Source organism: Elephas maximus, chromosome 22, assembly GCF_024166365.1.
Source record: "Elephas maximus indicus isolate mEleMax1 chromosome 22, mEleMax1 primary haplotype, whole genome shotgun sequence".
NCBI lineage: Eukaryota > Metazoa > Chordata > Mammalia > Proboscidea > Elephantidae > Elephas > Elephas maximus.
The window spans coordinates 25,480,366-25,552,454 of NC_064840.1; the positions used below are offsets into that span (position 1 = coordinate 25,480,366).

The 72,089-nt window shown below is 46.5% G+C and overlaps 1 protein-coding gene across 1 annotated transcript; it reads left to right on the top strand.

Annotated features, from left to right (window-relative positions):
• Positions 1–5,324: 5,324 nt before the first annotated feature.
• Positions 5,325–38,413, top strand: LOC126065432 (trithorax group protein osa-like). The gene is made up of 3 exons (XM_049865464.1): positions 5,325–5,351; positions 6,030–6,080; positions 37,805–38,413. The coding sequence occupies exons 1-3, from the start codon at positions 5,325–5,327 to the stop codon at positions 38,411–38,413; spliced, it is 687 nt and encodes a 228-aa protein (XP_049721421.1).
• The last annotated feature ends 33,676 nt before the right edge of the window (positions 38,414–72,089 follow it).

A 72,089-nucleotide genomic window follows, 5' to 3' on the forward strand; every position in this document is an offset into this window, starting at 1 on the left:
ATCAGCTGGATTCCTACACGCCAATAAAGAGAGCTATGAAAAGGAAATCAGGAAAACAATACCATTTATAATGGCCCCTAAAAGAAAAAAAGAAAAAAACAACTTAGGAATAAATGTAACCAAGGATGTAAAAGACCTATACAAAGAAAACTAGAAAATACTACCTCAAGAAACCAAAAGAGATCTAAATAAATAGAAAAACATACCATACTCATGGATAGGTAGACTCAACACTGTGAAAATGACAGTTCTACCCAAAGCAAGTTACAAATACAATGTAATCCCCATCCAAATACCAACAACATACTTTAAAGAGATGGCAAAACTTATCATTAACTTTATATGGAAAAGGACAAGGCCCCAGATAAGTAAAGCACTATTGAAGAAGAAGAATAAAGTAGGAGGACCGGCACTACCTGACCTCAGAACCTACAGCTACAGTAGTCAAAACAGCCTGGTACAGTACAATGACAGATACATTGACCAGTGGAACAGGATTGAGAACCCAGATGTAAACCCATTCACCTATGGTCATCTGATCTTCAACAAAGACCCCAAAGTCCATCAAATGGGAAAAGACAGTCTTTTAAACAGATGGTGCTAGCAAAACTGGATGTTTGTCTGCAAAAAAATAAAACAGGACCTATAACTCACACCATACACAAAAACTAATTCAAAATGGGTCAAAGGCCTAAATATAAAACCAAAAGCTATAAAGAGCATAGAAGAAAAAATGGAATCAATGCTAGGGGCCCTAATACACGTTATTAACATGATACAAACCATAATCAACAACACACAACCTCCAGAATATAAGCTAGATAACTGGGATCTTCTAAAAATTAAACACTTATGCTCATCAAAAGGCTTCACCAAAAGAGCAAAAAGAGAACCAACAGACTGGGAAAAAATTTTTGACTATTACAAATCTAACAAAGGTCTCATCCTTAAAATCTACAGGAAAATCCAACACTTCTACAACAAAAAAGACAAATAGTCCAATTAAAAAATGGCAAAGGAACAGACACTTCACCAAAGAAGACATTCAAGCAGCTAACAGACACATGAGGAAGTGCTCATGGTCACTAGCCATTAGAGAAACACAAATCAAAACCACAATGAGATACCATCTCACCCTTGCATTACTGGTACAAATCGAAAAAACAGAAAATAACAAACGTTAGAAAGGCTGTGGGGAGACTGGAACTCTTTTGCACTGCTGGTGGGAACGCAAAATGATACAACCATTTTGGAAAATGTTATTGCACTTCCTTAAAAAGCTAAAAATAGCATATGATCCAGCAAGCCCACTCCTAGGAATATATCCTAGAGAAACAAGAGCCATCACACAAATAAACATATTTTTTTACACACATGCTCATTGCAGCACTGTTCACAATAGCAAAAAGACGGAAACAACCTAGAAGCCCATCAACAGATTAATGGATAAACAAGCTAAGGCAGATACACACAATGGAGGACTATGCAACGATAAAGAACAAATGATGAATCTGTGAAGCATCTCACAGCATGGACGAATCCAGAGGGCATTATGCTGAGTGAAACAACAAAATGACAAATATTGTTGAGACTACTACCATAAAAACTCATGGAAAGGTTTACACACCAAAATCTTTGATGGTTACGAGGGAGGGGCGGGAAAGGAAAAACACTAGACAATAGGTAAGTGGTAACTTTGGTGAAGGGTAAGACAGTACACAATACTGGGGAAGCCAGCAGAACTTGGCAAGGCCAAGGAAGCTCCATAGATGCATCCAAACTCTCTGAGGGACAGAATTGCTGAGCTAAGGGCTGTGGGGACCACGGTCTTGGGGAACATCTACCTCAATTGGCATAACATTGTTTATTGAGAATATGCTCCACATTCTACTTCGGGGAGTAGCATCTGGGGTCTTACAAGCCTGTGAGCGGCCATCTAAGATACTCCACTGGTCTCACCCCTTTGGGAGCAAGGGAGAATGAAGAAAACTAAAGACACAAGGGAAAGATTAGTCCAAAGAGCTAAGGGGCCACAACTACCATGGCATCCACCAGACTGAGTCCAGTACAACTAGATGGTGCCCAGCTCCCATCACTGACTGTTCTGAGAGGGATCACAAGACAGGGTCCCAGACAGAGCTGGAGATAAATGTAGAACAAAATTCTAACTCACAAAAAACACCAGGCTTACTGGCCTGACAGAGACTGGAAAAACCCCAAGAGTATGGTCCTTTTAGCACAGCAATGAATTCATTCCTGAGGCTCACCCTTCATCCAAAGATTAGACAGGCCCATAAAACAAAACGAGACTAAAGGGGAACACCAGCCCAGGTACTAGGAACAGAAGGCCGGAGGGGACAGGAAAGCTGCTAATACTGAACCCAAGGTCAAGAAATTAAAGTGTTGACATGTCGTGGGGTTGTTAACCAATGTCATAAAACAGTATGTGTACTGTTTAATGAGAAGCTAGTTCTGTAAAACTTCATCTACAGTACAATAAAAAAAAAAGAGTACATGTTTCAAAAGGCTGGGTTTCTCTCCACGGCAGACAAGGTATGTGGGAGTGGACCCGCTGAGTTACTGCTCTGTGGGCGTGCATAAGGGTGAGTGGCCACCACACACCCTGTCCTGAGAACACTGCTGGCCATGGGGGCTGTGGATCAGCATCCAGGCTGGGGGTAGGCGCCCCCTACTCCTCAGCCAGTCCAACTGTTGCCCCATGAGACCCAGCATGTAGAGACCACATGTACTGGGCCAGGCCTGGGTCTCCTGCTTCATACAGGCTAACCTGAACCTCTCGGTGGCCGGCAGAGGCCCTTCTTCATTCTTCAGGCTCCATGGGGCCAAACCACTGGCTTGGGTTCTAGCTATTCAAGGGCAGAGCTGGGCTCTGAGGCCCAGTCTATGTGCTCATAAGGCTTTTCCTCTCTCTGGACCACCCTCTCTAGCATTCAGCTGGCTTGTGCTCTCTGAGGGGTGATCTGGAGAGACCACCAAGGCCATGACTCCATGGCCTACCTGGCTCACTGCCTCCCCTGACCGAGGAGCCCAGTGGGTGAGGAGAATGCTGGGGTATACAAAGCCACTTGGGGGTGCCATTTGCTCAGCAGGAGGTCCACAGCTTGGCACAGGGGTGCCCAGGCCAGGACCACCAGGCAGCTGGGAATGGTAGAGTCAGGCTGGGAGCTACATCCTCACATGGACAGTGAGGGCTCAGGCTGCAGGACACACAGTTGACAGAGGAGGACTGGCTGCAGGCAACCAAGCCAGAGAGCTGGATAGAGGGAGGACAGGAGCTGGAGGGGTAAGATAGGAGGCCCAGGGTGGGTGGTGGGCAGAGGGGCACTCCCTGGCCCAGAAAGCGAGCTCTCCCCATCCTCCCGTGCCAGCCTGGCCCCAGCTTCACAAAGGGCTGGTCATTTTCCTGCTGTGGCTCCCACAGGGTGATCTTTCTGAATTTCCCTGGGCACTGCTGGCCGTCTGCCTGTGTGCTGCTGCTCCTGGCAAGCTTTCACATCCAGATCAAACCATCACAGAAAAGTCACCAACAAGCAAGGATCCAAGTGAGCTCCTCTGCAACCTGCAAAGGCATTGGGCGTGAGAGATGGAAAAGCTGGCTCTGTTCTCCATAAGGAACAAAAGACAACTCAGGGCTTAGGGATCTGTATCTTCAGGTTGCCCAATGGTCTGGGAACTTAGGGCTGAATATCACTGTGCATTCCTCAGCAAAGGGTGCACCTGGGCCTTCCTGGCTAATTGGGCAGAAGCAAAGAGCCACTGTAGACTGTGGAGCACGGAAGAACAATGGGAGCCAGGCCTCCACAGCCGGACGGGGAGCTCTGAAACAGGGCAGCAAATGACTGTGAATAAGCGCCTAACCATCTCAGACACAACCATCTCTAGAAAAGAACTGATTCCTAAAACACCCAATCAATTTAAAACTGGCCATTGAAAACCCCAAGTGGCACAGATACACTCTGGCACACATGGGATTGGCATGAGTCGACCTGATGGCAACCAGTCATCGGTTTCACTAGCTACACTGAAGACTTAATTGTCTTCTTTGTTAAAAGAGAATAGATCCATGAAACTCTGGATACTGATGTATTACAAGGCAGCAGACACAACTTCTCTGTCCATCTTGGCCATGCCATCTTGATTCTGATGTAGCCTTCTTGTTCATGACAAGCTCCTTGAGTGTATTAGGTTCCTATTGCTGCTGTAACAAATTACCACATGCTTTAAATTTTTTTTTTTTCAGTGGCTTAACACAATACAATTTATTATCCTAGAGTTCTGGAAGTACAGAAGTCCTAAAATTAAGGTATTGGCATGGATAGTTTCTTTTAGTAGGTCTAAGGGGGAATCTGTTTTTTTACTTTGTCTAGCTTCAAGAGGCCGCTTGCATTCCTTGGCTTGCAAAGTCAGCAGAATAGCATCTTCTAATCTCTCCCTCTGACTCTGGCCATCTTGCCTCTCTTATATGGACCCTTGTAATTACATCAGGCTCACCTGGATAATCCCGGATAATCCTCCCATCTCAAGATCCTTAACTGAGTCATATCTGCAAAGTCACTTTTGCCATGTTCACAGGTTCCAGGAATTAAAATATGGACATCTTTGGGGCCATCATTTAGCCAACCATGTCAAACTGCGTGGCTGAGCTGAACACCTCCACGTCCATCATGCACTGCACTCTTGCCCTCTCGTTGATTATTACAGTTGGGTTTACTGACCTGGGATGGTCTCCAGGAACAGCATGCTCTCTAGTTCATCACTGGGGCTCCCTCCTGGGCACAGAGCTCTCATCAGTCCCCCCATCTTCTCTAAGCCTGGCACATGTGCCCTCTTGACTGCTCTGGCTGTTCACCTGGCTCATTTCTGGAAGAAGGTGCCCTGGGGGAGCCTAGCTCTGGGTCAGGTCGTCCTTCTCCTAATTCCATGTGGCCGCGACCAAGTGTGCTAATTCATACATTAGGGGCATTATCCCTTCTCACCCTAGGGTTGGCAGGAAGGTTAGATATGGACAAGGATATCATGTCCCCAGTGTGTGGCCCTCACAGAGCTGGGACTTAACACACACCGGTTCCCCAGCCCCTGGCCCATCGCTCTTTCCTTCACCTTCCATCAGCACAGGAGTTGGGCTGAGAGGGGATTCCTTCTCATTTATTGCACCACTTGCCCCCACTCCCACCACGTGTCCCAGCAGGGGCTCTCCTCGAACCCTTTAACAGCCTCCCAGTCTACCTGAGGAGCCAAGAGGGCACCCGTACCTGGCCTGGGGCTCCCTTCCATTGGGAAGCTCCTGAGAAGGAGCAGTTGCCATGGTGACAGCCATTACAGGGAGCCAGGTGAGCTATTTTTAGAAGTGGAGCTTTTTTCATCTTTGGAGGAAAATGGAACAAGTTTCTTGGCAGGGAAGCCCTGTCAGAGGGCAGCTTTTTGAAACTGAGAAACCAAAAGGCTGCACAGGCTGGTAGTGGGGGTAAGGGGAGAAGGGGGTGACACAGCAGTGATGCAGGAGCCAGAGGCTGGCTTGCTTCTCTGGGGAGTCTGGCCCCACTCTCAACCACCCATAGGCTCCTGTGGTCAAGGCTCAGGGTGACCAGTGGGGCCCTTCCCCTCACAGGGATGAGTGACGGCAGCCCCACCTCGCCCCCTCCCCTAGGTCTCACACTGAGAAGGGGCCCCAAGACAAGAGCAGCGGAGGCTTGATGTTGACCAGCATTTGCCTACTCCCAACGCTGGAATGGGCCAGGCTTTGGGGAACATGGTGCTGAGATGGGTCCTAACAGGGATGGAGCTTCAGCAGGAAGGGGAGAAGGCATGGGGGCAGTGGCAAGAGTAGGTGTCCAGGCAGAGGAGGCTGCAAGCCCCAACAAGCTCCTGAGCAGGGAGGGGCAGTCAGAGTGGTACCAAAGTCCCTGAAAGCCATCCCTAGGTGCTAAGGAGTGATCCCGGGCGCAACCTCCCGGCAAGGCCTGCACGGTGCAGTGATCTTATGTCATTTCTCCACCTTGCCTCTTTAGCCCATCCTGATGCCACACGTGGGAACCCCGCTGCCCTCAGTGCTCGCGCAGGTAGGCCTCCACTTCTGCTCCCGGCGCACGCACCATGCACGGGTTTCTTTCCTTCCTTTCTTTGCCTGGCCCCGCCAGGGGTCACTCCAATGAGGAGCCACCCTAGAACCCTGGGATCCCTCCCTGGGGCTCCCCATCACTGGGCCCTTGAGCAGGCTCTGGCTAACCAGAATAACATTGGTGGCTACAAATGTTAACAAAGAATGTGGTTTCTTTGAGGACAAAGTTTGTTACTTGTTCATCTCTGCGAGCCTAGCAGCAAGCCCGGCACTTGGCAGACAGACCAGGAAGGGCCCTGGGGACACCAAGGAAGAGAACACTCGTCTGCTCTCTAGGAGAAGGCAGGGGAGGCAGAGACACACAGGAACCCAAACAGTCACTGAGAGTGGCACCAGGCAGGTGGGCCAACCGACAGCCAAGGGGTGCCGTCAGCGTGGGGAGGACACCTGTCCTGTTTCCTTGCTCACCCTGGGCTGGCTCCACCCAGGTCTCCTGTATACTGGTCCTGTTACGGACTGAACTGTGTCACCCGAAAATGTGTGTCAACTTGGTTAGTCCATGATGCCCAGTACTATGTGATTGCCTGACATTTTGTCATCTGATGTGATTTTCCTGTGTATTGCAAATCCTACCTCTATGATGTTAATGAGGTGGGATGAGCACAGTTATGTTAATGAGGCAGGACTCAATCTACAAGATTGGGTTGTGCCTTAAGTCAATCTCTTTTGAGATATAAAATAGAAAAGTGAGCAGAGAGACATGGGAACCTCCTACCACCAAGAAACAAGAGCCAGGAGAACAGTGTGTTCTTCGGACCTGGCGTCCCTGTGCTGAGAAGCTCCTTCACTGGGGAAGACTGATGACAATGACCTTCCTCCAGAGCTGACAGAGAGAGAAAGCCTTCCCCTGGAGCTGATGCCCCGAATTTGGACTTCTATCCTCCTAGACTGTGAGAGAATAAATTTCTCTTTGCTAAAGCTATTTACTTATGGTATTTCTGCTATTGCAGCACTAAAAAAACCCCACTAGATAGCTATAATCTTTATGGAAGTAGACTACCACAGCTTTCTCCCATGGAGTGACTGGTGGGTTTGAACTGTCCACCTTCAGTTAGCAGCCGAGCACTTAACCCCTGCACCACCAGAGCTCCTTATGCTAATACCAGACAGTCATAAACATGCCCAGAGGTGGACAGTCCATGTGGATGGAAAGTGACCTCGGCGGGTCTGGCAGTGAACAACTTCCTGTGACTGGTGCCCAGTGACCACCTACTGTGTGCTTATATATGTTGTGCCATTTACAAGTATTACAGTCATTCTGCAAGCACTGTCCCTGAGAAAACCCGGCTGCACTGAGCTAAAGAGTGTGCCCAGGGTCCCATGGCTCCTAAATGGTGGAGACGGGATTGATGCCACCATCTTTACACATCCTGATGGTCCTGCCATCCCTGTTAGTGGGGCATTGGAGGGGCAAAGACCATAGCAGCGGACCAGGCAAGGAGCCATGGGACAAGGTGTGGCCCTGCGCCCAGCCCTGAGATAAAACTTTAAAGGAGTCTGCAGTGCCCTCCTTTAAAAGACTCTGCCCAGAGTTGGTGGATGAGGAGGTGCACCCTGCCTGGGCCAGACACTGGTCTTCTGTCCAGAGGGAGGGCTGCCTCCCTTAGCCTAGACTGGGAAGGGGGAGCCTGATGTCTTCCAGAAGCTTCCAAGAGAAAAGGGTTCTCTGAGTTGGTAGGCCAGAATTGGGTGTGGTGGGGCCCTAAGAGGGCTTTGGGGAGGAGGCGGTGGCCTTACAGCTGCACACTGCATAGTGGTCAGAATGGTGGTGGGTGGCGTGGGAGGAGGAGGCCACTCCCAGGAGAGGACAGAGCAGGAGCAGCAGGACGGAGGTGGGCCAGGGCCACCACAATGAGTGTGAGCAGGCCTGAAGCACAGTGATAGAGACAGAAACAGAGTTGGAGAGACACGTGGGGACATCTCAGTGCTGGAGGATAAAGCATATGTGCTGAGGGCTCCTGGGGGCAGGGCAGCCCCCCAGAGGCATGGCCTATCCTTCTTGTCCTGGGGGACCAAGAAGGAAAGCAGGCCCAGGTCTGCCTTCCCCAGAGTGGGCTCCGTGGAATACTAGTCCTGCAGGATGTCGTACAAAAAAAGGAATTTGCAATTAACACATTGGGAACCAGGATGTATAACGTGCCCATCCCCCAAGGAGGTCATGGAGCAGAGACTCCAGGAAGCTGAGTCCTGAGAACACTGGAAGGTATGTCAGCATCTAATCTGATGGAAAATCAGGTAACAAATAATACAGTGTGAAAACCTGGCAGGTAGATGGAAAACACAGCCAGGAGCCTCAGCGTCACCTTGATCCTTGAGGCCTCTCTGTGGGCCTGCTCCCTCCAGCTGCCTCACCAGTTGTGCTGAGGGTCAGACCACATCCGGGCTGTCCAAGGAAGCTCTGAAACTACTCCAGGAGAGGGCACAGAGACGTGTCCTCACCAGGGTCAGAGATCAAGGGTGGGGCTAAAGGTCATGGGAGGTGGGGACCTTCATCTGAAGGCCAGTATCTGGGGTGGCTGAATCTCCCATCTTCACGGGTTTGCTCAGACCCCAGGCCCAGCTGGAAAGACCACAGAGCAGTGGAACGCTGGGCAAAAGTCATGCTTCCTCCCTGTCACTGAAAGGGCCCCAGCCTCTGAGAACTGGGCCCAAGTTCAAAGCCATGCAGATGTTGAAAGGCAGGGTGAATGGTGAGAATGTGGAATGGGCCAGGCTGCCTACTCCGCAGAGAAGGCTGAGGACGCACTGGGCAGCCAGGCTCACCTCCAGGGAAATGAACATGGGTGCAGAGATGGGAGTGTAAAAATAGAGGCATGTGCTCCAATTAAGGTGTCTGCTGTGATGCTAAAGAAAGCCTGCCACCCACAGCCTGCTGCTGGCCGGCAAGCACCCCACGCCACCTACCTCCACCGCACCCGGGGTTTCCACCGAGTCTCCTGGAAAAAGCGAGGGTGCCTGCCCTGGATCTAGCGCCAGGGGAGCTGACTGCTTCTCCAGGGCCATCTGGGCTCACCTGCGCACCTGTCCAGGTTTGAGCCTCACCCCAAGCCCACCGCCCAAGTTCTTGAGGCAGGGGCCTCAGGGCTGGGCAGGAGGGATAGGCCTCCTGGCTGCTGTGCTGCAGCCCACTTCCCTGCTTCCCGCCTGAGCCCCCTGGGAGACTAAACCTCTCTTGAGCACTGAGCCTCCCTTCTCTGGCCCAATGATGTCAACACCAGGAGCCTACCTGTGTCTCTGCACAGTGTGCGCCTCTCGAGGCACTGACCCCCAGGTTGGCTTCTGTGAGCCTGCCCCACCTAGCCCCGGCACCACTGTGGGCCTCTAAACCTGCCTGTCCATCTGCCTGCTCTGTTATTCACTCAGAAACTCCCGCCTGCAGCCTTCGCCTCTGGGTCAAGGGGACAGTTTCGTAACTTGGGGGCAGGAGGCAATCAGTATTTTTAAAAAGCTTCTCTGCAGGGTAAGAACTACTGGGTCAGATGCTGTCTGAGATTCCAGCAGCTGGAACAGCCCCAACATGCTCAACTGCTGACCAAAAGTTGTAGTCAACCCAGAGGTGCCTCGGAAGAAAGGCCTGGTGATCTACTTCTGAAAAATCAGCCATTGAAAACCCTACAGAGCACAGTTCTACTCTGACACACACCGGGGCGCCATGAGTCAGGGGGGACTCAACGGCAACTGAAACTAAAGGTGGAAGCAGACGGGGAAACCAAGGCTGAGGGCTCGCTCACTCGCCTGAGGCCACAAAGCTCATTTGGGGGTGTCAGGCTTGGAACTCCAGCACCCTGGCTGTGGCATGTCCCCTCTCTCCACTGTCCTTAGTCACCTGGCTGATAGTTGTGAGGTCAACAATCCCTGACCAATGCTCCCTGCGAGGAGACCCCCCTATTGAGGTATTTCATTTCGCTCAATGCAAACATCTGTCTCAAGGCCAAAGCGAGTGGGACTAAATTTTACAGCAAGCATCTAGAGACCCACCCTGGAAAACCCGCTGTTTCAAATCGCGCCAGTGTTGTTGAAGAGGTCACTGGAAACTACTAGTTGACATTTTCCTGGCATGAAGACTGCCACACTGCTTCTCCTTGGAAACATCAGATGCTCACATAATTACACTGAAGAGATTCCATGTGTGCGGCCTCTAGGTATGGATGATGGAAAGAGTGTGGCCTCCCAGATGCCAAGAGCTGTGTGGCAGAGGCCCTGGGGGGGCCAAGACTGGGTGGCCACCACCGCCAGCTACGTGGGGCAGAGACCCTAGGTGGAGCTAGGGCCAGGTATCCGTCACTTCCAAGCTGTGGGGCAGAGGCCCTGGGTGGGTAGCTGTGTGGGTAGGCCATACCCCTCCTTGGCCTACTGGGGCATCATGCTGCCCACAGCTGTCGACTTTCTTGTCTCCCCATTACGCGGGGAGCCCCAAAGGGCAGGGCAGCATCTGCTGGTTTATCCCCACATTGCAGCTCAGTAGGAGTCTGTGGAATGAATGAATACAGAAGACATGATGAGTGGTATGAGTGGGGATGAGGATTACAGGGAGGAGTCCGGGTTTAGAGTTTTCTTTTGTGCTGCTTCTGCCTCTTGAGCTAACAAAGCTTTCAAAAGTAAAGTGCCCCTGAAGTCTTCCCGTTTAGCTTAATTAGTAAAGAATGTCTGCCTGGAGCACTGTGCTCTGTTAAAGAACTATCTATACAGGATCAAACTGACAACAACTGGAGAGGTTAGATAGGAAACTGAGGAGGCAGTGAGTTTATGTTAACGGGGGAGGAACTATATGGAAAAGAGGGTGAGAATGGTTGTACAATTTGAAGAATGTAATCAATGTCACTAAATTATACATGTAGAAATTGTTGAATTGGTCTGTGTTATGCTGTGTATTTTCAACAGCAACGAAAAATAAATTATTAAAAATAAAAAAAAAGTAAAGTGACTCATAGCCTCAGTGCCATGTGATTTGCTTCCTTGGCCAGGCCTTGGCAATGTCATCTGCCCTGCAAAGATTCTCTTCTGCTTGCTGCAAACCTTCTCCGGCAGCCCTCTGTTCCTCTGGCTGTTGCGTGGGACATAAAGTGGGAAGTGGGGGCACAGATCACATGCAGGCTGAGCTCTGTGGGGACAGTGTGGGAAGGGAGATTCTCTGAGGGAGAATCTCATACTATACTTAAGACCAACAGGCAGGTATGTGTCTATCTTAGTCATCTAGTGCTGCTATATCAGAAATGCCACAAATGGATGACTTTAACAAGGAGAAATTTATTCTCTCACAGTGTAGGAGGCTAGATGTTCGAATTCAGTGCACCAGTTCCTGAGGAAGGCTTTCTCTCTCTGTCAGCTCTGGGGAAAGGTCCTTGTCATCAATCTTTCCTGGTCAAGGAGGTTCTCAGTGCAGGGACCCTAGGTCCAAAGGACACGCTATTCTCCTCGCTCTCGTTTCTTGGAGGTATGAGGTCCCCTGTCTCTGCTTGCTTCTCTCTTTTGTATCTCAAATGAGGTTGACTCAAGATACAACCTAATCTTGTAGATTTAGTCCTGTCTCATTAACATATCTGTCTCTAATCCTGCCTCACTGACACCATAGAGGTAGGATTTACAACACAAAGGAAAATCACATCAGATGACAAAATGGTGGACTATCACAGAATGCTGGAAATCATGGCCTAGCCAAGTTGACAGGTATTTTTGGGTGACACAATTCAACCCATGACATCCCACACTTTGGCCCCCCAAAATTCATGCCCTTGCCACATGTAAAACACATTCGCCCCATCATATCTTAGCAAAAGTCTTAAATCAACTCCAAGTCCAAAATTCAAAATTCTCCTTCATCTGTGAAATCCAGAATACAAGTTATCTGCTTCCTAAGTACAATGGTGGAACAGGCACAAGCTAGACGTTTTCATTACAAATGGGAGAAACTGAAAGGAAAGAAAGAATAACAGGCATCAAGCAATTTAGCAGAACATTATTACATTAACTTTCAAGGCTTGAAAATAATCCTCTGTTCTCTGAGACCATTTAGAAAATGGTCCTGCCCTCCAGACTTTGGGTATTGGCCACACTCTCCAGATTGAGTGGAGTCCCCTGGGCCCTGGGCTTCAGCTCTGCCTTCCACTGGAATGGCAACTCTGTTCGCTTGAAATTTGGGTGGCCTCATTCTCCTAGTCCATCTGAGTAGCTACTCCACCCTTTGAGACACAAGAGGTCATGGCCCTACCCTTTGAGGCTGAGGCAGCTCTGCTTCCTGTGTTGTCTCTTCAGTTTCTACTTCCTGGTTCCTTGGCCTCTTGGCCCCTCAGCCCTTTCCACCCACATCTGCCCTGTTGGGGCAAGTGTTTCAAAGCTCTTTAGCTCCACCGATAAGTGCCTGGAGGCACCCCAGCCCACCAGTAAACTATGGCCAGAAGGCACTCAGTTCTCTTGCTTTGTGGGTTGGCAAGCCTAGCTCCACTGATAAGTGCTCAGAGGTACCCCACTCTGCCAGGAAGCCTCCTGTGCAAGGGCACTCAGCTCTTTCACTCTGTGGGTCAGCTCCAGTGCTGTCTTGAGCTGGTCTCTTGGTTCTGCTGCTGCTGTTTCTCTGCTGCTGCTTCTTGCCATCTGTGCTGTCTCCAGTGTAATAGCTCTCCTCATGTCTTTCTGAATCCTTACCAGAATTGTCTTTGATGTCCATAATTCCACCAACAGTCTCTTCAAGGCAATCTGGGTTTTACTGTTAAGCACTTAAAAACTCTTCCAGCTTCTATCCATTTGCAGTTTCAAAACTGCATTTTAGGTATCTGTTAGAGCAGTGCCCCACTCTCAGTACCAAATTCTGTCTTAGTCATCTAGCGCTGCTATAACAGGAAGTGGATGGCTTTAACAAACAGAAATTTATTCTCTCACAGTTTAGGAGGCTAGAGCTCTGAATTCAGGGTGCCAGCTCCAAGGGAAGGCTTTCTGTCTCTGTTGGCTATGGGGAAGGTCCTTGTCATCAATTTTCCCCAGTCCAGGGGCTTCTCAGTACAGGGATCCCAGGTCCAAAGGATGTGCTATTCTCCTGGCTCTTGTTTCTTCGTGGTATGAGGTCCCCCTGTCTCTATGCTTGCTTCTCTCTTTTATATCTCAAAATAGACTGACTTGTAGATTGAGTCCCGCCTCATTAACATAACTGCCTCTAATCCCGCCTCATTAACATCATAGAGGTAGAATTTACAACACATAGGAAAATCACATCAGATGACAAAATGATGGACAATCACAGAATGCTGGGAATCATGGCCTAGTCAAGTTGACAGATATTTTGGGGGGATACAATTCAATCCATGACACTGTCTCAAATGAACAAGAGGAGAAAGCAAGGTAATTTTCCAGGAGACCCCCTCTCATTTTACAAGGCCAGAAACACTACTTCACTATTTATCAGCCCTGTGACCTTGTACAGTTACTTAACATCTTACTCCTCAGTTCCTCATCTATAATATTGGTTAATATCTGTAAAGTGCTTAACACCATACCTGGCCACAGCGATGGGCCGCAGTGTCAGCCATTATTACTATTGCTGTCTCGCTATAAAAATGATCAAGGTTCAAGGTGGAAGAATCAAAACGCTCTACAGAGACAAGAAAAGCATAAGGTAGCAAAGAGATGTTGCTGTTGTTAGGTGCCGTCGAGTCGGCTCCGCCTCACAGCGACCCTATGCACAAAAGAACGAAACACTGCCCGGTCCTGCACCATCCTTACAATCGTTGTTATGGTTGAGCTCATTGTTGCAGCCACTGTGTCAGTCCACCTCGTTGAGGGTCTTCCTCTTTTATGCTGACCCTGTACTCTGCCAAGCATGATGCCCTTCTCCAGGGACTCATCCCTCCTGACAACATGTCCAAAGTATGTAAGATGCAGTCTTGCCATCCTTGCTTCTAAGGAGCATTCTGGCTGCACTTCTTCCAAGATAGATTTGTTCATTCTTTTGGCAGTCCTTGGTATATTCAATATTCTTCGCCAACACCACAATTCAAAGGTGTCAACTCTTCTTTGGTCTTCCTTATTCATTGTCCAGCTTTCACATGCATATGACGCAACTGAAAAAACCATGGCTTGGGTCAGGTGCACCTTAGTCTTCAGGGTGACATCCTTGCTCTTCAACACTTTGAAGAGGTCCTTTGCAGCAGATTTGCCCAATGCAATGCATCTTTTGATTTCTTGACCGCTGCTTCCATGGCTATTGATTGTGGATCCAAGGGAAATGAAATCATTGACAACTTCAATCTTTTCTCTGTTTATCATGATGTTGCTTGTTGGTCCAGTTGTGAGGATTTTTGTTTTATGTTGAGGTGCAATCCATACTGAAGGCTGTGGTCTTTGATCTTCATTAGTAAGTGCTTCAAGTCCTCTTCACTTTCCGCAAGAAAGGTTGTGTCACCTGCATAACGCAGGTTGTTAATGAGTCTTCCTCCAATCCTGATGCCCCGTTCTTCTTCATATAGTCCAGCTTCTCGGATTATTTGCTCAGCATACAGATTGAATAGGTATGGTGAAAGAATACAACCCTGACACACACCTTCCCTAACTTTAAACCAATCAGTATCCCCTTGTTCTGTCCAAACAACCACCTCTTGATCTACGTAAAGCAAAGAGATGATCACCTATAAACCTCCCCCTGAGATAACCTTGGTCAACCTGTTTAATGCTGGTCGCGATGCTTGCCTGCCCACTGTCATTTGCAACCCACAATGGGGATGATTCCCTTGTTCCGATTCCGTGATTGCTAGGTGACCAAAGAGAGCACCCATACATGAGACCCTTAGGGGTCAGGACGGCAGATGGGAATACTTGTCACTTGAAAGGCACACTTGGATTTAGGTTAATATAACTCTTCACTCCCTGCCAGCCACAGTGCCTGGGTTCAGATCTTGAGCCAAGCTCGGGTAAAAGGGGCTGCCTGAAGCCCATCCAGAGAGGGCCATCACTACTGGCAACACCAGATCAGGAACTTTGGTAGAAGTATGTTTAAACAGGCTTGGGGGAAAGCCTCGAGAAGGGGGCGGGGATTCTGTCCATGCAGCTTTGAGCTGGCATGTGCCTCCTGGGTTTGCAAGCACCTGAACGTTCTTTCTGGAGGACACAGGAGAAGTGGACAGCCCTCCCCGATGGCCCATTGTCCTCAGGAAACACAGAGCACCCTCAAGTTGCTGGGTGCTGTGAGCTTCGACTCAGTTGTGCTTGGGAGAGGCTGGTGGGGTGGGTCAGTGAGGCGGAGGAGGGCACTCCAGCCGCTGGAAGACTTTTAAGGCCTTTTCAATTCCCAGTCTAGTTCTTTGTTTTGTTTTCCATGTTCTCAGGTCAGCAGGAAGACGTTGGGGGACAGGCCCTCAGGTTAAGCATCGATATGGCTCCCACAAGCTGTGAGACTTTAAGCAGGTCCCCTCCCTCTCCTAACCTCAGTGTTCACTCCTGTTAAGAGAGGGGCCTCCAAGGGGTAGTCACATACTCCTCTGAAAACAGGCAGGTGCTCCAGGCCTGGGCTAGGGCTTCTTGCAAACAAATCCTCTGGGAGCAGCTAGAAGAAAGAGCCGCACACAAGCAGCCACACTGGCTTTGATGATGGCAGCAGAGTTGCTCATTTATGAAGAAAGTTTGGGAGCTGGGCCAAGTTCAGGTCCCGGGGTACATCAGGCTACTGAGGCGGGGGGCAGAGAGGTGAATGTGTGTGAGTGTGGCCCCATTATGCAGGTAGGCCTGGGTTTGCAGTCAGGAGTCAGGGCCCAGGGCCCAGGGCCCAGGGCTCAGAGCCAGAGTAGGAGAAGGAAAACAGGCTAAGGGAAGGCCTGAAGTAGAAAGGACTTGAGTGGGTCCTTCACAGCATCCCTCTCTGTTCCTCTGCACTGCCCGTTCCTCTGCACTGCCCCTTCCTCAGGAAGCAGCTTCTAGGGAGCCTGCGGCCCACCCAGGCCCACTGTTCCCTCCTGGATCCCTGGCCTACTCCACTGGGCCTGCAAGTTGCTGCCCACAGTGAGAGGCCCTGGCTGTAAGGACAGGTGCAAGCAGCACCATGCAGGCATTCCCCAAGTGTTTGCTTCAGGGCTTCAAACTGGTTCTTCCCGATTCACTCATGGCTGAGGAAGTGACACCAGAACAGACCCAAATTTTAAAAATATGGGCGGACTGGAACCATAACTGCAACAGGAAAAGCTATTAAGTTTCTATGCTAGAAGCTCAATCTCATTCTTAGAAAACAAGGGCAATGTATGTGTTGTTGAGCAGCCAAATCTCCTCCCCTTCAGCTTTTGCACAGAGTTGGAAACAGCAGTGCCCTGATCAAAGATGGCAGCCAACTGTACCTCTCTGAATGTGTGTTGCTCTTCTCAGTACTGGCAATAATCCAATCTCATTCATCAGGCTCCTGAAGGGGCTCACTATGCCTCTTCCGAATCTCCCATTCCAGGGCTTCAACCTGTAATTTTTCCCGTTCTGGGTATGGTTCCCGATCACCCAAATTAAAAAAAAATTGGTTTGTTTCAGTTTCACTTTGTCAGCCGTGACTGAACTGGTTTGAACTGGTTCAAAGCCCTGGTTTGCTCTGTGAAAAGCCATCTGAGCAGTTATCGCAAAGAAAGAGAATCAGTCTCAAAGTAATGAGTCCCCAGAAAAGTCCACATTCAGAAAGGGAGCTGCTGAAGAGAAGCTTGGCCAAAGACGAAGTAGATATTGGGTAGCTCCTTTCCTCAAGAGGATGTGGATGACAGACATGACCCTAGCCTCCCTGACAGCTCCTTGCCTGACCACCTGCTGGCCCAGCCACCTTTGGGAGAGAGCCGCTTCATATGGGGCCAGCTACATCATCCTCTGTGTTCTTGGCTGTTACGTTTCTTCATGTAAATTAATAATTGGTTCCAATTTTCTAAAAGAGAATTAGAAATCTCAAGATGCAATGATACTTGTCAAGAAATGGAAGGTGACCAATTGTCCCTAAGGAATGAAGGGTGCTGTTTCTAACTGCCAAGTCCTGGTGACTAGGAGCTGGTGCCTAGGCAGGAAAGACTGAGTCAGGGAACCTTCTGGGATGGAGGGGTGGGAGTGGTGGTCAGGGCCATGGTGAGCCCAGGGGATGGAAAAGCCAGTGGGGATGGAGTCATGGAGGGGCAGGATGCTAGAGTGGGAAAGTAAGACCCTTATATCAGGGTGCAGCTGTGCCAGCATGCCCTCCATCCCAATTCTGGGGACCCCACTACTCAGAGGCTGCTCTCTAAGCCTACAGGGCAGGTCTTCATAGATTCCCAGAGTCTGGATGGGACTTTCCCATTCACGGCAGAGCCACTTCATGCCCAGGAACCTCTCACCACAGGCCATGGGGCTGAGGAAGAAACCTGGGTGCATTCAATAATGCGTACCGCATGCAGTGTTATGAGGACAGCCGAACATGATCTGGCAAAATCCAAAACCCCACAGTCGGGTAGCTAAGCCATCATGCCCTGTCTCCTTGAATTACAATCAGATCATCTGCGGAGACCCAACATCTTTGGGCCAAGTTTCCACCCAAGGCCCATTTCAAATTGGCTCCATGGAACCTACTGTGGCCTGGGTGGGGCTCTCTTTAATAGGTCACCCTGTGGCTAAGAACTTTCTCGTCTCCTGGCCCCAGGCCCACCCTGTGCTAGAAAGGACAGGGAGCACGTGATGGTGACCATGAGGCCTTTGGGAGGGTTGTGCTGAGGAATATTAAAGGCCACTTAGGACCAGAAGTGCCTCGGACTTGGATTGACTGCGCCCTTGGAAAGGCCTCTTTTCTGGAGCAAGTGGGTCTTATGGCAAGGTCCCCAGTCATATGAGGGTAACAGCAGCAGCAGCCACTGTCCTCACAACAAAAAGTTACTTCACAGTTCACTAAGGACTTTGCCAGACATGTCTCCCTTAGTGTCCTCACACTCCAGGTTGTGGGCTCTACTTCTGGCCCCATTTAACAGTCAGGTGCTGATGGTCAGTGAGATGACCACAGTCACCTGATGGATGGCGCTGGCTCTGAGATTTGACCCTAGGTTTTCTAAGTCCAAGCCCATATGCTCTACACTTCCCTTTCTCCCTCCCCTACTGTACTGCGTGGGTTCAGACATCACCCAGGGCCTGGACTTAGCCGATGCCCAGGCCAAAGGCTCACATGCTTTGCTCCCCAGGCTCTCAGGGGCCTAAGCACTCAGACACCCTGCCTGGCCGGGATCCTGAGAAGGAACTGCCAGGGCAGTGGGTATGGAAGGCAGAAGACAAAGGAACAGCATCTTTAAAGTGCTCAAAGGCATACATGCCCCATAAAAGTATCTTTTAAAAATGAAGGCGAAACGAAGATATTTTCAGAAAATGAAACCTGAGAGGATTTGTTATTAGCTGACTTGCACAACAAGAAATGTTAAAGGAAATTCTTTAAATTGAAAGAAGATGATACCAGATGGAAACTCAGATCCAGACAAAGAAATGAAGAGTGCTAGAAAAGATAAATATGTGAATAAGTTCAAAGAATGCTGGTTTTCTCATTTTTAATTTAATTTAAAGGTGTAACTGTATGAAGCAAAAAAAAAAAAAGTGTGTTGTAGGGTTTACAACATGCAAAAGTAAAATATGACACAGTACAAAGATGGGAGGGGGCAATGGAAGTACACTGTTGTAAGGTTCTTAACATTATACATGAAATGACATGTTATTTGAAGGAAGACTGCAATAAGTTAAAGATGCATAATGTAAAGCCCAGAGCAACCACTAAGAAAAGAGTTGCATAGCTTATTAGCTAACATAGTAAGAAGAAAGAAAACTGAATACTAAAAATAATAGAAGGTAGAAAAAGAGGGAAAAAAGAACAAAAAACAGATGTGACAAAAAAATCAAATAGCAAAATCAGCGATTTAAGCCCAACCATATCAATAATTACATTAATTTAAAATGGCCTCAACACTCCAATTAAAAGTCAGAGATCATAAGACTAGATAAAAAAGCAAGACTAAATTATATGCTACCTACAATAAAACCCTTTAAAATATAAAGACATAGATGAAATACCAACAATATGCTTTTTATAAGAAACACACTTTAAAAGTACAAATGAGTTAGAAGTAAAAGTTTGGAAAAAGAAACACCAGGCAAACAGCAATCACAAGGAAGCTGGAGCAGCCTTATTAACATCAGAAAGTCAACTTGAGGACAGAGGGAAATTTCATAATGAGGAAAGGGCCAATTACTCGTGAAGATACAAAAGCCTGACTGTGTATGCACCTAATGATAGAGCTTGAAAGCACATGAAGCAAAAACTGCAGAAATGAAAGGAGAAATAGACAGATGCACAATTACAGCTGGAGATTTCAATACTCTTCTTCGGCAACTGAAAGATGAAGCAGACAAAATGAAGAAGGATTCAGAATGAATTTTCAAGTCTCCTTGGCCTATCTATCAACTTGATCTAATTGATCATTTATAGAACATTTACACCCTACAATGGCAAAATGCACATTCCTTCCAACAACACAGGAAACTTTCGGCAAGACAGACCATATGCTAGGTCACAGAGCAAGTCTTAATATATTTAATATGTTAAGTATGTTCTCTGATTACTACAGAATTAAATTAGAAAACAGTAACAAAAAGATATGTGGAAAATACCCAAACACAGGAAAATTAAACTACACACTGTTATGGATTGAACTGTGTTCCCCAAAAACATGTGTCACCTTGGCTAGGCCATGATTCCCAGCATTGTGTGATTATCCACCATTTTGTCATCTGATGTGATTCTTCTATGTGTTGTAAATCCTATCTCTATGATGTGAATAAGACAGGATTACAGGCAGTTATGTTAATAAGGCAGGACTCAATCTACAAGATTAGGTTGTGTCTTGAGTCAATCTCTTTTGAGATATAAAAGAGAGAAGCGAGCATAGAGATAGGGGAACCTCCTGAAGAACACAGAGCCAGGAAGGAAGTATGTCCTTTGGACCCAGGGTCGCTGAGCTGAGAAGCTTCTAGGACAGGGGAGGATTGATGAAGAGGATCTTCCCCCCCAGTCGACAGAGAAAGAAAGCCTTTCACTGGGGCTGGCACTGTGAATTTGGACTTCTAGCCTCCTGAACTGTGAGAGAATAAATTTCTCTTTGTTAAAGCCATCTCCTTGTGGTATTTCTGTTACAGCAGCACTAGATATCTAAGACAATAACCAACGGCTAACATATATATAACTCAGAAAGGATATTAGAAAATATTGAGATGAATGATAAAGATAATACAACATATCAAAATTTGTGGGATGCAGCTAAAGTGCTTGGAGGGAAATGCAGTTTCAAACACTTACTTTAGAAAAGAAGAAAGTTAAAAATCAATTAAGCTTCATGGTACAGCTTAAGAAGCTAGAAAAAGAAAAGCAAATTATACTCAAGGTGAGTAGAAGGAATAAAGAACAGAAATCAATGAAATAGAAAACAGAAAAACAGTAGAGAAAGTTAAAGAAACTGTAAGCTTCAAAACGCCTTTTTTTTTTTTTTTTGGAAAATTACCAATAAAATTGATAAACCTCTAGTTAGAATGATCAAGAAACAGAGAAAATAACAGGAATGAAATAAGCACATCACTACAGATCCTACGGACGGTAAAAGATATTAAAGGAATATTACTAAAAACCGAAGAGCCCTGGTGGTGCAGTGGTTAAGCATTTGGCTGCTAACCAAAAGGCAAGTAGTTGGAAGCCACCAGCCACTCTGTGGTGGAAAGAGATGGCAGTCTGCTTCTCTAAAGATTTACAGCTTTGGAAACTGTGCAAGGCAGTTCTACTCTGTCCTATAGGGGCACTATGAGTTGGAATTGACTCAGTGACAGTGGGTTTGGTTTGGTTTGGGTTATTATGAAAAACTATATGCCAATAAATTCAACTGAATGAACAAATTCCTTGAAATAAGAAATTACCAAAACAGACACAAGAAAATCATATTAAAAAAAAAAACCCTTTATAAAGAAACTGAATTTAAAATTAAAAACCTTTCTCTCAAAGAAAACTCAGATCAAGATGGCTGCACTGGTGAATTTAACCAAATATTAAGGAAGAAATAATACAATTCTTAAACAAACTTTGTCAGAAAATAGAAGAGGGGAAAATAATCAGCAAATCATGTGACCAGTATTAACCTGACACCACCACCAGACACAGACATTGCAAGAGAAGAAAGCTACAGCTCAAGATCATTTATGAATATAGATGTATAATTCCTTAACAAAATATTAGCAAATAGAATTTTCTAAAATATATAAAAAGGATAATGTATACACACACACACACATATAGAAATACATATAGAACCAAAACCAAACCGATTGCTGTCAAGTCAATTCCAACTCATAGTGACCCTATAGGATAGAGTAGAACTACACCTTAGGGCTTCCAAGGAGTGGCTGCTGGATTTGAATTGCCGACCTTTTGGTTAGCAGCCAAGCTCTTAACCACTGTGCAACCGGGACTCCATATATATAAAGCAGTATATCTATAAACACCATGTACAAGTGGGGTTTACCTCAGGAATGCAAGATTTAACATTGAAATCAATTCATATTATTCAATCATATTAATAGTATAAAGAAAAATATGATTAACTCAATAAACACTGAAATAGCATTTGACAAAATTGAACACCCATTCACGATAAAAATTCAGAAAACTAGGAAGAAAAAGAAACTTCCTCATCATTATAAAAGGTATCTATAAAAATCTTACAGCTACCGTTACACTTAATAACGAAAAACTGAACTCGTTTCCCTTAGACTGGGAACAGGGCAAGAATGTCTAGTCTCACTACTTCTATTCAGCAGTGTACTAGAGGTCCTAGCCAGTGCTATAAGGTAAGAAAATAAACAAAAAGCACATAGGCTTGAAAAGAGTAAGCTTAAAGTCTTTAGTTACAGACAACATGATCACATACATAGAAAATTCTAAGGAATCTAAAGAAAAGCATCTAGAATTTAGTAAGATTGTAGGTTACAAGGTCAATATACAAAAACCAATTGTATTTCTATAATACTATCAATGAACAATTGGAAAATAAAACTTAAAAATAATACCATTTACAACAGCATCAAAAAACAGTAAATACAGATAAATTTGATGGAATAGGTGCAAGACTACACAGCTGAGAAATCAAAGGCTTAAATGAAGAGATCTCTACCACGTTCACGGATTGGAGGTCTCAATATTGTTAATTCTCCACAAATTGATCTATAGATTCAATGCAATCCCAGTCAGTATTCCAGAAGACTTTTTTGTAGGACTTGATAAGCCAATTCTAAAATTTATATGGAAATGCAAAGGACCTAGGAATGCCAAAACAGTTTTAAAAAAGAACAAAGTTGGAAGACTTGCATGACCCGATTATCATGATTTGCTATAAAGCTATAAGGATCAAATAGTATAGTGTTGGTATAAGCACAGATTTAGATCAATAGAATCTAGGTAATAGTTCAGAAATAGACCTGCATATATGTGATCAACTACTTTCAACGGGCTGCAAAGGTAAGTCAGTTGGGGAAAAGCTACCTCTTAAAAAATAGTTCAGGAACAACTGAATATCCATACGGGAAAAAAATCTTAATAATTAGTTTAGACTGTACATGAAAATTAAATGGTTGATTTTTATAAGCCTAAATATAAAAGCTAAAAGTATAAAACATCTAGAAGAAAACAAAGCATTACCCTGAGGTAGGCAAAAATTTCTTAGAACACAAAAAGCACTAACCATAAAATAATTGATTTCATCAAAATTAAAATCTTTTGCTCTTAGAAAGATATCATTAGGAAAATAAAGGTAAATGACAAATTTTTCTTAATATATATCCCTGATAAAGAACTTGTAGTCAGAATATACAAAGAACTCTCAAAACTCAATAATAAAACAAACAACCTACCACCCCCACCAAAATGGGCAAAAGATTTTAACAGGAACTTTATAAAAAAAAAGATATATGAATGGCTAATAGGTATATAATAAGATGAATAACATCATTAATAATTAGAGAAATATAAATTAAAATCACAATGAGATACCTTTACATGCCCACCAGAATAGGTAAAATAAAAAAGGCTGACAATAACAAGAGTTGACAAGAATGTGGGGCAACTGAACTCTCATACACTGCTCGTAGGGATGTAAAATGGCACAACCACCTTGGAGAGCAATTCGGCAGCTTCTTATAAAGATAAATACACACTTACACCATGACCCACAATTCTATTCTTAGGTATTTACCTAAGAGAAATGAAAGTACAAGTCTAGAAAATTACATGCATTTTAAATGTCCATAGCAGTTTTGGAAACCCTGGCGGCACAGTTGTTAAGAGCTACGGCTGCTAACCAAAAGGTCGGCAGTTTGAATCCACCAAGCACTCCTTAGAAACCCTATGGGGCAGTTCTACTCTGTCCTATAGGGTCGCTATGAGTCAAAATCAACTCGATGCCAACAGCAGCTTTATTCATTATAGCCCCAAACTGGAAACAACCCAAATGCTCATGAAAAGGTGAATGAATAACTTGTGGTATTTACACTATGGAAAACCATTCATCAGTAAAAAGGAACGAATTGCTTATTCACATAGTAACATGGATCAATCTCAAAAACATCATGTTGAAAGAAAGAAACCACACACAAAAAATTACATACTATTTGATCCCATTTATATGAAATTTTAGAATGAGTGCAAAGTAAGTATACTACAGTGTAAAAATAAGATCAGTGTTTGTATGGGACCAGGTGTTGTTGCTGTTAGTTGCCACTGAGTCAGTTCTGACTCACGGCAAATCCACGTGTGCAGAGTAGAACTGCTCCATCGGGTTTTCAAGGCTGTGACCTTTCAGAAGCAGACTGCCAGGCCTGTCTTCCGAGAGGCCTCTGGGTGGGTTTGAACTACCAACCTCTTGGCTAGCAGTTGAGTCCTTATCCGTCTGTGTCACTCAGGGATTCCTGGCGCCAGGTATAGGGGGCATGAACTGCAAAGGGACCTGAGGAAATTTAGGGGATGGTGAAAATGTTCCATATCTTATTTGGGGTGGTGGTTACGCAGGTGTATGCATTTGTTAATACTCATGGAACAGTTAAAATCAGTTCATATTATTGTATTTAAATTATACTTCAATAAAGTTGATCTAAAAAGAAAAGCAGACAACCACATGTCAACCTAGTTCTAGTAATTTATCCTAGAGACTTGCAGATATAGATATGCCCAAAGATGAATGTATAATAAATGTTTATTTCAGTACTGTTTACAATAGGAAAAAGTCTTGGAAACATACTAAATGCCCCTCAAAAGAGGACTGGCTGTTTAAACTAGGATATATCCATACAACAGAATATATATAGCAAGGTTCCTGTGCAGAGAAGCTCCTCGACCAGGGGTAGATTGATGACAAGGACTTTCCTCCAGAGTCAACAGAGACAAAAAGCCTTCCCCTGGAGCTGACACCCTGAATTTGGACTTGTAGCCTACTAGACTGGGAGAGAATAAATTCCTCTTTGTTAAAGCCATCCACTTGTGGTATTTCTGTTATAGCAGCACGAGATAACTAAGACACCAAGCATGGTGTCCTTCTCCAGGGACTGGTCCCTGCTGATAACATGTCCAAAGTATGCATGATGAAAAATGCGTCTAAGGAGCATTCTGGCTGTACTTCTTTCCAAGACAGATTTGTTTGTTCTTCTGGTAGTCCATGGTATGTTCAATATTCTTTGCCAACACCATAATTCAAGGGCATCAATTCTTCTTCAGTCTTCCTTATTCATTGTCCAGCTTTTGCATGCATATAAGGTGACTGAAAATACCATGGTTTGGGTCAGGCGCACCTCAGTCCTTAAAGTGACATTTTTGCTTTTTAACATTTTAAAGAGATCTTTCGCAGCAGATTTGCCCAATGCAATACGCCGTTTGATTTCTTGACTGCTGCTTTCATGAGCGTTGATTGGTGAATTGTATGGTATATGAATTATACCTCAGTAAATCTATTTTTTAGAATAATGTATGTTCATCAGAAGACACCATAAATAAAATAAAATGATATGAAAATACAAACTAAAACCTAGGAGAAGATATTTGCAGCACATATAACTAACAAATAACCAGATCACATAAACAGGTCCTACAAATCCATAAGAAAAAAAAAAAAGCACCCAACAGAAAAATGCATTTCACATAAGAAGAGACATGTATAACCAATAAAGTTAAGAAAAATTCTCATACTCATTTGATATCAGGGAAATGCAAATAAGATCATACAGAAATACCATTTTATAGCCATTGTTAAACTTGCAAGAATATACGTTATAATACAAAGTGTTAGAATGATAATCAGAGGGAACTCGCCTACTGCCGATGGGAGGGTAAACTGGTACAAGCACTTTGGAAAACAATGTGATATCTTTCATAACTCAAAATTCACACACACCAAGATCCAGTAATCCCACTCCTAGGTATGACCAAGGCAAAATTCTGCAGATGTGACCTGGAGACATGCACAATAATATTCACAGCAGCAAAGTTCATTATTGCTAAGCACTAGAATCAGACCAAATGTCCAATCAACAGAAAGGAAAATGAATTTTGATATAGTCACAGAAAAGAATATTAGAAGCAGTAGCGATGAAGAGCAGTACCCAACAACGTGGATAGATCTTAGAAATAACATTGAATAAGTAAGTCCCAAAGATGCATACGGTGTTTTTTATTTGAGCTAAAAGAAAAAAACAAACAAACAAACCGTAATTCTCCAAACAAAGTTACATTAGTGATAAAAGTATATTTTTAAAAAGCAATTACATTATAAACACAAAATTTAGGGTGTGATACACTGGAGGGAAGGAGAAGAGTCATGGGATGGGAAGGGGAGAAACACATAGATACACGCAGGTTAGTGGCAATACTCTAGCTAGTTCTTGAGTAGGGAGGTACGTTCACTAATCATTGATTTATTTTTATGCTCTGTAGTTAATGTTCCTTATATGCACATATTCTCTTTTGCATGTGTCCTCTCATGGTGAGGATGGTGTACACTCTTGCTGAATGCATTTCTACATCCAGTATCATTATTTGTCTTATGTAAAGTCTCCTATGCAGTAAGGTGTGTGCCCTTTCAAAAGACTTTTCAATATTTAAGCCTCAACACATGGCAAACTTAAGTGGATCTTCCCCACATTAGGCTTTAACAAAATTACAATCAAATCTCACTCTTTAGCTTTAAAAAATAATACTAAAGATCATCTGCAAAAAATACATAGGTTATTTCACAGTAAAAAGCAAAGGTTTTAAAAAAAGTCACAGGTAAGAATAGCTCTGACATTTAAAAAGTAGAGTGATAAATCATAATTAGATGCCACTACATACCCATCAGAATGACTAGTATAAAAAAGACTGACAACACCAAATGTTGATGAGGATGTGGAACAACCTGAACTCTCCTACAGTGCTGGTGGGAGTATAAAATGATACAACCACTTTGAGGAACTATTTCTCAGTTTCTTACAAAAGGAAACATGACGTCTATCCTTTAACCTAGCCATTCCACTCCTAGGTACTAATCCAAATGTCAACAAAAAGACTTGTGCAAGAATGTTTATACAACTTTACTGTAATAGACAAAAGTTGGAAACAGCTCTGGTATAGAATGGATAGACTATGGTATATTCATACAATGAAATATTACTCAGCAATAAAAAAGAGCAAACTTCTGATACGCACAACACGGATGAACCTCAAAAATAAGCTGAAGGAAGTCTTGCATAGAAGAGTACATACTGTGTGATTCCATTTATATGAAATTCTAGAATAGGCAAAACTAATCTGCTGAAATAAATCAGAACAGTAGTAATCTCTGGGGTTGGGCGGCATAAAGAAACTCTCTAGGGTAATGAATACATCCTATATCTTGACAGAGTCTGGACTACACAGGTGTATGCATTTGTTAGAAATCAAATAATGGTACATTTAAGATTTGTGCAATTCACAAAGTGAAAATTTTACCTAAAAAGGTATATATAATGATACATACCTGCTGAAGTCTTTGGGGGTAATGTATACTGATGTCTACAATTTACCTTGGGATGCATTAAAAAAATAGGTTGGACTGACGGATGGATAGAGGGATGGATAAAAGGAAAGGTGACAAAGTAAATACAGTAAAACATTAATGGCAGAATCTAGGTGGTAGGTATATAGGTGCTGACTGTACAACTTACCTCTAGTTTTGAAAATTTTCATAATAAAATGTTGGGGAAAAGAAAAAAAATAGTGCTAAAGGAAGACACGATCTACAACAGAAAACACACTTTACAACTACAATAACCATATCAATGTGATTCAGAAGCAAGACTAGATGAAACTAACATGTGACAAAGAAGTCATAGACTGGCAAGAGACTAATAAGTCGATGAACAAAATTCAATCCCATTAGAAGTAAAAAATATGCCCATTAAATAATGAGACACCATTCCAACCCTCAAACAACACGTTTTAAAATGTTGTTAAATCCAGGTGGGCATCTGTAGTGAGACTAGAGGTTGGGTGTAAGTCCATTTACTACGGCTGTGTGGCCAGACAATTTCTGTCCTATTTCTGCATCTCAGCTCCCACACCTGTAAAATGGGGGAAGGGAGCCTAAAACCACCTGGTGCTCAGGGTGAAAGAGATTAAAGGGGTTGACAGAGATCAGGTGTGCCCATAGGTGTATGACACAGGTTCTCAACACACTGTAGCCATTGTTATTTGTGGTTACTCTGGGTAATAGAATTACAGGTAATTTTTATTTTCTTCTAAATGCTTTTCTCTACCCATGCTCTACAATGAGCATGAATTATCTCTGCATTCAGAAAAAAAGTGTCAAAAATTATTTTAGCAGCCAACAGCAATGATTCTGGACTATATCCTCTAACCTCTCTCTCTAGCAGTGCATGCTGGAACATGTGATGACTGTGTGCTTCCAGGCCTCAGTTTCCTCATCTGTACATTAGGGGTTGGGAAAATTGTTTCTAGGTCTCTGGGTGGCTCAAACAGTTTGCACTCGATTATTAACCTAGAGGTTGGCAGTTTGAACACACCCAGCGGTGCTATGCAAGAAAGGCCTGGTGATGTGTGCCCATAAAGATTACAGCCAAGAAAACCCTATGGAGCAGTTCTACTCTGTAACTCCTGAGGTCGCCACATGTTGGAACTGACTCATGGCAGTGGGCAAATCATCCCTAAAATCCCATCCAACTCTGACATCCTGAGATTCTGTGGTTGCATGGTTTTACTTCGTGTAGGTAGCTGAGTCGTTCTCAGTGTAAGAGCTCTCACATCAACACCTTCCTGATTTGGACTTTGAAAAACATGAGGGAAAACCATGAGTGTGAGGCCATATTTCCCATGACCAAACCCAAACACGTTGCCATTGAGTCAATTCCGATTCATAGTGACCCTTTAGGACAGAGCAGAACTGCCCCATAAAGTTTCCAAGGGCAGCAAGAGCTAAATCAAGCCAACGGCCACTTGAGAAAGCTCCAAACTCTCAATATGTTAATTCATGGGAGAAACTCTTGGAAAACAGCTTCAGCTGCTACAGTGGGTGGTCAGCTCTAGCTCTGCCTGCAGAATGCCACTGCCTGAGAACCCTCACCAGGTGCCATCTCTCACCCTTCTATTCCCCCCTGCCAGGAGCATCTGCTACCTGGGAGGGGACATCATGACTGTGATCAAGAGAGAGCCTGGCACTTCCAATTAACTTGGCATGTCCAAACAGCCGTGCCTGCTGTTAGCAGCAGTTATCCGGATGCAGTCACTTTGATTACAGTTCCTCACAATAGAAACGACAGCCCTTCCTCAGCCCAAGCTGGCAAGAAGGCCCTGCTGGTCAGGATAGGGGCAAGGGCAAAGGCCCCATACCAGGGCCTTTAATGGTCTACTGGCACCATCTTAAAATTCTTCATTTTGGAACAAGGTGCCCCACACTTTCTTTCTGCACTAGCCCCCAAAAGTTATGCAGCTAGTCCTGCTAGGGATGACAGTTTCAGGGACCACTTCTCCAAACCCCACCCACCAAGGAAACAGGATCAGTTCAGGAGCCCAAGAAGTCTTACGTGGCTTAGGCTCTGGCCAGGCACAATATAAACCAAGTCCATTTATGATGCACCCTTCTGGGTTTCCACAAAGGGCAGGAAAAGATACAGCTGACGATCCACAGAAGGGTGGCCACTAATAATAACCAAACTTGTGGGGGAAAATGCATCCTTTTTGGCTTGTCCAATGCAAGTTAAAACACGAAAGAGGCAGTTTCATGCTATTCAAAGACTTCCCTGATGGAGGTGTAATGCAGGGGGCCCTTTGAGTGCTCCAAACTGGATCATTCTGCCTGGGTAGTGAGGCACCACTGAGGGCAGCCTTTGCACCCTTTGACTCAGCAATCGCACTCTTGGGAATTTGCCCAGAAGTGAACTCAAAAGAAAAAATTTCACATGCCAATGATATCCAGGACAGCAGTTTAGCTGTAGTGACAATCCGGGAAGGACCTAAATGTCTGACAGAGGGAAAAGGCACTCAACAGGTAAATACTAAGCCTGCAGTAATGTGAGAAAGTGCTTACGATGTATAAAACCAAACCAAACCCATTTCTGTCGAGTTGATTCTGACTCATAGTGACCCTACAGAACTGCCCCATACGGTTTCTAAGGAATGGCTGGTGGATTCGAACTGCTGACCTTTTGGTTAGCAGCCATAGCTCTCTGTAGCTCTTAACCACTGCACCACCAGGGCTCCCTTGATGTATAGCCATGTGGAAATGGCATGTATTTTGTATCTCAACGAAGCAGAAAGGATGTTCACATAAAGGAAAAATACGGCCCACAAATAGAGATCTAAAACAGTGACATGAGAGGTAACGGAGCTGTGGGAATGCATTATCTTGACCATCTGGAATTGTTGCGTTAACAGTAAATAGATCTTAAACAGATAAATGCAGGGGCGCAGAGGACTGGCCAGGCTGAACCTAGAGAATCTGGCCAAGAACAATGAGTGCGTGTGGAGGGGGTGTGGGGATGAGGAGGGGGTTCCGCCAGGCAGATGAGCAGCACCCAAATGGTGAACCAGCTGAGAGTCATGCTCCAGGGGTCCCATCCGCCACTCATACAAACCGTGCTGCTTCCAATGTAAAAATATCCCCGGGCGGAGGGGTGTACCCAGTGGACCAGCTGTCAGTTCTATCCCCAGGAAAAACAGCATTGGTCCTCTAACCAGCTCCCACCTACACCCACAAGGACGCTGGGCATGCCAGGCTGGGGTGTGGGTAGTTCAAGGGCACTGCCCAGGTAGGTTTCCATCCAAGTTCGTGGCCTCCTTCCGCCTCACCACATCGCCCAGTCTGAGCAGCTGCTATTTCTCAGGATGTGAGTCAGGAGTCGTTATTTCACACACACGTCAGAAGGAACAGGACATAAAAGGAAATTTATCTTTGGCAGTCCAAAACCCAGGACTTCATCTTTATTCATATTGTTCATCTATTTGCTCAGATGCTGCCGCCAATCTGAGCTGACTGGTACTTTACAGGAAAACCAGGCGGCAGAGCAAGGAATCGAATCTGCAAGGGGCAGAGCCGTGGCTCCAGATGAGGCTCCTTAGAAGGTCACTTGGAGCTGGAGGAAGATGCTTATCGTGCAAGCCCCTCAGACCCGGGCAGAGGGCCGCAGTGCTCCAGCTAGGCCCATGCAGCCCGACACAGGCTGTCCCTCTCTCCACTCTGGCTCTGAGGCTCCGCCTTCTCACTTCATTGGCCACCCTGAGGACTCCCCACCCCACCTCCCAGGGCCTCTCCAAGTCCTGCTCCCACTTTGGCCTGGGCCAGGGTCCCTTGAAGGTCACCTGTCTCACCTAGCACCTAGGCAGCCCTCTCTCCCTGTGCCCGGGGGTGACAGAGGTCCATGTGTTATCCTCATGGCTGGCCAAACATTGCTCCTGATAAATGCTTACATTAACAGGGCTGTTGTACATGGTTGTGCAGGCTGTATACTGCACAACCCTAGGGGGCGCCATTCATACCACAGAGTGCAAATTTGTGTTTTCACTTTAATACCTTCCCAAGCAAATGGATAAAAAGAATATCATTCTAACAAAGTGAGCATATCACAATAGTTTCAGGATCAAGGAAGTTAAGGGGGCTCTTTTCTCATTTGTACAAGGTGCCTCTTGGGTCAATCACCTGTAAATGGCAAGTGAACCAGCTTCCCAGAGAGTGCTCTGCATTTCCTAGGCCCCTTGGGGCCACCAATGGCAACAGAGCCCTGGGAGACGCAGCCTGTCATTTCCAAACTGCCCACCTCCCTTGCTGGGCATGCTTCTGCTAGCCAGAAGGGGCCAATGCTGGGCCACAAGTGGTGCCCTTCCCTCTTGCACCCAAGGCAGGGGTTATTCCTGGTCAAGACCCTCTTTTCCCTGAGCCCTCCCAACCACAGCAGAGCATCCACTCATCACCCAGGGGCTTAAAGCTGGCAGGAGACATGAAGGCTACCTCCCAGGTATGTTTTGGCATATCCAACCTGGACCACCAGGTGAAGCCTTCCAGACTCTGCACACTCCATTCCCTGGCCTGCTGGCCTGCCCCAGGACACTTAAACCATGTGCACGCTTGGTGCCCACAAATGCTGCTGCTACAACCTGGGATGCCGTTGCACACAATCTGGCCCATCCTCACCCTCTTAACTCCCTGCCACCCCTCCCTCTCTGCCTGCAGACAGTGCCTTCCCTCAGAGCTCAGGGACTCATGTGGGTCTCAGACTTTGTAAATATTTTCCAATCTTTTCTACATGCCACGACTGGCACCTCTTGGCTCTAAGCTTGGGCAGCCAGGACCGTGCCCCGTCCTCTGTTCCTTGCTGGAGGAAGCACTGGTGTGGGGTACCAGGTTCCCGTAGCCCAGTCCCTCTGGGCTGGCCTTTATCACCAGGCTGTGGACACTGTGCCCATACAGCTGTGGGACAGATGTCAGCATAGAGTAAATGACTGACAGACACCATTGGCCAGATTCTCTGCTTAACAGAAGACAATTTTTTTGTCTTCTCATCATTTACTGTTCTTCATTCTGACTTAGAGGGACTGAATCATCTGACACTCCCCCCTGGTATTTAGCCTTTTTCTAGCAACAAGGGTTCCCCCCAGGCCCCAATACTCTACATAGCCCAGGCTCTGCGGGTCTACTCCAGTGAGCCCCCAGCCCTGCCCACCATGGCCTCTGTTCAGGCCAGGCCTCTCGTAAGCCCAGCAGGTTTTCACTCCAGAGCCTTCTCCACTGGCCTTCCTGTGCCCCTTGACCCTCCAATTCAACAACATGTGGTAAGGCTGGCTATGTGGTCTCTGGTCTCACTTCCGCTCCTGGTTAAGCCGTAGGGTCCTGGGAAAGTTACCTCTCCTCCTCGGGCATCAACTTCCCCATCTGCATAATGATGGGGCCAATGGTCATCTCACTTGCTACCTCTAATTTTGCGCCTTCCCTTGGGCTTCACAGCCTCCCTCATCTCAAGTTCCACTGCAGCCTCGATCCCTAGATGAGGAAGTTTGGGGCTCCTCCCCTGCATTACCCTTGGGTCTCATCTGGCTCCAACGTCTGGGCTTGTACCAGGTATGCAGTCCCATGGCTGCCTCAGCTGGCTGGCTCCTCAAAACCACCTTTCCCTGCCTCTGCGCAACTTACAGCAGTAAAATATTGCCACCCCAGTTGGCTTGCTTGTAAAACAATGTTCACACGTACAAGGAGCCATACTTACACTGGGAGGGATCCAAAAATAATAAGGATAATAAGCCCCTACCACGTACCAGGAAGGGGCTGGGGGTCTTCATATGTATTACTGCCATCAGGTTAATTTATCAGATAGAATTGTCACCACACCCATTCTATAGGTACGCCAACATAGGTTCAAGAGGTGACGTGTCTGAGAGACTGTACCACTTCCACGCATTTCATCAAGTACTAGTGACCACTAATGAGGCCAAATATCTTCCCCTGGGTGTGAGGGGGACATAAACAGGGTCACTGCCACCCTGGAGCCTCCTTTCCATAAGCCACCTCCCCTCCAGAGCAGGCAGAGCTGTGCCCTCCTCGCCATCCCTGACCTCATGCCCCTTCTTGCCCACGCCCTTTCTGGTCCAATAGTCCATAACCTGTAGAGCCCACTCCCACCTCTTGCCTGTCAGTGGGTTGACACCTTGCTCAAGTCCAACCAAGCACTGCCTATCCCTATCCTCCACCTGCCCACCCCTCTATCTGCGGAGACCCAGCTGGTGGTCACCTCCTCCAGTAAACTCTTCATATTCCCCAGGATCACCTAACAGCCACCCACAGCTTCCCTGGTTGTTCCAGGGGAGCCATGAACCATAGCTGGTCTTGAAGGGAGCAGGCAGGGGAGAGGAAGGAGTCATCCATCACTCTAATTCCTGAGTCACGCAAGTTACCTGGTGGACCAAGAGAAGCCTCAGAGAAGAAGAGCAGCTGAGAACCCCAGGTGGAGGAGAAAATCCCTGCCAAGGACTTTACTTGCTACTCAGTCTTAGGCGATCCTTCCCTCCATGGGGGACACTATAGACACAGGTCCGACTCTGGGAGCTCACAGCCCCATAGAAGGGAAAGACTGCATTCAAACCACCTGGTTCTACTGCCAAAGGGAGTCCAAGGAGAGGTCCTAGGTGAGGGGTTGCCTTCAGCTTCAGCGGGAAATGGCTTTAGGAGGAAGTAAAATTGGAAATAAACTTACATGGATAAATTTGATTAAAATGCAAGGGGTGGGCAGAGACCGTGGGCTGGAGTGGACAGGGTGGTGCAGCTGGGCTAGGCAGGCTGGGCTGCCAGCCAGAAAAGAACCAGGTGTTATCCCTGGCCCTGGAGGTCACTCCGCACCCATGGGAACAGTTATTAGAGCAGAAAGCCGGCCCCTCACTACAGGCCTTCGTCCTTCCTCCCAAGGACCTTGGCAGGTGCCAAATGTAGAGAACACATGAGCAGACACCTCGGCAAGCCTTCCCCAAAATGGCCTCACTATGACTTTAGAAGGACCCTCTTTGCTACATCAATCCCCAGCTGGTGTCCCGTGAAGTTCCTTCACTGAGAAAGGTACCTGTCCTAGGCCTCAAAGATGGGAAAAGACCTCATCAAAACCAGAAGTCCTCAAACATCCAAGTCCCTGGCACCTTGCAGCCACACAAAGGCCACTAATGAGGCCAAATACCACGGGGCTGGGAGTCTGCATAGACACCTACCTGCCTGAGCTAGTGCTCAGGTCAGCTGCCATCACCCTGATCCCTGGCACCCTCTTGTTTCTGTGCCACGCATGGTTCAGCTCTCCACACTGGGCAATGTGTGGCCAATCAGAGCTGGGCATGGAGGACGGAGGCTGGTTTTCGGGCATGCACAGGCTCTTTGGGGCCTCAGATGAGTAAGGGGCAGCCTCAGCAGCGCAACGGGCAGGGCCTGCCTGAGGCCGCCTGATTCCTGATAGCTATGTGTATCCATCTCACCAAGGCAAGGGTGCCTGCCTATGTCCTGTTCTTTGAGAGCTTCACATTCCAACTAGAAAAGGTGTCAGAGTCTACTGCACCTGTGTACACATGCCCCGCCGCCCAAACACACACGTGTACACACAGAGAGGCAAGGGGGTGAAAGCAGCACTGACAATACCCTGAAGGGGCCTTTCCCTAGTTGTGGTGTGCCAGGCTCTGTTTGAAGCACAGAGATGAAGACCAGATAAATAAACAGACTGATTCATAGGATAAAAACCAAAGACCCAACCCGTGGCCGTTGAGTCGATTCTGATTTATAGCTACCCTATAGGACAGAGCAGAACTGCCCCATGGAGTTTCCCAGGCTGTAATCTTTACAGAAGCAGACTGCCACATCTTTCTCCCAAGGAGCGAGGAACGGCTGGTGAGCTCGAACCACCAAGCTTTTGGTTAGCAGAGTGTTTAACCACAGTGCCACCAGGGCTCCCTACTGATGGTATAGACGTGTTATCTCATTGCAGTCTCCCACAACTTTGCCAGGCAAGAAGGTTTAATGCCATCTTTTAGATGAGGAAACTGAGGAGCAAACAGGCTAAGAAGCCAGCTGAATGCCAAGCAAGCAGTGGGGTGGGGTTTGAACCTTCCACCCTCCACTGAGAAGAAGTCTCCTGCCAAGGGGCTCCTGGGGCTCCTTTACACGTGGCCAGGCTGGGGAGCAGAGTGGAGGCCAGCCCTTTTTCTGGAGCCGCTCTTAATCTACTCCTCCCCTCCTTTATGGAGGGGGGGCACAACTGAGGCTCACAGACGGGGCAGGGATTTACCCAGGGTTGCACGGGCCCGGTAGCAAAGAGTCAGGACAAGAACCTAGTATCCCGATGCTCAGGCTACACCGTGGGACCCTCCAGTGTAATGGCCACATGATGAACCTCCACAAGTCCAGGTGCTGTCCTGCCACTGAAATGCATCATCACTTGGACTTCCAGAGCCCGGAAACAGGTCACCAAGCCCAGCTTCCCCTTCAACTTGCACAAAGATGGGCCCAGGTGTGTGATGCATTTTCACTGCGAATCTAGAAAAATGGGGAAATTTGTCCAGAGTGACCCCTCATTTCAATACCTTCAATGTGTCTGAAAGGTGGATGCCAGTCCCACCCCACTTACATGTTGGGGGCAAAGGTCCTGTGCCTGAGCCTGCCACAAGACACAGTGTGAGGGAGCCAGGAAATGCTCACCACTCCCCCCAAAGTTGATCCATCCCAAGCCTCCTGCAGGCCCTGTGTCAGCCTCTCTCATGCTTTCTCTTCCCAGACAAGGCAGCGACCTCAAGCTGATACTCAGACACACTACCCTGCCTGCAGGAAGGTTCTATTTGAACACACAGTGGTTTCTGGTTTCTCTTGAAACCCTGGAAGTTCTGGCCTTGTTAGGCCCCCATTCACAGGCCCTGAGGGATACACACCCTCCCCAACATTCCCCTGAGGCCTCCCCACACTGAGGCTGGTGCTTCATCTCCTTCCGCTGCACGACAAGCTCTGCTCCAGGCTGACCTCCAACCTCCTGAGCCTCAGTTTCCTCATCCTCTGACACACGGTGTGTGCACAGTGAGACTCTGACAGGGTGAGAAGGCCCAGCCTGGAGGAGTCATTCTTGGGGTGCAGACACACCCGAGCTGCCAGACCAAGGCAAGCGCCCCACCCACAGCCAGGCAGAAAGCAAGCGAAGGTGAGAACTAACTTTGCGGCAGGTCTTCCAGAGAAGTGCAGTCAAGAAAACCGTCAGGGGGCCCATGGAAGAAAAACCTTTTGACCTCTCTCTGATACATATTTTACTTTTTTTTTTTTTTAACTAAATCCAAAATTCCCCCTAGAATGAATCTATCAAAATTGACAACAGAAACATCATTAGAACTTTGCATAAACAACATAACTGCTTTATAAATGACACTAGACGTAAAACAAAAACTGGAATTCAGCCTAATCCTCTAAAAGCAGAAAACATTCTTAGGACAAAACTCACTTTAAGTTTCCTTAAAGGATTCTTAAGATAGAGCCATGGTATCAGATCCTAATGAAATAAAATTCAAATGTTTACAAGCGAAAACGCTTTTAAGATTTCAGGTGATGTTTTCAGGGGAACTCTGGTTAAATGTGCCATCAGGGGCTGCGACTTCAGAGCTGTCTGGGCTGCGCTGGGCCCTGTGGAGCAGGGGAAGCACTTTAATAACAAGGTTTACTACAGATCAGAGGGTGTTCGTTTCTGACAGGCACTGTTTCTTGTAAGTTTGTGTTAAATGAATTAACTGCCTCATCTGTTTTGGAAGATGTACAGCCAGAATGCTCCTTAGAAGTGAGGATGGTGAGATTTTGTCTCACGTACTTTGGGCATGTTGTCAGGGGGGACCAGTCCCTAGAGAAGGACATCATGCTTGGTAGAGGGTCAGTGAGAAAGAGGAAGACCCTCAGTGAGGTGGACTGACACAGTCGCTGCAATAATGGGTTCAAGCATAACAACAATTATGAGGTTGGCGCAGGACCGGGCAGTGTGTCATTCTGTTGTTGGTAGGGTCACTATGAGTTGGAATCAACTTGACAGTACCTCACCACAACAACATATGTTAAGTCTACAAGGTCAAAGAGGGATAATTTTCACCCAGAAACACGCATCAATATAAATTCTGCAAGTCTCACTCACAGATAATCTGCAATGAAGGTGTCAAGCCTCAGGAAGGACGAGGAGGCAGAAGCTTCCCCCAAAGCTTCCAGTCCATAGCCCCAGCGCTCACACATCCCAGGGCGGTCATCAGGATGCGATACTTTGGGGGCAGCATCCTCAGGGCGGGCCTGGCTCAAACCCAGGCCGCCGCTGGCAGTGATTGCCCTGACCTGTCAAGGACTGCTCAAAGACCGGGGGCTGGGGGTGGGGGTGGGGGGTGGGAGGTGCTGGAGATGCACTGAGCAAAGCTGACCTCGCAGATGGTCCCAAGCCAGACCCAGGTCTCCGTGGCAATTCTGCTCCGGGGGGGCGGGGGGAGGGGGGGTTGCGGGCCCCACGCAGACACTGGGGATGGGGAGAGGGGTAGGTGGGAGGCTTAAACACGGACCATCGCTTCCCCCTTCTTTCCAAAAACCTCTGGATTAGATGTTTCTCTTTGCAGAAGTGAACTGCAGACAGACACCTTTCTAACTGCAGCCCCCTCCCCAAAATGACCCTCCCGGGGAGGCCGGAGCGCACGCCGCAGCAGGCGTGTGCGGGCGGGGACAGGAGTTCCCCGAGGCTCCCCACGCGCCCCACGCCGCGAGGCAACGACATCAGAGGCTTCCTGGACTGAGCATGCAGCAAGCCCGGCGCGGGCGGAGGCGGGAGCCGGGCGGCACTAACCCTTCTTATATTTATTCAGGCAGCCAGAGCTGCAGAAGGAGCGCACGGAGGCCGTCTCCCAGCATCCGCGTCCCTTCATCCCCGCGGCGGGGCGGCCTCCCGGCCGCCGGAGGCTACATGGCGCCAGGCCTGGGGGACTCGCCCGGACGCGCGCACAGGCCGGCGCGCACAGCTCGGCGGGCTGCCCGGCGGCGGCGGCAGCGACAGGCGCTCGCGGGTCCCAGCCGCGCGTTACCACAATGCACCACTGCCGCCCGCCGCCGCCGGTGCACGAGCCCGTTAACCCCGTGGGCGCCGCGGGAGCCGGGCGCGAGCGGCCACGCACCGCCCCCTGCTCCTCCCCCGGGAGCGCGGCCACGGACTGTGCGACTCCCCCCCCACCCCCAGGCTCCGGGAACCCTGGCAGAGCTTCCCATTTAAACGTCACTTTTTAAAGCAAAAATCCAAGCGAAGAGTCCCCCCCCCCCCCCCGCTCCCCGCAGCCGGCGCAGCGTGGCTTTATTTTAAAGGGAAGGATGCCCTTGAGAGCCTAGGGGCACGTGGGAAAGTGGGGTGGCCCGGGGCCTGACGGTGAGTCCAGGAAATCGGGGGCACCTCTGAGACCAAGTCACCCTCTGACACTGCTGTGGCGGCTGGTGCACCTGTGTCACCCGTCCAGCGTCCCGTGGAAGGCAACAGGCAAGGCCCCAGGGGACTGAGGGGCACTGGGGACAAACGTCTTTCTCTGCCCCAGACTTGCTTGTCTAACTGCCTGCAGGACTTCTCCGTGGGATGTCTGAATCTGCGACTGCCAGAATCTAAGCTCCTGATGCCTCCCTCACACTGTCCCCACCACTCGCCGGCCCTGTTACCCCACCTTGTTACGGGCAGTTCTATCCTCCCAGTGCCTGGGCCAGAAACCTGGGAGTCCTCCTTGACTGTGCTGTTTCCTCCACCCACATCGAGCTCCTCAGCACATTTTGAAAGTTCTCCCCTCAGAATACAACCAGAATCCCATGCCTTCTCACACCCCCACTGCTGACACCAGGCCTGACACATCTTATGGATTCTCACAAAGCCTCCCAGTGGGCTTGCCTGCTTCCGCTTTTGCCTCCCACAGTCTACACTCAATATAAAAGCCCCAGAGATCCTCTTCCAATGTACATCAGACCTGTCACTCTTGGCTCAGTAGTCTGAGCCACACGCAGCACCCACAAGCAGGCCCCTAGGAGGTTTATGACCTCATCCATTCTCCTCCCCTCTCTTCCTCTGCTTGAACACACAGTAGCTACTGGCAGCCCCAGACCCAGCACCACGCCTCAGCCTGCCCCATGGACTAGAGACTCAGCCCTGGGGGTGGGTTGGAGCCACAGTTCCATCCTCAACAGAGCTCTCTACCCAACACCTCACAGCAGCTCTGTCAACAAGATTTTTCAAATGTAATTTATTGAAACTGACTCAATTTTCACCAACTTACAGGTTTTCATATACAGAAGGGAGACCCTGTTACATGTAACAGACTCAGGGAAGGTGGTGCTGGGCCCCCGGCATTTGAAGTAACTGAGTACTTCTTTCATCTAGAGAATTCTTAGCAATTGTGTTAGATTCATTGGCTCAGGGAGTATACACCATTGTCTTAGTTATCTAATGCTGCTGTAACAGAAATACCACAAGTGGGTGGCTTTAACAAAGAGAAATTTAGAAGTCCAAACTCAGGTTGCCAGCTCCAGGGGAAGGCTTTCTCTTTCTGTCCGTTCTGGGGAATGGTCCTTGTCATCAGTCTTCCCCTCATCTAGGAGCTCCTCAGCACAGGGACTCTGGGTCCAAAGGATGCACTGTTTTCCTGGCTCTTGTTTCTTGGTGGTATGAGGTCCCCATAACTCTATGCTCGCTTCTTTCTTTTATATCTCAAAAGAGACTGGCCCAAGACACAACCTAATCTTGTAGTTTGAGCCCTGGCTATTTACATAACTGCCTCTAATTCTATCTCATTAACATCACAGAGATAGGATTTATAACACATAGGAAAATCACATCAGATGACAAAATGTTGGACAATCACACAATACTGGGAATCATGGCCTAGCCAAGTTGATAGATATTTTGGGGGGACACAATTCAATCCATGACAGGCATTTAACCAATCGTTCTGGGCCTTGGTTTTCTGGCTACAAAATGGAGCGTAATAACAACGCCAATAGCTATCAGCTGTGGACTGCTACTTACGCGCCAAGCACTGGGCTGCTGCTTTATCTGCATTACCTGCATTTTCTCATTTAACCCTCACAGGTAAGCCCTGCTTGGCAGGTTTCACCAATACCCCCTATTACAGATGAGGAAACTAAGGCTCTGAGTATAGTGACTTGTTCTGGCTTGGCACTGGCCTCGGGCTGAGCTCCGAGGCTATGCTCTGAACCATGCTCCAGGCTGCTTCCTGGGCTCCCCGAGGCCTCCTAAGGAAAAATGGGGTGGGCAAGATTGGAGAAGTGTCTGAATGCTTTGGAAAAATGTTTATAACCATACAGGCAATGTCTTAAGGATTTGTGTGTGCAAAAATATATTCAGCTGGGAGATTTAACCAGACACGCTGAGTACCATGGAGTCTGGAAGCTGGAAGGAATCTTAGCATTGGGGAAGGTGAGGGGAGAAGTTGACTGAGTGCACACTGTGGGTGGCTGACCCTGTTTGCTATCGATGACTCACTGTTTACCTATTCCCACCTACAGCCACATCCTGGTTTGAAGCTATGTAATTGAGACAACAAGGAACTAAACACATCTGAGGAAGAATGGTAAAGGAAAAGGTGGAAGAAAACCAGCCAGTGTCACTCAGGCTCCTTTTTATGTAATTATTTTATACTATAAATCACATTAAAATATTATTGGATTCTGCTCCAGTGAAATGCTTAAAAATGTACAAATTAACTTAATAGGCTCCCAAAGGGTACCATGTAGTCCTTAAAGAAGATACCCAAACCCAAAACCCATTCCCATGGAGTTGATTGCAACTCATGGAGAGCCCATGTTACAGAGTAGGACTGCTCCATAGGGTTTTCCTGGTTGTAATTTTTACAGACACAGATCACTAGGCCTTTCTTGCACGGCACTGCTGAGTGGGCTTGAACCACCAACCTTTAGGTTAGTAGTCTCGTACAAACCATTTGCAATATTAGCTAAAAAGTTGACCGAGCAGTGAGAAAGTTGAAGGGACTCGTATATGATGATCAATGGGTAATTCCTATCGCTCTGCCGGTGCCCTGAGCCTCCATCACAAACTTTCCTTCCTGTCCACATATAGGTGAGGCTGATGCCCCAGGCCTGCTCTTATGCCCATCTGTACTCTCCTAAATAGCTCCAGCAGGGTGGACCCCAGACACCCTAAATGTGACCTCCTAAAACTGAGTGAGTGCACCAACTCCGCGACCTTCCTGACGTCAACTCACCCCAAATATCCTGTGCTGGAAACCCTGGGGACAACTGCAACCCTCCTTCTAAGCTCACATCTGACCCCACATCAATACCAGCTGACTTGTTCACTTCAAAGTCTTTGGTTTCCTCTCATGTCTGTGGTGACCCACTTCCCTCTGCCATGTTTCACCTGGACTGCTGCTGCTGCAACGGCCTCCCTAGAGGCTGGCCTCCTCACCTCTACTTGTTGCCAGAACATTGTTAATCAGACTCTGTTTTCAATATGCCCCCTCCTTTGCTTAATCATATGGTACACACAGCCACTCAACTAAAGTTCATCTAGTCCTATCTGTGTGTGTGTGCACGTCTGCATGCGGTATGTATCTGTTGCCCATCCCAGTGCTAAACAGGCAGCAGCGGAACAGGTCTCCAGGCACAATAGCATCACCAGAAACCAGGGTAAGGCCTTTGGAGACAACATGTCAGCACAATGAAGAACCACAAATAGGTCTTTATTCTCCAGCCCAAAACAGACTCTGGGATTTGTCACAAGGGAACAATGGGGAAGAAGCAAAAAGCTCTGCATCCAATGTCATTTATTGCAAAAACCTAGGAGCAACTTGCGTCTAATAGCAGGATGAAATATCGTTGTGCCATTAAAATTTATGTATGTGGTTCCATTAAAATTTACGTATGTGACAACGGCCTAGAAATAAAGAAAACATGCTTAGAAAACAAAGTGCTGAGAGGAAAAAGGCAAATGCACACACTGTAACATACATGTTGCTCATTGTGTGCAAACTCTGCATATGTAGAAACATTAAAATAATAGGGTCACAGGTGGATTTCCTCTGAGTCTGGGCTCCTGGACCCTGGGCTTCTTTCTGTCCCAGCACCTAGCAAGCCCTATTATGGGTTCCTGTTTACTTGTCTGTCTCCCCATCACAATGTGAACTCCCTGAGGGCAGAGACTGTGGCCTTTTTTCCACTATTTTCAGCCTCCAGCAGGGCCTAGCACATGGTAGGTGCTCACTGAATGAATAAGCGCGGGAATGACTAGATCAATGGAAACAGCAATGAAAGCATTGATCAAGAGCCCTATTTGGCCCAGCTTATCATACCCACACCACTCTCTTGCCTTCCCAAGCCTTCCATCAATGCATCCCCTAACACAGACTGCATTTCTTGTGTACAACCTCCACGCACCCCTCCTTCCTTTGCACCTATGCCCTAGCTTTGATTGGATAGGACAAAAGTGAGCACAGGCTTGGGAGTTAGACAGGAGCAAGATCCGATGGCGGTTTCCTAACCTAAGTTGGCCACAGCCCTCAACCGCTATTGGTACTTGGGGATATTTGGTTCCTCTCTGGGCTGCAGGCTCATCAATAAAGAGGGCCCTGGGCTCACAGAAGAGAGGCACTGACCTTCTCTGTGCTGTCTGCAGAATCAAGTTCTCTAAGGGCCCTACCAGCACTGGCAGCAGGCACGTTCCTCGTGGGGATACATTAAGAATGAAGCCACCTAAGACAGCAGTGTTCTAAGAATACCCATGCAGAGATGCTGATTGCCATCACGATTAATAAATTATTCTGCACTGAAGCCAAGGAATTAATTTAAAGCAATTTATGATAATGCGTTACTAGGCAATTAAAATAAACTTCCGAGGGAAAAATTTTCAACTTACCATTGATAATTTTAGATCAAAAAAATGGAATGGAAGAGAATGTACCATTCAAAATTAAATCAGTTTGAAAAAAAGGAGAAAAATGGACAGATTTCATTAGGGTTGGTGCCTGGGCCCTGTTCACATGTGCTCTCTGTATCAAGGGGCAGCAGAAGAGGCTGAGGCTGCCCTGTGGGAGCTGAGTGTGGTGGGCTTTCCCCCAGGTGAGCAAGGGGCTCTGCTGGCATCTACACTTGCATGTGGAAGGGGCAGCCTGCCTGTGGGGAGGAATGGATGGAGAGTTGGGGTCAGGTTGCACCAGGCAGCTCTCTTCTCTGTCCCCTTTTGCTCCTAGAACTAGTTCCATGCAAGGCAATCAGAGAGCTGGAATTCCCAAGGGATTACTGTCCATTTGTTTAGTTGTCAATTATTCCTTTTTTTTTTTTAAAAGAAAGTAACAACAAAAGAAAACGAAAATACAAATCTATTGCCAAATGGTCATCCTTCTTCATTGTTTATTAAAGAAACACAAATCGAAGCAGCCTTGAAGTACCCTTTTAAGTATATTAAAATGGTCAAATGTATTTAATTATGAACACCTAAGCATGCTTATTCACTGTTGGTAGCATTGAACATTGGAGTGTTCATTTTATAAAGTGATATTATAGCCCATCAAAGCGCTGTAATGATGCTGCTGCCCTTAACTCAGTAATCTGGCTCCTGGGAATTTTCCTTCAGGGAATAATTCAAGAGAAGCAAAAAGCTTTCTGTTCAAAGACATTCATTGCATCATTACCTGTAATAATGCAAATAGGAAACTCAAATGCTTAACAACTGGAAGATGATTCAAAGTATTAGAGTACATCAACTCAGTGGAATACTATGAAGCCATTAAAATGATCAGTATAAAAAGAGGAAAATGGTAATTTATAATGTGGGTTGAAAAAGGCAGGGCATGAAGTGCCATGTTTGATATAATACCAAAGAAGTACAATACAAGCGTGTATGGCCAGGAGGAAGGGAAGGTATCGTGCAAAAATCTAAAGCAGCTTCGTGTGGAGGTGACATTACTGGAGAGTTTCATAGATTCCAACGGTTCCTTATCTCACTGTGCCATCTTTCCCACAAGGAAGAAACTTTAACAATGTGTATTAAGTCAACTGAATTATTACCTGAAGCTCTTTCTCAAGGGGCTAAAGGAGGTACATCCAAGTCTGCAGGGAGTAGTTCCCCTGCTCAGGGAGTGCTCTCAGGGAGCACCAGTTACGAGGCCACAGGATGATGAGGACTGGGCTATGACCAGCTAGCAGGAAGTAGCGGCAGCAGCAGGGCCGAAACTGGGGAGGCCTGAGCTGGGCCTGTGCTCTGATCTGCCTTCTGCTCACTGGGGGACTTGAAGGAGTGAAGGAGACTCTCTGAGTCGACCTTTCCTGCCCGTCATCCAAACACAGAGCTCTCACCCCTCTGCAGGGCCCTGAGAATGACAATACCTGCACGGCGGGCACTCAAACAACACCTGGGAAAAATGAACCCATGCCAGCGGCAGGGCACTGAGCATCCTGGAAGCCAGGGCCCCAGGCAAGGCCTGGGCTAGAGGAGTCCAGATCAAGGTCCATCAGTGAATTACTTTAACTGTGAAGTTCAGGATGGCTAAAAAGTCCTGACACAGGCAGCTTCTCCCCTGATCCCCACAGCAGCTGGGCTGAGGTTGGGCAGGACAGATAGCACTGTTACGGAGCTGACAAACCGAAAGTTCAGTGAAGTTAAAGGATTTGCCCAAAGTCAGTGAGTGAGCAAAGACCAGAGAAGGGTCAAGAATGCAACATTTTTAACCTTCAAGCTCCATTTTTTCCCACTACTAAAAAAATCAGCCTCTAGAGACAGAAAGGGCCACATAAACCAGAGACTACGTTAGCCTGAGACCAGAAGAACTAGATGCTGCCCGTCTATAACCGATGACTGCCCTGACAGGGAACACAATGGAGAACCCCTGAGAGAGAAGGAGAGCAGTGGGATGCAGACCACAAATTCTCATAAAAAGACCAGACTTAATGGTCTGACTGAGACTAGAAGGACCCTAGGGGTCATGGTCCCCAGACCTTCTGTTAGCTCAAAACAGAAACCATTCCCAAAGCCAACTCTTCAGACAGGGATTGGATTGGACTATGCGATAGAAAACGATACTGGTGAAGAGTGAGCTTCTTGGATCAAGTAGACACATGAGACTATGTGGGCATCTCCTGTCTGAAGGGGAGATGAGAAGGCAGAGAGGGTCGGAAGCCGGTCAAATGGACACAAAAAGAGTGAGTGGAGGGAAGGAGTGTGCTGTCTCATTAGGGGGAGTGCAACTAGGAGTATATAGCAAGGTGTATATAAATTTCTGTATGAGAGACTGACTTGATTTGTAAACTTTCACTTAAAGCACAATAAAAATTAAAAAAAAAACAGCCTCTGAGTGATAGATCTTACAACATAAACATTTAGAAATTCCATAGCATCACAGCTACCATAAAGAGTCAAACAATAAGCAACAAAGAAAAAATGCTTGTAACGTATACAGCCAACAAAGGAGAAATAACCATAACTTAGAATGAGCTCCTAAAAAACACAAATGTCCAAAGAGGAAAATGGCAATGGGTATGAATACACAAGTCATAAAATACATATGATTTGGTAATAAATAGATAAAAGTATGCGCAGTCTCACCGGTAATAAGAGGAATGCAAAACAGGGCAAGGAAATGCACTTTTGTTCACCCATCAGAGTTGGAAAGAGTGAACAGTATGATGAGATAGCCTCTGTTAACAATCCATACTGTTGCGAGATAAGGGACAAATTTATGTGCTCTTTTGGCTGACAATTTGGTGGTGTCTGTCGATATTTACCATGTGCATGTCCTTGTGATCTAGTATTACCACCCCTAGGAATCTCCGCTGTAGAAGAACTCACACACTACATAGAGGTGCGTGTAGAAGAAGGCTCACTTGAAACCATAATAAATTATAAAGCACCTAACTGTCCATCAGGAGGGAAATGATTGATAAATTATGATACACTATGGAATTCTATGTAGTCATTTAAAAAATGAGATACATCTGTATATACTGACATGTAAACAAACAAAACTGCCGATGAATCAATTCTGGCTCATGGGGACCCTATAGGATAGAAGTTTCTAGGCTGTGATCTTTACGGAAGCAGGCTGCCACATCTTTTCCTGAGAAGCGGCTGGTAAGTTCGAACCACTGACCTTTTGGTTAGCAGCCAAGAGCTTTAACCACTGCGCCACCAGGGCTCCTCACTGAAATGTAAAGATCTCCAAAATACATTGGTAGGGAAGAAGGCAAGCTGCATATCAATATATACAATTAAAAAAAACAAACCTGTTACCATTGAGGTGATTCTGACTCATAGCGACCCTAAACGACAGAGAAGAACTGCCCCATAGTGTTTCCAAGGAGCAGCTAGTGGTTTCGAACAGCCCACCTTTTGATTAGCAGCCTGAGCTCTTATGACCTCACTTATATATACATGTATATGTGTGCATGTGGGTGTATGCACACTTATACGGCTTGGTAAGTACATGGGCAAAGATCTAGAAAAGTACTGTTGTTAACAAATTGGTGTGTATATCTGTCTCTTGGGGGAGGAGTGACATGGAGGGAGGTAATGAAACATAACAAAATTTAATGTTAGGTATTTTAGAATCATTTAAGTATTTTACAATCTTGTATTTACTAATTAAAAGTAATCTCTTAACCAACCACAAATGGAAAGAGTGTGCTAGTATCGACCTCTGCTCATGTCGAAAGCTAGCCTACCATACAAAAGACTCTAATGGTGGAAGGTCAGGCTGGAAGGAAAGTGCAGAATGAGTGAGTTTTGGGACAGGAGGACCCAGAAGTCACATCAGAGAGGCCCCCACACCAGTGCACACGGACCAACCTGGCAGGCAGCAATCAGAGAGGGGCTGGATCACGTGGCACACCCGTGGTACAATCCCCATGAAGCGGAGGAGCAGAGACGCCCATGGTGATGGGCCCTGCAAAGAATGGACACAGCTGCAACCAGGTGTGGGTGGTGGGGATTCAAGGCACTAGCCCTCCAGGTCAGGCTGCTGGCAGAAGCTCACTGCCGTGGATGTCAGGGACCCCCAGAGTAATGGCTATGGCTCAGGGATGAGGCCCAGGAGAGGCCAAATGTGTGAGTATTGGACACACCCACTGGGCCTGCTCTGGGCAGCACGGTCCAGAGAGGTGTTGGGGAGGTGCTAAAAGAGAGAAGATTTTGTCAGCAAGTGGAGGCAGATGACACAGGAAAGGCCAGAGGTGATAGGTACACTGCTGCTCAGAAGAGACATTCTGAGCCCTGCAGCCACTGTCTGTTGCCCTCCTTCCAGCCCTTACTGTGATGGGCCTGAATCACATCAACCACCCGTCTTTGAAACCCTCTGTTTCCTAGTCTTCTTGCTCTACACCACCCACTATCCTCCAACCTCCTCTGTCCCCCTCTCAGGCAGGAGTCCACCCTTAGCCCCACCATCTCCCCACTCCACGCTGGGGCCAGGTGATGGTTTCCATGCCCATGGCTCCATGTCCTATCTTGCTGTTCATCTTCCTCCATCAGTAGCACCACTGTAGTCCTCTCCCTAGGCTCCAGACCTCCACATCCACCTGGATGGCCACCACACTCAACCTGTCTTCAACTGAGTCCAGCATCTCCCTCATGACGACATTTCCCTTTCCAGATAATTTTTTCTCCCCAAGGCACACCCCACCACCCCAATCACCAGGCTGGAGACCTGACGGTCAGCTCTGTGGCTTCCCCCGTCCTTGAGTCCCTATATGCAATGAATCTCCAAGCCCTGATGATGTTACCTTCAAAACAGGTTGCAAACCCACAACCTCTTCTTCATATGGACAAGTCTCCTCCCTCACTCACTTCCAAGGCCTCAGCTTCCATGTTTAGCCCTTCAGATGCACCTTCCATGCCACCACCAGGACAATTTACTGAAGATATCTGCTCCATATCATGTCTCTTCCACGGCTCTCTGATACCCAAAGTAGCAAGTTCAAATTCAAAGTCCTTTGCATACTACAATGCCCCAGGAGTGGATCCCTGAGGCCTCAGCACTACCCACTCACCAGCCTGGCTTCACCTGCTGTTCCTCCCCATAGTGCCTTTGCTCCCCTGGCCTGAGATGCCCCCTTTCCTTCCCTTGGTGATGCCTGCTTCTCTCTGGACACCTGGGGCAGGCCTCCCCTACCCCAGGGAGCCTCACTTGATAGTTGTCTCCTCAGACAGGGGACTGCGACTTCTCAGAGGAGGCCCTTCCTCAAGGTTCCCAAGATGTCCTTGCATCTCTCACTGTACCCACCGCTGCCTCATGAGGAGCTGTTGGAGTGGCTGTCTGCCTGCAAAGCAGTCAGGAACGAATGGGGTAGGAAGGTCTACTCACTTTGGCATTCCTGACACTAGCACCCTACCTGACCCCCTCCAGATGTGGCTGGTCCTTGGGAACAGCTGGCTGAGCAGCCACTCAGGCCCAGGCAGGACAGAAAAGTTAGAGGAGGGGAGGGGGCTGGTGGCAGCTCTGGAGCTGGTCTGGAGGGGGTGGCAGAGGGAGGGGACATGTCCCAACAGTGGGAGGAGCAGGGCTTGCTTTGTGCTCCACAGCACAGGGAGCCACGCCAGTCTGCAGAAAGAATTCGGCCCTCCCCATGTCCTGGAGGCAGCAGGGGGACTGGGAAAGTCCCCAGGAAGGAAGTGACAAGAGCAAAACCCATGGTCCTGAAAGATGAATCTGGCTGAGGCATGGGAGCAAGACTAAATGGGGACCCATGAGGGGAGGCGCCTAGATTGAAGATACTGTGAAAAGTCAGCCAATGATAAGAACTGAACCAGGGCAGTGGCAGGGTAGCCTGGGGGAAGGGACAGAATCCACAGAAAATGTGGTAGGAAAATGGACAAAGCTTGGTCTTGGGTGTTGGGAAGAGGAAGAAATCAGGCCTGGGTAGCTGGGGTTCAGGCTGGGACATCCACAGGATGGGGGCCAGTAACTGAAAACGGGGCCTAGGGAGAGGAGTGGCTTAGCGCCACGAAATGCCATTCAATCAAAAACGAAAGCTCCCAGGTACACTCATTACTTAATCATTGAGGTGGGGGTATGCAAAGCAGCTCTAAGAGATCTACACGCTTTGTAAATAATTCAAGTTTATGGGCAAGAAGCATGTCTTTTCATATCAATGCCTGGAACTCACGCTATTAGCAGCAGGCATTTTTGGAGAAAGGTCTCGACCCAAGAGAACTAGGAACTGAACTAAATAACCTTTAAATTATTTCATCACTGTGGGAAATGGAATCAATGCAGTCTGTGAAAGGCAACCCCAAGCCAGCAGCAGCTAGATGGGCCCACATCCTGGGCAGGGAGCTGGGGCAGAGGGAGCTGGCAGCTTGGGTCATGGCCAAGAGCCTTACAGGTCTCGAGACACAGGAAGCCCTCTTTGATAGGGCTGCCAACAAACCCAGGCTCCCCAGAGAGGCAATGCTGGGGCAGTCCATCAGGGGAGGTTCCTACCCTGCGGTAGGGAGACAACAAAGACCTCCCTGACCCAGCTACCTCCAAAGATGAGTTATTCCCTCTCTGGGCCTCAAGCTCTTCATATCAGCAGAGGTTGACCCAGTTGACTTCCAAGGGCCCTCCCAGCTCTGTTACCTGCTGCCCGGATCACAGGTCCCAGGCCCAGGTGTGGCGGCATGTTCTGGTAGGCCAGGAAGGGAAGGTCCCCACTGTGATCCTGCCCAGTTGGTCCTAACCTCTGCTTATTCTTCCTCCTCCTGCCAACCAGTAATGCAGCGCTGTCACCTCAGTGTGGAGAGAGAGCACTGGCTTGTCAGCCTGGAGACTGGGCTGACCATGGGCATGTTACTCCTCTTCTGTGCCTTGAGATACCCAGGCAGAAAGTCTCTGAGATCAGTAACCTCTGACTATGACCACATTTTTCATGCACATTGTATAATCATGTCCAGATGCAGGACTGTATACGATACAACCAAGTGATGTACTTCTGAACAAAGACTGTCAGCTGGATCTAGGACTCAATGTCAACCCTCAATTGGTATCTTCCTCAGTTACAGAGGAAAACCTGAGCCCACTTAATTATTAAGGAGGTTTTAAGTTGCTCAAACTATGGGTAAAAATAGGTAGCCTGATTGCATTACAGGTGTGGAGCCCGCTAAAAATATCTATCTATATCCCAACTTGATCTAGTTATGGAAAACTTTTTGGCTATAAATATATTTTCAAAACATATGGCATGCAAAACCCAAATGCACTGTTTTCCCAAAGCAAAAGCAACGATCTACTGCCTAGCTGGCCTGCCCTTATGCCCCTGGATTTCATATTTTTTATTAGTGAAACAAGTCAGCAAGAATGTCAAAGAGCAGTCATGAGTCAGCCATTCTTCCAAACAAGCACACTCTAAAGGGGTTCATTTATCTGACCAAAATACAGGGTGTTTACATGATAGGTTAAAAAATGCTTTTGGGTGGAAAAAATAAGTGGTCAAGAATACTGCAAATCCAACAGATGCCCTATGTGCAACTATTCTCCTTTCCTTTTATGACCCTTCTTCTCCACAGAAGATCCGTGAGAGACAAATGGTACTTGACTATGAAGTGGTCTGCTTTATGCAAGTAATGCTAGCACCTCCTGGGCACGCATTTCCACCAGTACTGCAGCACCATTGCAGCTCACACTGACCCTAAAATTAGTATGTCATCCCACAAATCTTTTCCACCTCTCTTTCGTATCATCACTGTCAGGCATCCGATGTTCCAAAGAAGCTGCCCACCAGAGTCATTTTCGATGCACATAGCTTAGACTAGGCAGACGGAACAAAACATGGAACCCAGTCCTCCAGAAGGAGCCTGTCGAGATCCAGAAGCTTCATTTACATCTAACGAGTTAGAAAAGGCAACTCACACGACTTGGAATCTAACACAACTAGACTTCTCTAGGGACCTGGAGGATGATCTCTTCTGCCTCCACCCCTTCCTTCCTCACCCTCTCACCTCCACAACACACCAAAAGCACTTTGTCTAGGCAGCAAAGCCCCCCAGCAGCCCACCCATCCAGTTCTAGGAGTTAAGAGGTCTAGCTGTCTGACCTTGCCAGGTAACGGAGATGGGAACCGAATGCTGGTGGGATCGAAGGCAGAGGTGACCCATCAAGTTTAAACACATCTCCCCCTTCAGTGGATGGCTCAAGGCAGGAGGGGGTAGCTTTGGAGCTAAGGAAGCTCAAGGCTCCTCTGGCTGGGTAGTTGCCAAGCCTGACCCCAAACTGCTTACTCAGAGACACAGGCTGGCTGGAGAAGGGCTTTTCCTGTGACAGGCATCGCTGGAGTTTAAAATCCCCTTTGCGTGCTGGGAAACACACACACACACACACACACACTAGCAAGGAGTGCCTGTCCAGTATCCACTCCAAAGCTCCTGTGCCTGAGTCCTGCTCAGTCGCAAACGCCAGGTGCACTGAAGTGACCCTTACCCCTGAAGCCCTGACAGTGGCAGCTCTGGTGCCAAAGGGGACTGGAGAAAGGCCAAGGAAGAAGGGCTTTACCTTCACTTGCAGGCTTAAGCCTGCTTCCCTGCTAAAAGATGGCTGGCCTCTGTCTGGGCCAAATTCCAGTGGCTGGGATGCCCGGGGCCAGCCCCTTGTGGGGAAGGCATCTCCCCTGTTGTGTCAGTCAGGGCCGGTGCCAGTGCCCTGCTCTGGGTTGCACCCAGTGTTGGAAGGAGGACATGCCTCATGACTGACTTCTGGCTAGCCCCTTAGTCCCCTGGGTTGTGAGCGCAGAGGGGCCTGCCCTTTATCCCAGGACTGAGGAGGTGCTAGCGCAGAGCTCTGAGTACTCAGCCCCGCAGGCTGCTCGAGGGGCTAGAAGAAATTTACAATGGGGAAGGGAAATTTAAAAGCCCAAGAGTTCCCACACCCCAGGACCTTCAGCCCTATCCCTGCTCCGCCCGCCCAGACTCACCCCAGGGAGGGGCTCCCGGGTGTGGATGTGGGTCCGGCCTCGAGGCTGCGGGCTCTCTTGCAGCGGTCGCTGACACCGCCGCCGCCTTCCCGCCGCCGCGCTCTCAGTCCATCTCGGTGCAGTGCCGGCTGCCACCGCCGCGCCGAGCCGGGTAGTGGGAGACCGGTCCCTGGATTGGGTGTGCGCTTCCCGGCGGCCCCGGGTCCGCCTCCCCGCCGCTGTTGCCGCTTCAGCACCGCGGCCAGCGGCCAGCCTGTGCTCCCAGAGTACAGTCAAGCCCAGCAGCCCTGCACCACGCTCTGCCAGCTCGTCCGTCAGCCCGAGCGCGGAAGAGGCGCGGTGCGCCGTGTCCTCATTCCTGCAGCCTCCTCCCCACCCAACCGAGGAGGCTGCCTCCGCCCCCGGGACCCCCACTCCAGGTGCGGAGGGCGCCGCGTGAGGCCACCTGACGGACCAGACTCGCCTCCGCCCCTCCGTCCCGAGCGGGAATTAGCGTTCTCCTCCCACCCAGTGGGCTAAACGAAGGCAAGCTCTCCGTGGGGGGACGCAGGCGGGCAGTGGAAAGAGCAGATCAACCTCTTAAAATGCCCGAGCTTGGTCTGGAACTCAACCCGGCACTAAGGGCGCTATCGCGGCCCTAATGGAGGCCCAATCGAAGCCGGAGACGTCGGGCCTCTTGCCAGCGCCCAGCGGAGGAGGAGCCCTTGAGTGGCCCTTGGCTCATTTCTTCACAGCCAAACACCCTGGGGTTGCATGGAATTAACCAGTCTGTCTGGAGAACTAGGGAAGGGTGACCATAGAGGTCCCACTCCACCCGGAATCCAGTTCCCTCCCCCTATCCTTGGTACCAGAGCGCCAATCAATCAACAAAGGTTCCGAGCAGACAGACAGGAGCCTGGTGACATCACGCTTTTTCATTTCTGTTTGAATCCCTCCAGTTGCTCCCCACGCCCAGCCAGGAAAGCCCGGGGCTGAGACGGTTCTGACTTGGGTTCTGCCACTCTGAACTCTGCTCTCAGAGCCTCACTTTCTTTTCTGGGACATGGCCGCAGGGGCTCCCTCTGGTTCCAAGAGTCTGAGGTAGCTCAGCCCTGTGGTGGCCAAGCAGGGGGGACCCACAGGCTGGACAATTACCCAGGTCCTGCCCAAGTTCAAGATGAGGAGACCCCTCCCCTTCACTAGACTAAACTAGCAACTCCTGCTGAATTCTTGCTAAAGCAAACACAACTTTTTATGCCTCATTAATTCAAATCCAAAGACATCTTCATTTTTACCATCTGGTTTGCACCCCCAGCTTGCAGGAGGAAGGCTGAATGGAATGAATTCCAGTTGAGGTGAATAAATGCTGCCCAAGGTGAGTGGGAGGGGGCTCTGTGCTTAAACATTCACAGATCCTGGCTGCTACACAAAGGGCACCGAGTTAAAACATTCATCTGGAGAAGGGGCTGCATCTGCCATTCAGGAACCACGACAGGCGGCGCACAGGGGCTCCTTCAGTTTTTAGATCAAGGAGTAAGAATCCCAATCCACATGTGGTGCCATTAAAAAAAAAACCCAAATCTCTATCTCTACAGTCTTTTAGCACCTTTTTCTCCTTCAAAAATTACTTCTACAAGTTCTTCCTTTAAGTAGCATGCTATCAAAATCCAAAGGCAAGAATCAAGTCAGGTTTGGGGTGGCGGCGGAGGGGGGGGGCGGTTCCTGCTGCAGTGGTCACAAGGTATCAGGTGGAGGGCAGGGGTTGCCCAACCACCTTCCAAACACCCACTGTTTGCCAAGCAGATGTGTTGACACTTACGATGAGTCTTTTTTTTTTTTTTTTTTGTATGCTTCCTTGTTTGGAATGGAATTTCTTGAAGATTTTGTGTCAGAGGATTCAATTAAATGTCTTTAATTCCTGTAATTATCTAACTTATAGACATCCAGTAATCACCAGACTGCCTCTCATGATATGCCCACCTTCCAGGAGACTAGTGAAACCCATTCGTATACACACATACACATACCATAGGACAAAGTACAGAATTTCCACTGTTATGCCCAAGTTTATACTGAAGACCAAAAAGATTCAGGATTTGTGACTAACAGAAACAATCCAAGCCACATGTCAAGTTTTTAATGGAATTCCATCATGGTTATTTTCTGGGATCAGGGAAGATCTAAAGGTGGGGGGGACAGTCCTGCCCTATGCTCTCTTTCTGGTTCTGCCCCATAGCTCACCCCACCCTCTGACCTTCTCATTACACACTCTCATCCCGGTGGGCATTCTGTGGCTGCCCTGCTGCTGGCAGCTAGGAAACCGCCCCAAGCCTGACTCTTGCCTAGAGGCGCCGCCAGGACATGGAGGCATACAGGGTAGCTTTTGACTTGGATGCCACTTTTACCGCAATGTGGCTGTTAAATCCAAACCAAATTTGCCTTTGGCCTTCCCAGCCCAGCTGCACTTTGCCCCCTCCATTGTGTCCTGAACGCAGTTGTCCATGGCTTGTGCCCTCCTTCTTAACTCCCATCAGCCCGTCCAGACTCTAGCACTTCCTTAGCCCACCCTTTCCTTCCAACTCTACCGGGGACCTCGACCCAGCTCTCCTCTTTTCTCCCTGGTTACCATAGCAGGCTCCTCCCTGGGCTCCTTTACTGACCAGGGAAAGTTCAACTTTCAAGCCTAACCCCATGGGTCTCAGCTGAACAGCCCCTTTCCACCCTATCTCCCAGGCCCCCTGGTGACAGCCCTGCCCTCTGGCCGTGATTATTCTCTGCTTCATGACTCTGAATGTCCCTCACCAACTCTGAGCCTCTGCCCCACTGTTCCCCTCCTAGAATCCAGTTTCCCTGCCCATTACTGGAGCTGCAGAGCCCTTAACACAGAAGCAAGTGCTGGTGTGGCCAGTGCTAGGCCTGGTCCCTGGGGTATATGCAAAGCAGAAACCCACTGTCCTGGGGCATGGCTCCCTGCCCTGACCTCCATCTCTGCCTGCTTGGTCCCCAAGGGCACTCCCTGCCGGTACTATGCATCTGACACTCAGTCATCACACATTGCTACTCACCTGCTTCGTGGACAGGCATCCTGCCTCTCCAGAAAGTCTATAAGGGTCCTTGTCTTCTGCCTTTGTGAAGCCCTTTCAGCTCCCAGCAAAGTATTCATAGTACTACTAAGAAGTGCTGAATAGTTCATGAGTGGACAAACAGTACAGGTAATACCAAAAACGTCATCATTTTAAATCTACTTTGGGACTTTGTATATTTCATTATCTTCCTCTCTCAATTTTTACCTCCAGGTCGTACCCTGCCAAGCCCACGCTTGGGCGTCAGCCCAGCCCAGGTCTCTCTTCCTGGCAGGCAGGGGAGAAGAGGCTCTATGCTTCCAGAGACCCCACAGAACCAGTTCCTTCCTTTCCAGTGGGCGATGCAGACAATTTGGCACTGAGAAGGCATTCTGCAGTCTGTTATTACATAGCTGTATTCCGGACCATTCAAATAACTCTCGTCAACCAAATGTCAGGTCTAATCAGAACCCACAGAACAGGCTGAGTGTCCTATTCTCACCATAGTAATGCCTCAAAAACACAGCTGCTCTCAGTGACCGCTCCACTGGAGTAGTGAGGGGATGGGTAAGCCACAACTCATTTTCTGCAGATCAGAAATGCATTTGCCCCTTCAATCAATGAAGTAACTGACATACACTACTCCAGTAACAAAGCAAACTGCCCAAAAGCTTTAAAAAGCATCAGATGTGAAATCAGGCCTGGGGTGAATGCCCAACTCCGCTACACACTAGCTGTGAAACAGAAGGCCTGACTTCACTTCTTTCTCTGGGCCTCGGATAAGTAAAGCATTACTGAAAAAGAAGAAGAAAGTGGGAGGCCTCACTCTACCTGATTTTAGAACCTATTATACAGCCATAGTAGTCAAAACAGCCTGGTACTGGTACAACAACAGGCACATAGACCAATGGAACAGAATTGAGAACCCAGATATACATCCATCCACATATGAGCAGCTGATATTTGACAAAGGCCCAGTGTCAGTTAATTGGGGAAAAGATAGTCTTTTTAACAAATGGTGCTGGCATAACTGGATATCCATTTGCAAAAAAATGAAACAGGACCCATACCACACACCATGCACAAAAACTAACTCCAAGTGGATCAAAGACCTAAACATAAAGACTAAAACGATAAAGGTCATGGAAGAAAAAATAGGGACAATGTTAGGAGCCGTAATACAAGGCATAAACAGAATACAAAACATTACTAAAAATAACGAAGAGAAACCAGATAACTGGGAGCTCCTAAAAATCAAACACCTATGCTCATCTAAAGACTTCACCAAAAGAGTAAAAAGACCACCTACAGATTGGGAAAAATTTTTCAGCTATGACATCTCCGACCAGTGCCTGATCTCTAAAATCTATACGATTCTGTCAAAATTCAACCACAAAAAGACATACAACCCAATCAAAAATTGGGCAAAGGATATGAACACGCACTTCACTAAAGAAGATATTCAGGCAGCTAACAGATACATGAGAAAATGCTCTCGATCATTAGCCATTAGAGAAATGCAAATTAAAACTACGATGAGATTCCATCTCACTCCTAACAACAAGGCTGGCATTAATCCAAAAAACACAAAATAATAAATGTTGGAGAGGCTGCGGAGAGATTGGAACTCTTATACACTGCTGGTGGGAATGTAAAATGGTACAACCACTTTGGAAACCTATCTGGCGTTCTCTTAAAAAGTTAGAAATAGAACTACCATACAACCCAGAAATCCCACTCCTCGGAATATACCCTAGAGAGATAAGAGCCTGTACATGAACAGATATATGCACACCCATGTTTATTGCAGCACTGTTTACAATAGCAAAAAGCTGGAAGCAACCAAAGTGTCCATCAACGGATGAATGGTTCAATAAATTATGGTATATTCACACAATGGAATATTACGCATCGATAAAGAACAGTGACGAATCTGTGAAACATTTCATAACGTGAAGGAACCTGGAAGGCATTATGCTGAGTGAAATTAGATGCAAAAAGGACAAATATTGTATAAGACCTCTATTATAAGATCTTGAGAAATAGTACAAACTGAGAAGAACACATTCTTTTGTGGTTACAAGAGGGGGGAGGGAGGGAGGGTGGGAGAGGGTTATTTACTAACTAGATAGTAGATAAGAACTACTTTAGGTGAAGGGAAGGACAATACTCAATACAGGGAAGGTCAGCTCAACTGGACTGGACCAAAAGCAAAGAAGTTTCTGGGATAAACTGAATGCTTCAAAGGTCAGCGGAGCAAGGGCGGGGGTTTGGGGACTGTGGCTTAACGGGACTTCTAAGTCAACTGGCAAAATAAATTCTATTAAGAAAACATTCTGCATCCCACTTTGAAGTGTGGCGTCTGGGGTCTTAAATGCTAACAAGCAGCCATCTAAGATGCATCAGTTGGTCTCAACCCACCTGGATCAAAGGAGAATGAAGAACACCAAGGTCACAGGATAACTATGAGCCCAAGAGACAGAAAGGGCCACATGAACTAGAGACTTACATCATCCTGAGACCAGAAGAACTAGATGGTGCCCAGCCACAACTGATGACTGCCCTGACAGGCAGCACAACAGAGAACCCCTGAGGGAGCAGGAGAGCAGTGGGGTGCAGACCCCAAATTCTCATAAAAAGACCAGACTTAATGGTCTGACTGAGACTAAAGAATCCCAGCGGTAATGGTCCCCAAACCTTCTGTTGGCCCAGGACAGGAACCACTCCTGAAGACAACTCATCAGACATGGAAGGGACTGGACAATGGGTTGGAGAGAGATGCTGATGAAGAGTGAGCTAATTATATCAGGTGGACACTTGAGACTGTGTTGGCATCTCCTGTCTGGAGGGGAGATGGGAGGGTAGAGAGGGTTAGAAACTGGCAAAACGGTCATGAAAGGAGAGACTGGAGGGAGGGAGCGGGCTGACTTATTAGGGGGAGAGTAAATGGGAGTATGTAGTAAGGTGTATATAAGTTTATATGTGACAGGCTGACTTGATTTGTAAACTTTCACTTAAAGCACAATAAAAATTATATTAAAAAAAAGCATAGGGCAGAAAGAAGAAGAGGCAGTGGTGTAAACTTAGATGAAAGTGTTTAGAGAGAGAAACGTCTAGACCCTGCTCTTGAGGGTGGGTACACCTGTCAGGGGTCCTGTCCCCGATGAGCCAACTATAACATAAAATTAACATCATTAGATAAAAAAAAAAATTAAGGTGAAATAAAGATGTTTTTGGGAAAAACAAAACAAAAAGGTAACTAAAAAACATCACTGCCAGCAGACATGTGTCACAAGAAATGCTAAAAGGAGTTGTTCAGACTGAAGGAAAATAATATAGATAGAAGCACAGAAATGCAGGAAGGGATAAAGAATATCAGAGTTGTTTTTAAAACAGACTAAATACAACTAAATATTGGCTGTTTAAAACAGCAACAATTATAATGGTTAGTGGAATTTATAACATATATATGAGTAAGATATATATCAACAATAATAGGAAGAATGAGAAGGGATACATAGAATTAAACTGTTGTGAGGTTCTTCAATTGTTTGGGAAGTGGTAAAAGTGCTAACTTAAAGTATTTATGAAAAAATCAAGAGTTGCTGGATGGTGCAAATGGTTAACATGCTTGGCTGCTAACTGAAAGGTTGGCAGTTTGAATCCACCCAGAGGTTCTTTGGAAGAAAGGCATGGTGATCATTGAAAACCCTAAGGAGCACATTCCTCTCTGACAAACGTGGGGTTGCCATGAGTCAGAATCGACTTGACAGCAACTGGTTTGGTTTTTGGCTTTATAATAAATCAAAGATTCATGTTTTAATCTCTTTCATTAAAAGAATAATAAAAGCAGGTACAACTAAAAACTAATAAAGGAGAGCATGGGATAAAAATGCTTGATAAATAATAAGAATGAGCGAGAAGGAACATTAGTAAATAGCAATATAGCAAAAGGACAATACGTAAAGACCAAGTGGATTTACTTTAGTAACGTAAGGTTAGTTTAACATTTGAAAATTAATTAATGTAATTTACGAGTTAAATAAATAAAAGAAAAAATAAAACATATGGTCATTTCAATAGATACAGGAAAAGCATTTGATAAAAGTTAATATTCTTTTTTTTTTTAAGAAGGAAATTAGACATAGAAGGGAATTTCCTTAACCTGCCAAAGGGTACCTACAAAATATTATACCTCACATCATGCTTAATGATGAAAAAGTGAATGCTTTTCCCTGAGATCAGGAACAAAACAAGGATGTGTCCGCTAATACCACTTCTTTTCCACTTGAACTGAAGACGCTTGTCAGTGCAATAAGGCATGAAAAATAAAAAGTATTACATTTTTTGCTGCATGCCAGTGAGTCAATTCTGACTCACAGTGACCCCATGGGACAGAGTAAAACAGCTCTATAGGATTTTCTTAGCTGTAGTCTTTATGGAAGCAGATAGCCAGGTCTTTCTCCCTACCACCAACCTTTAGGTTAGCAGCTGAGTGCTTAACCATTGCACCACCAGGGATCCTTGGTATTACATTTAGGACAGAAGAAACAAAACAATTGCCAGATGCAGATGGCACACCTGTGTTTATAGAAAAGTCAAAAGAATGAAAAAACAAATCATTAGAAATAATACATGAAGTTAGCAAGGCTGATAGATGCAAAGTCACAATATACAAAAATCAATTTATTTTTACATGTTAACAACAAACCAGTAGAAAATAAAGTAACTATGCCATTTACAATAGCATTAAAAAGATAAAATATCTAGGAATAAATCTAACAAGAGATGTACAAGATCTCCACTTTGAGAACCACAAAATGTTGCTGAAAGAAAAAATTTAAAAACCTAAATAAATGGAGGGATATACTATGTTCATGGATTGGAAGACTCAATGTAGTTATCAATTCTCCCTAAATTGTTCCTCAGAGTAATACACTCCAAATCAAAATAATAGAAGGGTTTCCTTATGAAAACTAACAAACTGATGCTGAATTGCTACAGAAGGGCAAAGAATCTAGAATAGCAAAGGCCAACGCTGATGGACAACAAGGTTGGAAGACAAACGCTACTTATCATGGATTGAATTATGTTCCCCCCAAAAATATGTGTATCAATTGGGCTGGACCATGGTTCTCGGTATTGTGTGATTTTCCTATATGTTGGAAATCCTGCCTTTATGATGTTAATGAGGGAGGATGGGCTGCAGTTGTATTAGTGAGGCAGGACTCAGCCTACAGGACTGGATTGTGTCTTGAGGCAATCTCTTGAGATACAGAAGAGAGAAGCGAGTAGAGAGACAGACGGGAGACCTCATACCACCAAGAAAGCAGCACCAGGAGCAGAGTGCATCCCTTGGACCTGGGGTCCGTTCACTTGAGAAGCTCCTCGGCTAGGGGAAGACTGGGGACAAGGACCTTCCTCCAGAGGAGAGAGAAAAAGCCTTCACCTTGGAGCTGACACCCTGAATTTGGACTTTTAGCCTACTTTACTGTGAGGAAATAAATTTCTCTTTGTTAAAGCCATCCACTTGTGGTATTTCTGCTATAGCAGCCCTAGATAACCAAGACACTACTAGATATCAAAACTTGTTATGGAATTGTATGATACTGATACAAGGGTAGATATACAGATAGTCCAGAAGTAGATGATACACAGTCACTTCATTTATGTAGATAGTGTTTTTCTAGGAATTCATCCATTTCTTCTAGGTTTGCAAATTTGTTAGAGTACAATTTTTCCTAATAATCTGATATGATTCTTTTAATTTCAGTTGGGTCTGTTGTGATATGGCCCACCTTGTTACTTATTCAGGTTATTTGTTTCCTTTCCTGTATTTCTTTAGTCAGTCTGGCCAATGGTTTATCAATTTTGTTAATTTTTTAAAAGAACCAGCTTTTGGCTTTGTTAATTCTTTCAATTGTTTTTCTGTTCTCTATTTCATTTAGTTCAGCTCTAATTTTTATTATTTGTTTTCTTCTGGTACCTGATGGATTCTTTTGTTGCTCACTTTCTATTTGTTCAAGTTGTAGGGACAGTTCTCTGATTTTTGGCTCTTTCTTCTTCATGTATGTGTGCATTTATCAATATAAATTGACCTCTGAGCACTGCTTTTGCTGTGTCCCAGAGGTTTTGATAGGAAGTGGTTTCATTCTCATTGCATTCTATGAATTTCTTTATTCCATCCTTAATGTCTTCTATAACCCAGTCTTTTTTGAGCAGGGTATTGTTCAGTTTCCAAGTATTTGACTTCTTTTCCCTGATTTTTCTCTTATTGATTCTACTTTTATGGCCTTGTGGTCTGAGAAGATGCTTTGTCATGTTTTGGATTCTGCAAAGGTTTGTTTTATGACCTAATAGTGATCTATTCTAGAGAATGTTCCATGTGCACTAGAAAAAAAAAGTATACTTTGCAGCTGTTGGGTGGAGTGTTCTGTATAGGTCTATGAGGTCAAGTTGGTTGATTGTAGCAATTAGGTCTTCCGTGTCTCTATCGAGCTTCTTACTGGATGTCCTGTCCTTCTCCAAAAGTGGTATGTTGAAGTCTCCTACTATAATTGTGGAGGTGTCTATCTCACTTTTCAGTTCTGTTAAAGTTTGTTTTATGTATCCTGCTGCCCTGTCATTGGGTGCATAAATATTTAATATGGTTATATCTTCCTGGTCAATTGTCCCTTTAATCATTATGTAGTGTCCTTCTTTATCCTTTGTGGTGGATTTAACTTTGAAGTCTATTTTGTCAGAAATTAATATTGCTACTCCTGCTCTTTTTTGATTGTTGTTTGCTTGATATATTTTTTCCATCCTTTGAGTTTTAGTTTGTTTGTGTCTCTTGTAGGCAGCATATAGACGGATCGTGTTTCTTTATCCAGTCTGAGACTCTCTGTCTCTTTATTGGTGCATTTAGTCCATTTACATTCAGCGTAATTATAGATAAGTATGTGCTTAGTGCTGCCATTTTGATGCCTTTTTATGTGTGTTGTTGACAATTTCATTTTTTCACTTGTGTTTTTGTACTGAGATGTTTTTCTTTGTAAATTGCGTGTTCCTCATTTTCATAGTAGTCGAATTTATGTTTGCTGAGTCGTTATGTTTTTCTTGGTTTTTATTTTGAGTTATGGAATTGTTAGACCTCTTTGTGGTTACCTTAATATTTACCCCTATTTTTCTAAGTAAAAACCTAACTTGTATCATCCTATATTGCCTTGTTTTCCTCTCCATATGGCAGTTCTATGCCTCCTGTATTTAGTCCCTCTTTTTGATTATTGTGATCTTTTACATAATGACTTTAATGATTTCCTGTTTTGAGCATTTTTTTCTTTTTAAAATTAATCTTAATTTGTTTTTGTGATTTCCGTATTTGAGTTGATATCAGAATGTTTTGTTCTGTGACCTTGTGTTGTATAATGTTATGTGATGTTATTGATTTTCTGACCCAACAATTTCCTTTAATATTTCTTGTAGCTTTGGTTTGGGTTTTGCAAATTCTCTAAGCTTGTGTTTATCTGTAAATGTTTTAATTTCGCCTTCATATTTGAGAGAGAGTTTTGCGGGATAAAATGATCCTTGGCTGGCATTTTTCTCCTTCAGTGCTCTATATATGTCATCCCATTGCCTTCTTGACTGCATGGTTTCTTCTGAGTAGTCTGAACTTATTGATTCTCCTTTGTAGGAGACCTTTCTTTTATCCCTGGCTGCTTTTAAAATTTTCTCTTTATCTTTGGTTTTGGCAAGTTTGATGATAATATGTCTTGGTGATTTTCTTTTTGGATCAATCTTAAATGGGGTTCGATGAGCATCTTGGATAGATATCCTTTTGTCTTTCATGATGTCAGGGAAGTTTTCTGCCAACAGATCTTCAACTATTCTCTCTGTATTTTCTGTTATCCCTCCCTCTTCTGGAGCTCCAATCACACGCAAGTTATTCTTCTTGATAAAGTCCCACATGATTCTTATGGTTTCTTCATTTTTTTAAATTCTTTTATCTGACTTTTTTTAATATTGGTGTCAATTGCTTTATCCTCCAACTCCCCCACTCTGCATTCCAATTCCTCAATTCTGCTCCTCTGACTTCCTATTGAGTTGTCTAATTCTGTAATTTTACTGCTAATCTTTTGGATTTCTGAATGATGTCTCTCTATGGATTCTTGCAGCTCATTAATTTTTCCACTAGGTTCTCGAATAATCTTTTTGATTTCTTCAGCTGCTTTATCAGTGTGTGCCTTGGCTTTTTCTGTAGATTGCCTTATTTCATTTTTGAGGTCATCCCTGATGTCTTGAAGCATTCTGTAAATTCGTTTTTTATATTCTGCATCTGGCAATTCTGGGATTGTATCTTCATTTGGGAAAAATTTTGATTCTTTAATTTGGGGAGCTGTAGAAGCAATCATGGTCTGCTTCTTTATGTGGTTTGATATCAACTGCTGTCTCCCAGCCATCTATAAGATATTGTAATGATTTATTTTATATTTGCTCACTGAGTCTTGTTTTGTTTTCTTTCAATATACGTAGATGGGCTACTAGATTGTGCTGTCTTGATTGTTGTAGCCTTTGAATCACTTATGTCCTCTTACCAGCTGGTTTGGGCCGTTACTAGAAATATAAGCCTAAGAGTCCATTCACTATTCTTGAGTAGAATCTGATTTTGGGTCACCAAGTGTGTGGGGTAGACTGTCACCTATTCGCTTAGAGGAGTAGTGGTGATAGTTGTGTGCACCAGATTCTAGTAGCAGCAGGGGGTCACATTCTGGGGGAACAGGATGCTGACAGGCTTCCCCCAAGTGCCAGTGAGGTAGATGTGTCTCTGTTCCTAAAACACTTTGGTAGGTGAGCTCTGCAGCTGTACCTTAGGCAGCCAATGCATGTACCTCTACAGATTGGTAAATGTCACTATCCTCAGATCCCTACGGCAGGAGGTTAGGTGGTTTGGGTGGAGCTTCAGCCCTCAGTTCCCCGTTGTGGGTCAGTGAGGGCTCTGTTTAATAGGTAGAGATATCAGACCTGGGAAACTTGTCTTTCCAGTAATCGGCTAAAACAATTACAGTCAGATCACTATCAGAATTGCCTTTGCATTATAATAACCACCTTGTTCCCTGTAGGGATGAAAGCCCAAGACTGTGTGGATCACATATGCTTGGTTGGAGCTGGTTCTGTGTTTTTAGTCCAATTAGGGAAGGATTTTTGGTCCCTGGGTTTTTTGTAGCTGCTTCTCTCAGGCCAGGAGAATGGGTTAGGAAAAGACAAAACAAACAAACAAACAAAAAAAATGGCAGAGCAGTTCACTCTCTGGCCCAGGAAATTCCAGTGTTAATGAAGCCACCTAGGAAGGGGAGGGGAGGGATCAGATAGATAGGAGAGAGTAGCACCCAGGAGTATAGACAAAGTTACTTATCTTGCTTGGTGAGGACTGTTTTATCTGAGATTCCCGAGGGGTGTGTATCCGGGCTGGGCCGAGATTGCCCCCGAGGGTCAGATCCGTGTCCTGTGCATGTGCTGTCTCAGAAGCTGTGGCCAGTTCCTCCGCTTCCAGTCCAAAGCTCAGCGACATGGTTCTCCGGCTGGGACGCCGCACTCCAGGCTCCAAAACCAGTTGCTGCCTCCCGGTGACTTCTCCTCCTGTCAGCTGCGTTGCTGCGCTGCCTGTGTGCACCGGCTGGGCTTCCCCCGAGGTCACTTCTGGGGGCTAGGGCTGTGTCCCGAGTTTGCGCCGTCTCAGGATGCCCTGCTCAGCTCCCCTACGCGCAGCCCAAAGCCCAGCGCCAAGGTTTTCTGACTGGGACGCTGGCTCCAGGCTCCGAAAACAGTTGCTGCTTCCCCGTGGTTGCTCGTTCTCTCGTTAGCCGCGTCAGGGAGCAGCCTGCTTGTGCTGGCTGAGTCTCTACAGAGGTTACCCCAGGGGGCTAGGGGTTAGGGCTGTGTCCCGTGCCTGCCCCGCCTCAGCAAGCCACTATCATTCCGCCACCTGGCACCAGGGAATGGCAAGGGCTCAAGGCTGTGGAGCAGGTCGCGGGTTCCAGAAGCGGTCGCTGGTTCAAGATGCAGCTTTTCGCTCACCTGTCACTCAGGTCAACTCTTTAGATCTGTGTTTGATGGTCAGGGTTCACAGATTGTCATGTATGTGATCAATTCACTTGTTTTTCTAGATCTTTGTTGGAAGAGGGATCTGAGGTAGCGTCTATCTAGTCAGCCATCTTGGCCCCGCCTCCAGTCACCTCAGTTATGACAAGCTTCACTGCCACGCAGTGGGGGAAAGGATGGTCTTTCTACAAATGATGTTAAGTCAACTGGATATTCACATTGAAATAATAAAAAAAAACTAACCTCTGCTTCACAACATTCACAAAAATTAATTTATAATGACCCCAAATGTGAAAACTAAAACAATTAAGCTTCTAGGAGGAAACAGGACATCTTTGCTACCCTGGGATTGGCAAAGATTTCTCAACAGTACACAAAAACCATTTCCACAAAAGATTTTTTAGAGGGGATATGAGGCGAGCCCATCTGGTTGTTCTGTGAAGGCTAGAATATCAAGGGGAGAGGATGGAGACCAGGCTTAGTCAAACTGTCTGGAAGAGAGGTAATGAGGGTCTACACTCAGGAAGTGACAATGGGGAAAGAAAGCGGCAGACCCTGAAGGATTTATTTATTTCCTCCACACTCTTCGGAGTCAACTAGAACACCTAGAAAGGCCTATTCCTGGGGCCCTTCGCAGTACACCACATTCCACATGGTTGGCAAAACTGTCCACTCTTCCTGATAATTTCCCATGCCATGAAAAAAAAAAATTTTTTTTTTTTTTTTTTTATGACACAGAGGACGTTTCTGTCACCTTGTGTTGCAGTTTCTTGCTCTGTAAAAATCAGGAAGATAATACCTCATGTTCCTAAATCACTGTTTAGGTCAACGTTTTAGCTGAAATATAATCTTAATCACTCTTAGCCTTTGGTCTTGAGACAATGTGGTAGATGGGGCAGAGCAGACAACCTGGAGTGAGATGTACCTGGGCTTAAAGTCAGGCTCTGTCACTTACTAGCTCAGTGACCTTGGGCTAGTTACTTGGGGGATTAAAAATAGTGCAAATAGAAATGCCGGGGCATAGTAGGCACACAGGTGGTTATTATTAATAATTACTCTGTGGAGCTCAGAGCACTTCTCTAAAGTTAAGTTGGGTAGGGAGGGTAAGAGACTCTGGGACCCCAAAGTGTTAGTGTGGAGACATTTGAGGCTTGTGCTTCCACCTTGTTTGTTTTCTCCCCAAAAGACAGGAAGAGAAAGTAAAACTTTTAACAGCTGCCAATCAACTCCTATCACTATAAAACATGGTGCCAACCAATAATTGGCTGAAGCGTATCTCCCATTTTGCTTGAAAACATTGTCTCTATTCATCTGATTTTAACTGCCATGTGCTGGTGGTGAATTCAGAGTATGAATGATTCATGCATAGACACAATGACTAATTCAACTCTGAAGAGACTAGTCATCAAAAAATGTAAATACAAACTTTTTATCCATGGGCTTGCACAAAGCATTTGCAGGAAGGCTTATAACCTCAGCTTCTTCTGTAAACAATACTGCAGATGGTGGACGAAAAACATATTTATAAACTATTTCTTATCATGCAAACCACAATGATTGAAAGTTTTACATGTGGCTCCTAAGTAGTTTTTTCTTTTTTTTGCTGGACCCAGTCCTAGAAGATGACTGTGACCCTCTCTGTCTTGCTACTCTGTTCTAGTGAAGGCACTTTGCTGTCATTTTTCTCCGTTCACAAACAGAATTAAGATTGAAAACATATTTTGCAAGAGTATGACAAGAATACTGTAAAGAAAGAGGACTAATCCTATTTGGAATCCCCCAATTGATACATAAGCTCTTGCAACTCGGAAAAGAGCAGTGTTTGAAAGAAGGATCATATTGGCTCCAACTGTCAAAGCCCTTTCGAGCAATGGAATTGAAAAAGCAATTAAACGGAAGCTATTCCCTCAATTTCAGGGTGTCACATACCACGAGGCAAGCAGAGAGGTAAGGGAAGAAACATTCCCTAACTGTTTTAATTGTTAATTCTAAAGCTTGACAGTCTTGAAATGACAAACACATTTGCCAGTGGATTCTCAGCAACTTACCACATGTCAAACAAAAGCAAATTTTGAATCTATAAAGTATGCCTCTGTGTGGATGTGTAAAACGTAGCCCCCCCATTCCTTTGGGGTTGCTTATTACACATCACCTAGAGTCTTGTTGAAACACTGTCTGAAAGCTGTAGATGGAAAAGTTGTGAGAGCAGGCAGCAGTAGAAACTGCTTGGAGAAAAAAAAAAATCCTCCCCCTGCCCCCCTCCCAGCACACACACACACTTCAAATCTAGCCCCAACACTGAGAGCTCCTTGAATTCTCAATACTAACGTGGAGCCTCTGGCTTTGTCCTTCTCCAACCTCAGTCCATCATGTACCGAGTGTGTGTGTGTGCGTGTGTGTGTGTGCGTAAACTAGCTGAGCACCACAAAATGCATGATGCGGTTTCAAGCCATCAAATCCTTTCTACCCTTTCTTCTCTCTCTCTCCCTCCCTAAAAAGTGGGTCAACGGTAGTGCCATGCATTTTCCTAGGGCTACAGAACCAAATGTTTTCCTCATGCAGCACCCCTGTAGGCTGTGGGTGAAACCTGAAACAACCCAAGAACACGCCTGTGTCACCCTCAATGCTTCCAACCAGTTCGTTCCAGTTTGACCCCCTGCTGAGAATTTGCCTTTCGACCCCAGATATACTGAATCAGAACCTGCATTTTAACAAGATCCCCAGGTGATTCTTATGTATAATAAATTGAGAAACACTGCCAGGTAGTGCCCAACCGAACCCAACCCGTTGCTGTCAAGTCAATTCTGACTTATAGCGACCCCATAGGACACAGTAGAACTGCCCCACAGGGTTTCCGAGGCTGTAAATCTTTACAAAAGTAGGCTGCCATATCTTTCTCCTGTGGAGCGGCAGGTGGGTTCAAACCACCAACCTTATGGTTAGCAGCTGAGTGTTTTAACCACCGCACCATCAGGGCTCCTTTGCCTAGTAAAGCAGTAGTTAAAAATTATTATACATAAGAATCACCTGGGAATCTTGTCAAACTGTAGAATCTGATTCAGTATATCTGGGGGTGGAAAGGCAAATAAACCGGTTTGAAGCCCTAGTCACCCAGGCACATCATCATCTCCAGCCCAAGGCACTCACACCCAATGGGCCCCTCCAACAAAACAGTACCTTTGCCAGCCCCAGGCTATGTCCTTCTCCTGCAGTCCCATCACTTGGTAGTGTGGAGATGGGTCACTCCCCAGCACTTTGCTTTTTTCTGGTAACAGCCATCGTCATGCTACAGAGAGGTGCATAAGAAATGTGTTCTCACTGATATTTACATCCCTCCTATCCCCAAATAACATAGCACAAAATAAAATTAAGCTGCAATCTAAAATGGGAACAGAGTTTCTACTGGTGGAGGAGGCCAAGCTGCTACAGAGAAAGAATCTAGAGCAGACCTTTGTTCTTAGAGAAAATCTCACCATACCCAGCACTCTTGGGTCAGAACTGAAGATTGTCCTCCTTCTGATCATTTCTGCACCCTTCTGGAAAGCCTGCACCCAAACCATCTTCAGCTAATGCCATTATGTTGATTTTCCTCTAGTGGAACTGGATGCCTAAGCAAATGTTTGTTCCATGTGGTGAGCTACACACAGGGGACTGGCTAGTCCTGGGGCTCTTTCTGTATGGGTGGTTCAGAGTAGAAATGACTGTGACCTTTTGGAAGGAGATCAGCAGGCCTTTCCTCTGTGGTGCTTCTGGGTTGATTTGAGCAACTGACTTTTCAGTTAGTGGCAGAGCATTTAATCATTCATGCCACCCAGAGACTCCTCTGGGGCTCTTTGGATCTTTTTCTGATTTTTCATGTGCTCTGTAAGCTGAATTTTTCTCTGCAAGTGTCTGAGCTGAGTTGGTGGGGTTAACGGCACGGAAACCTCTCATTCACTTGTGTTAGCTACTGGCTCCAAGAAAGGGTAGAATATATGCTCATCTTGAGAGAAGGTAGACAAGACCCTGTTTCTGAGAAGAGACGGATTTCTTGGCCCCCAAGTTCCTTGCTTTTCAACGCATAGAGGACATGGCCCCCACCTGCTCAACCTGACTCAGGCCCTTCTTGCAACCTCCAGACTGCATCTCAGAGATGACACAGTGAACCCTCCAAGAGCTTCCTTTGAAGCTTCAAATAAGCAGTACAGCTCTTTCCAAGGTCGTGCAACAATTAGTATCTGACACTTTCCCGTTCGACACCAGCAGCAGACATTGTATATTCATCTTTTCCTTTATGGGTACAGTCTCTGAGGTGGCCAACAGATAGTTCAGGCACAATGGAAACAGGCTAATGCCAAGCAAATTTTTGTCCTTTCATGATATTCAACGTAGATTTGTCCACCACTCTTAAAAATAAATTATTCACCCCAAAAGCAGCACTGCATCAAGTCAACACTTCCAGTTTATTAATTAACACAGTCCCTGGCATTAGAGACTCATTACACTGAATCTACAGTAATAATCTAATTTTACATGAAAAGAGACATGTAATTGCAGGAGCTTTGTGAGGCTGAGCCACAGAAAAGTTACTTTATGCTCCTCTTTGAATCTGTCAGATTAAATCATGCCAAAGGCCTTGGCTGGCTTGTCAACCACTCCAGGGTGCCCTTCAGCCTTTAACCAAGGACCCAAATGAAAGGGGAAATGGAATTGAAAGGCAAGGTCCAGCTCTGGCCATACCGTTCCACCACCAATGCCCCATGCTATAAAGGGCTGGATCATCTTTACTGAAGGGTCATTGTCATGGATTAAATTGTCTCCCCAAAGAATATGTGTATCAACTTGGTTAGGCCACGATTCCCAGTATTGTGTGGTTGTCCTCCATTTTGTGATTGTAATTTTATGTTGAGAGGATCAGGGTGGGGTTGTAACACCACCCTTAGTCAGGTCACCCCCCCCGCCCCCCCCCCCCACCCAAGGTAAAGGGAGTTTCCCTGGCGTGTGGCCTGTACCACCTTAAGGAAAGGGAAGCAAGCAGAGTTGGGGACCTCATACCACCAAGAAAGCAGGACCAGAAGCAGAGCGTGTCCTTTGGACCTGGGGTCCCTGTGCCTTAAGAGCTCCTCGACCAGGGGAAGATTGATGACAAGGAATCTTCCTCCAGAGCTGACAGAGAGAGAAAGCCTTCCCCTGGAGCCAACGCCCTGAATTTGGACCTTTAACCTACTGTACTGTGAGGAAATAAATTTCTCTTTGTTAAAGCCATCCACTTGTGGTATTCATGTCACAGCAGCACTAGATGACCAAGACAGATTTGATACTGAGAGAGCACGTGCTGCTCTAACCACACACACACACAAAATTTTAATTTCTCTTTGTTAAAGCCATCCACTTGTGGTATTCATGTCACAGCAGCACTAGATGACCAAGACAGAATTTGGTACCAAGAGAGTGCGTGCTGCTCTAACAGATACCTAAAATGTGGAAGTGGTTTTGAAACTGCGAATGGATAGAGTTGCGACAGTGGCAGAGGACCAGAGGAGCAGAGAATCTACCAGCAGAGAAGCAGCAGCAGCAGAACCAGGGGACCAGTGGGAGATGGCACTGGATCCGACCCATGGAGCAAGAGAGCTGAGTGCCTGTGTGCAGGCACTTATCAGTAGAGCTAGGCTTGCCAATCCACGGAGCCAGAGAGCTCAGTGCTTGTATGCAGGGGGCTTCCTAGCAGAGTGGGGTGCGTCCAGCCACTTATCAGTGGAGCTACTGAGCTTTGGAACACCAGCCCCAGCAGAGCAGTTGCAGATGTGAGGCCCGAGATGCCCAGAGGCCAAGAAACCAGGAAGCAGAAGCTGAAGAGACAACAAAAGAAGCCGAGCTGCCTCAGTCTCAAAAGGTACGGCCATGACCTCAGGGGTTTCAAAGGGTGGAGCCATGGCCTCTGGTGTTTCCAGGGGTGGAAGTGCCACTGAGATGGACTAGGAGAACTGTGCACCTAAAGCCAAGGGAGCAGAGTTGCTGTCCCAGTGGGCCTGAAGGTGGAGCTGCAGCTCAGGGCCTAGGGGCCTCCACTCAGAATCTGGACAGTGTGGCCAATACCCAGTCTGGTGGGCAGATCTATTGTGTATATGGTCTCAGAGAACAAAAGTTTGTTTTCAAAGCCTTGAGAGCTAATGTAATGTGTTCTGCTGACTTGCTTGGTGACTGTTATCCCTTCTTTCCCTTCAGTTTCTCCCGTTTGTAATGGAAATGTCTAGCTTGTGCCTGTTCTTCCATTGTACCTTTGGACGCAGATAACTTGTATTCTACATTTCACAGATGAGGAGGAGACTTTAGAATTTGGCCTTGGGAGTTAAGACTTTTGCTATGATCTGAAGGGATGAATATGTTTTGCGTGTTGCAAGGATGTGATTTTTTGGGGGGCCAAAGGGTGGAACGTCATGGATTGAACTATATCCCCCCCAAAAATATGTGTATCAACTTGATTAGGCCATGATTCCCAGCATTGTGTGGTTGTCCTCCATTTTGTGATTGTAATTTTATGTTGAGAAGATTAGGGTGGAATTTTAACACTATCCTTACTCAAGTCACCTCCCTGATCCAAGGTAAAGGGAGTTTCCTTGGGGTGTGGCCTGTACCACCTTTTATCTCTCAAGAGATAGAAGGAAAGGGAAGCACGCAGAGAGTTGGAGACCTCATACCACCACGAAAGCAGCACCAGGAGCAGGGCACTTCCTTTTGACCTGGGGTCCCTGTGCCTCAAGAGCACTGAACCAGGGGAAGATTGATGACAAGGAATCTTCCTCCAGAGCTGACAGAGAGAGAAAGCCTTCCCCTGGAGCCAATGTCCTGAATTTGGACCTTTAACCTACTGTACTGTGAGGAAATAAATTTCTCTTTGTTAAAGCCATC

Bases quoted from the DNA above. Each gene is read 5' to 3' on its own strand.
- LOC126065432 (XM_049865464.1), top strand. From the start codon at position 5,325: ATGGTGACAGCCATTACAGGGAGCCAG. The intron at 5,352-6,029 runs GTGAGCTATTTT...TTGCCTCTTTAG, and splicing joins CAGCCATTACAGGGAGCCAG to CCCATCCTGATGCCACACGT. The intron at 6,081-37,804 runs GTAGGCCTCCAC...TTCTAACTGCAG, and splicing joins TGCCCTCAGTGCTCGCGCAG to CCCCCTCCCCAAAATGACCC.